Source organism: Camelus bactrianus, unplaced genomic scaffold (genome assembly GCF_048773025.1).
Source record: "Camelus bactrianus isolate YW-2024 breed Bactrian camel unplaced genomic scaffold, ASM4877302v1 HiC_scaffold_40, whole genome shotgun sequence".
Lineage (NCBI taxonomy): Eukaryota > Metazoa > Chordata > Mammalia > Artiodactyla > Camelidae > Camelus > Camelus bactrianus.
Window position 1 is genome coordinate 1,705,894 of NW_027413956.1, and position 72,089 is coordinate 1,777,982.

General features: G+C 44.6%; 2 protein-coding genes across 2 annotated transcripts; one reads left to right on the forward strand and one right to left on the reverse strand.

Moving 5' to 3' along the window:
- Nucleotides 1-19,692: 19,692 nt before the first annotated feature.
- LOC141576830 (ryanodine receptor 1-like) lies at nucleotides 19,693-43,004 on the reverse strand. The gene is made up of 14 exons (XM_074360193.1): nucleotides 43,000-43,004; nucleotides 42,700-42,901; nucleotides 42,520-42,647; nucleotides 41,548-41,646; nucleotides 25,277-25,319; nucleotides 23,875-24,005; nucleotides 23,713-23,773; nucleotides 23,160-23,306; nucleotides 22,769-22,903; nucleotides 20,982-21,138; nucleotides 20,517-20,581; nucleotides 20,320-20,426; nucleotides 20,078-20,144; nucleotides 19,693-19,931 (listed from the first exon to the last, which is right to left on the reverse strand). The coding sequence occupies exons 1-14, from the start codon at nucleotides 43,002-43,004 to the stop codon at nucleotides 19,836-19,838; spliced, it is 1,443 nt and encodes a 480-aa protein (XP_074216294.1). The 3' UTR covers nucleotides 19,693-19,835.
- Nucleotides 43,005-43,786: 782 nt separating this feature from the next.
- Nucleotides 43,787-52,472, forward strand: LOC141576831 (mitogen-activated protein kinase kinase kinase kinase 1-like). Its single transcript, XM_074360194.1, is given in 21 exon segments — nucleotides 43,787-43,941; nucleotides 44,110-44,167; nucleotides 44,280-44,370; nucleotides 45,095-45,159; nucleotides 46,600-46,655; nucleotides 46,776-46,823; nucleotides 46,989-47,031; nucleotides 47,125-47,197; nucleotides 47,735-47,866; nucleotides 48,275-48,337; nucleotides 48,566-48,647; nucleotides 49,149-49,265; nucleotides 49,492-49,570; nucleotides 50,075-50,133; nucleotides 50,207-50,225; nucleotides 50,228-50,249; nucleotides 50,327-50,371; nucleotides 51,132-51,174; nucleotides 51,616-51,778; nucleotides 51,876-51,958; nucleotides 52,338-52,472. Coding segments are annotated over 21 exon segments (1,575 nt in total). The 5' UTR covers nucleotides 43,787-43,842.
- The last annotated feature ends 19,617 nt before the right edge of the window (nucleotides 52,473-72,089 follow it).

Genomic DNA, 72,089 nt, shown 5'->3' on the forward strand with positions numbered 1-72,089 from the left:
TACAGGAATAAAGGAATTGATGTTTTCCTTCCATCCATCCACCACTCCATGTTTTGTGTCCATTCCTTCAACAGGTATTCAGTTTGGGTTCACCACCTTATATGTGGCCTCTTTCCAGTGGCCCCTCTGTTGGCTGTGGAGAACAATATATTGGAAATCAGAGTGGGTACATGGAAACTTGACTACCCGGTATAGATGCATGGTGCCAGAAAAAGCCCAGAACATCACAGCGTGGCAGCCCATCATGCAAGGAACAGCAATTCTGGCTGTGGTGGACCAATGTGAGTAAAAAGGCTTCATGGGGTGAAGACCTTGAAGAGTCCAAAAATGCATTGGCATTGCTTCCTAAGGAATCCAGTGTTAGGTATTGTTTAATATGAGAGGGAGATGCTAACACTATCATCGTTATAAACAACATAGTTGTTGCAACTGTAATTGTTATTATTTTTAATATATTTTCTTTATAATTATTATTTGTGACTTACAAGAGCTCTTACAGAGGCAGTTGTTAAGAAGTGTGGCCATTATACTGTTGCTGAAGTGTTAATTCAGTAGAAACATGGTAATAGTATTAACAAGTACTCACTCTTTTGATCCTCATATGACTCTAAAGTTCACCCAGCAGTGCTTGTATAATGGAGATAGAAATCTATCCGTTTAAGAGTTTGTAGAACCTAAAATAAGAGCAGTCATTCCACCGTATTTCACCATATGTTCCAGACTATCAGTTTAAAGTAGGAACTACCTGATGAGGCCATATAAACACTTTGTGCATCCCCAATCATTCATTACCTTCCTGGTCCCCTAGGGCAGAGGTTCTTCCAGAAAGTGATCCCATCTCTCCTCCCTACCCCACTCTTGGCCTTTGCTACACACTGTTGGTCATTAGCTAAGCAGCCTCATGTCCTGCATATGTCTGAGCTGTGAAGGAACAGAACTCAGCTGTTTACAAACTGTACTGTCTATGACCAGTCTGAACAGTCTCTCTCCTTCCCTGCCCACACTCCCACAGGGCAACAGGGGGCTCACAACCACAGCGATTCCCATGCCAGCCCATCAGGGCACCTTCTTCCCTAGAAATATTCTTACAACCAGGGCTGTTTCCTCCCTTACTTCACTGCAGGTTTCACTCCCAGGTTACAGTCCCCAACAAAAGGCTATCCCAGTTTGAATTTCTTAATCAAGTCACATTGACCCTGAGTACCTGGCATTTTCCCATGAGCACTCATAGAAAAAGAACAGGGCCTGGCAGTGGCTGTGGGCCAAGTTCCTGGGTGAGGGGACTTGCTGGGCCCTTCAGGTTCTGTAGTCTGGCCCAAGCTTAGCTCCCAGCACGGCGTCTTCCCATCTGCATGATTTTGGGCCAGGCTTCAACAGTTCAGAGCTTCATTTTATCACCTGCAAAGAGAATAATTCCCTGCTGCATATTTTAAGACTACTATGTACCACAAAGGGTGCTTAGGGAATTCAGTGAGTCAATGCATGGAAGTCACACAACCTGGTCCTCAGGGAATGTTAGTTATCTTCATTATGCACCATCGATAAAATTGACTGCACAGACTTGGCCAGGTATCAAAGCTACAGGCACAAGAATTTGACAATGTGTCACTGTCTGGATCATAGTCACAATTTTACACAGTAAAACAAGCTACCTGGGACCACCCAGCTGTCAGCCCATTCGACTCCCCACCCCAAGAACCCTCAATTTATCTGATTTGCTTGCTACCCCTACTTTTTGGAGAAAGCTGGCAAATCACACACAGTCAATGACTGCTAGGCTATGTCCATTCCCATTCACTCAAATTGCCCCATTTTCAGTATTCACTGTGCTGCAAAACATAGACTAATATTCAGAATATGACAGCAAGTCCTTTCCTGTTCCACAGTCAGAGAAGTATGAATCTGTCATGTTTAATATGCCATATGACACTAAGCAAGGCAGGAAAACAGGCTCCTGTGCTTTAAGGAAATTTTTAGCAATGACTTTTGAAACTAAAAGTGTTTTTGTTTGACCTTCAGCTAACCAGAAAATTCAATCGACTCCTATTACCCATTACTCAGGTGTCCTGGTTTGATTGTATTAGGCACTTTTTCCTCATCTCCCCAGCATGACTTTGCTCATCAGCACAGATGGAGTGTCTCCAAGGCTGCTCTGTGTGCATGGGCGTGTGTATGCACACATGTGCACCCACTGATTGGTGCCACTGATTCATATCCAGGAGTTGTTCTGTCTTATAACTCAAGCATTGCTTTATTATATCCTAGAAAACTGCTTTTAGATCATTGATTGAACTATAGACCATCCTCTTGCCCACATTAGGAAGTGACGTCTTACAAGACACAGGTCCTGTGTGCTTGTATATATGTATAAGTAAGAATTAAATATGCATGTCATCCCCTCACATAATTAATTTGTGCCTTCCCAATTGAATGTGCGCAGTAAAGGCTAACTTCCCATAACAGGAGAACTTTTAGGAAGAAAGAAGAAGGAATTAGCCACCAGGGAGAAGACAGGATATCAAGCAGGAGTTTGGTATAAAATCATTTATTCTAAAGCTGCTCTGGCTCAATAAATAAGTGGAATTGACATTGTTGTATCATGCCAGAGCATCTGCTATTGAAGGCTGATTTTAATTTACTTTGATATAAGTGGAAAATTGTGTCAGAACAGCATGGGAAATGAAGCACACTGCATGTATCTGTACTCCTGAAGTGTGTCTCAGAGCTGCCCAGTTTTGAGGAAAATTATCTTGTCTGGAGACAACAGAATTATTTTCATTGTTGGAATTTTTGTAGCTTCCAGAAGCACATCTGCAGGTGATTCTTTAAAAGTCTAGAGTTGACTTAAATAGCAGGAAATTTTAGCCTATTGAAATCAGGAGAAGTGAAATATTTTTGCCTACCACCACCATCACCACCACCACCACCACCACCAGGCAAGCACGTGTACACCCAGAGAGATTTCACATCAGAGGGAATGACAAAGCTGGTTCTATTACTGAGGCCAAACTTGTTCTGTTCACTGCACAACAGTGATAAATAAATAAATCATGTGACAAAGTTTTGGGGCAAGGAATAGTAACTTTATTCAGAAAGCTGGCAGACCAAGAAGTTTGGTGACTAATGTCCGGGAGAATCATCTTGCCCAAGTCAGAATTCAGGCTCCTTTTAAACTAAAAAGGGGAGGGGGTGTGGTTGGCTGTGCAAACTTCTTGCTGCAGGCATTCTTTGTTCTTGCAGCAGTCCATGTGTGTCAGGCTATGGTGTCCCTTTAAGCCTCCAACAAAACAAAGGTTATTCTGTAATTTGCAACTTTCCATCTCTGCATAAGTGCAGAACTGCTAACATCCTTAAAGGTCAGAGCCCCGAGAATAGGCTTTCCTGTAGGTTTTAGGCTAAAGGCAACGTTGTTTTACAAAAGGTGCAGAGCCAGCAAGATTAAGCCTGGAACACAGGGCACAGTGCTTCAAACTGAAGGAACAGATACAATATGGCGTCAGACTTGTTCTCCTTATTACAGTTCTAGTTTGGGGAAATTTTGCAGTAGAAAATCCCCTCAGTTGTTTTTCTTGCTTTGCCTGAGATCTTGTTTGTTGGTTTGTGGTATCACAGTGTCTAAACCATATGTTCAGATGAATACTATTAAAATCATATGGTGCAGAAAACATATCTGTTCTGCTTCAAAAAAATGACCGAAACACTTAGCTTTGCATATTCCCATAGAATTTGGATTGAATCTATTCTCGACTTTCTTCTTCCTTCAAACCAGTTTATTACTGGAAGGTTTAAAGCCCAAATTAAAGAATTTTGGAGAAAATTCATGTCATTCATAAGAGCTTTACATCCGAATTTAACTCTGACCCATATTTATACTTTTAATCAAGGAACACACTAAATTTTGTTAGTCTATCATTTATGACGTTTTTAACTTTGTCCATATAATCTTTTGGAAGTTGAAAGGCTTAGACAATTTATGTAACAAAACAGGCATCATTGCTTGACTCTGTGAATGGAACAATCCCAGTATAGCTTCCTGCTAGCATATTTTATTAAAAATAATAAAGAATTCTTGCTCTCTAATAAAGCAATAGACAGAAGCAATACTGAGTGTTTCAAATAAATCAGACTATGCATTGACTTGTCTAAACAAGTCAAGATAGTATAGGAAAAAATGTATGAATTTGAAGGAAAACATATTTTATGGAATTAGTATTCTATTTTTAAGAAGCAAATGATAAAAAAAATAAATTTTTAATCATTTATCTACAAAGGAGTTATATAAAGCCAACTTATTTTCATAAGTGTTATGTATACAAAAGGGCTATCTAAATGTACGTTATTAAAGATTAAATTATACCAAATATATCTCCAAGGTTGATTGATTTTCATGATATTTCTAATTTTTGAAAATATAAATTACATATAACATAGCCAAGCACCTCTTGACTTATCCACAGTACCGTAGTCTACAGTTATTCTTACTGTACTTAAAAAATGTAATAGGCAAGGATCAGGCCCTTGCATTTGAACTGCCACTGGATTTCTGGATATTCCCTTAGGTTAAAGACTAAAAGTAAAGTAACCATTCTACTTTAAAGCAGTTGCTCAAAGACTTTAAGATATTCACTAGCTATATCCAGTTTACAGGAAAGAATTAAGTTTTCTGAATCTTAAAAAAAAATATACTGCTGAAAATGAAGTTCTGTCATATCTGTTGACCATAACTATAAAGGCTCTAAATTAATGCTCCCTTTACTGTTTTCCTCCCAGCATAGGCCATGATCATTGCTTTCACACCAGACACGATCTCCTGCCCAGTGTATCACTGGTCCTTCTCTGTCCCACTCTAGGGGGACCACCTGCATGACACCATGGAGTGATACATCAACAAAACACTCTGCTAGTTCAGCATCATGGACTTCAAAAGCAGAGGCAAGGAAAATCCATACATTAGGGTTAATAACCATACCTCATGCAGGTAAGTTCTGTTTACAGGTGTTTAAAATGCTTTTCATCTTTTATAGGACTTTTATTGTAATATAATTCTGTTTAGTATCACAACTGCCAGAGGATTTTTATTTTTTCCTAGTTTTCTTTTCAATTAAACTTAAAAAAGGAAGATATAAAAGTTAATACAAACTAGGGTTAGAACCTTCAAACCAAACCATAAAGCAACATTTTAAAATGAGAGTTTCAAGTGATTACAGGGAGATGTATCCAGGAGAAAACATTTTTTTTTTTCTGTTTTAAATTTGAGTGTTTTATTTTGTGTTAAAAATGTTTCTTTTTTCTTCTTTTTCTCTTTTTAAATGTTTTTATTGAGTAATAGTCATTTTACAGTGTTGTGTCAAATTCCAGTGTAGAACACAATTTTTCAGTTATACATGAACATACATATATTCATTGTCACGTTTTTTTCACTGTGCAAGAGAAAACTCTCATATGTTAGTAGTGAAGAAACTCTTGAGTCCCAAAAAGTAAGACAATTCAATTGTTATGAGTAATGTGTTATTTAAGCACAACCTGATGATCCTGAATGATGACAAACTGGCACAGTCACTTAACAAAGCAACACAAAGACAAAAAATGTAACCTGGTAACCTAGTTTGTTCTCTATAAGTCTGTTTCTTTTTTGTTATATTCACTAGCTTGTAATTTGTTGTATTTTTAAGATTCCACGTATAAGTGATATCATGCAGTATTTGTCTTTCTCTGTCTGACTTATTTCACCAAGTATAATACCCTGCAAGTCCATCCATGTTGTTGTAAATGGCAAATTTTCACTTTTTATGGCTGATTAGTATCCCATTGTATGTATGTGTGTGTGTATATATGTATGTATGTGTATGTGTATATATATATATATATATATATATATATAATACACCAAGGAACATATGGAAGTTCCATTTTTAGCTTTTTGAGGAGCATCCATACTGTTTTCTACAGTGGCTACACCAATTTACATCCTCACCAACAGCATATGAGGGATTCCTTTTCTCCATATCCCTGCCAACATTTGTTATTTGTGTTCTTTTAGATGACCACTCTGATAGGTGTGAGGTGATGCCTCATTGTGGGATTGATTTGCATTTCCCTGATTATTAGTGATGTTGAGCATCTTTTCATGTGCTTGTTGGCCATCTGTATGTCTTATTTGGCAAAATGTCTATTCAGGTCTCCTGCCTATTTTTCAATTGAATTGTTATACAAATGTAGTTTATAATGATATTTGTAACAAACATCAAATATCCTAAATATATGAAGCAAACATTGAAAAACTTGAAGGGAGAAGTAGACAGCTCTACAATAATAGTAGGAGACATCAATAACACACTTTCAATAATAGGTAGAACAACAAGACAGAAGTTCAATAAGGAAATAGGGGGCTTGATCAACATAATAGATCAGTTGAACCTAAGAGATATATATAGAAAACTCCACAACAGCAAAACACATTTTTCTCTAGTACATATGGAATATTCTCCAGGTTACACTATGTCAGGCCACAAAAATGTCTCAATAAATTTAAAAAGATTGAAATCATATAAATAATCTTTTAAATCAAAATGGAATGAAACTAAATATCAATAGCAGAAGAAAAACTTGGAAGATCCACTAATGTGAGGAATTAATACCCTTAAACAACCCATGGGTCAGAGAAGGTATCATAAGAAAATTTAGGAAAACTGAGTCAAATGAAAATGAAAACCTAGCATATAAAACTTAGGGATTCTGTAAAAGTAGTACTAAGAAGGAAATTTATACCTGCAAATGCTTATATTAAAAAAAGAAATATTCCCAAAGCAACAATTTACACCTTAAAGAACTAAAAAAGAACAAACTAAATGCAAAACTAGTGGCAGGAAGTTAATAATAAAGTTTCAAGCAGAGATATTCAAAATGAGAACAGAAAAGATACAGAGAAAAATCAATAAAACCAAGAGTTGCTTTATTGAAAACATAAACAAAATTGACAAAATTTTCCCTAGGTTGACTATGGAAAAAAGAGACAGACTCAAATAACTAAAATCATAAATGAAAGAAGGGATATTACAATAAAATTTACAGAAATAAAAAGTGTTATAAGAGCATTATGAAAAATTGTACACCAACAAATTGGATATCTGAGATGAAATGGACAAATTCCTAGAATCACAAAACCTACCAAGACTGAACCATAAAGAAATAGAAAATCGAAACATCCAAAACTAGTTAGGAGATTGAATCAGTCATCAAAAATCTTCCAATAAATAAAAGCTCAGGACCAGAAGACTTCACTTGTGAAGTCTACCAAACATTTACAGAAGAATTAACACTATTTCTCCCCCAAACTCTTCCAAGAAATTGAAGAGGCGGGAACATTTCCAGACTCATTTTATGGTGTCAGCATTACACTGATACCAAATCCTGACAAGGACACTATAAAAATTGCAGATCAGTATCCCTGATGAAAATTCTCAAGAAAATATCAGCAGACAGAATTTAACAGCACATTTTTAAGTATTATACACTGTGACCAAGTGGAATTTATTCCTAGAATGCAAGAATGGTTCAACATACAAATATTAATTAATTTAATATGCCACAGTAGCAGAATAAAGGTGAAGGGAACCCATGATCATCTCAATTTATGCAGAAAGAACATTCAACATAATTTAACACCTTTTAATGATGTAAACCCTTAACAAACAAGAATAAAAGATAACTACTTCAACATAATAAATGTTACATATGAAAAGCCCACAGCTAACATACTGAATGGTGAGGCTGAGAGCTTTCTCTCTAAGAAAGCTTAATAAATAGACTAAATTCTTCACAAGGAAATTCACAAAATACCATTAAATAGAATAATATTCAAGATTATCTATGTCTTTTTTATAGGGCAAAAAAAGCCACCCCCAAAGCAAAAAACTTACACCAGGAACATAATGATAAGAGTCCCTGGTTGAGGAAGCAATGAACAGGAGACTACAGTAGACAGGCTACTAGATTGTATAGTAGGAAATATTTAGACCCATTACATAAAATTTATATTAGTCAATAGACACATTAGTCAATGGAATAGAATAGAAAACCCAGAAATAGCCCCTACCCAAGGACAGGCAACTGATTTTTGACAAATATACAAAAAGCAATTTTTGAAAAGTCTTTTCAACCAATGGTACTGGGACAATTGGATATGCATAGAAAAAAGTGAACCTTGACCTAAGTCTTACACCTTATGCAAAAATTAACTCAAAATGAATCATAGACCTTCATGTAAAACATAAACTATAAAACTTTTAGATGTAGCATAGGAGAAACCATGGGGAGCTGATGCTGATTGGTGACTTCTTAGACTTGACACCAGAAGCATGACCTATAAAGGGAAAAAAAATCAGCATATTGGACTTCATCAAAATGAAAAATGTTTGCTATATGAAAGAGACTGTTGAGAGGATAAAAAGAGAATCTAGAGCAAGGGAGAAAATATTTGCTAACCACACATCTGACCAAGGATTCATCTCTGAAGTCCATAACAAAACTCCACAGTAAAATAAAGAAACAAAGACAATTCAATTCAAAAAATGGGCAAAAGACATTAAAAGGCATTTCACTAATGATATAGGATTGGAAAATACACACATGAAAAGATAGGTGATATGAGTAGTCATTTATGGAAGAAGTGAGCTTTAAGCCTGACCTCAGATAGAATTTCAAAAATTAATAGGAGTGTAAAGCATAAGCTCAGAGATCCCAATGGATCCCAATAATGTTCTTTCATCTACCATTTACTTTTAACTTTGTTAGTTGATCATTTATGACGTTTTAAACTTTGTCCATGTAATCTTTTGGAAGTTGAGAGTCTTAGACACTTGATCTAACAAAACAGGTATCATTGCTTGACTCTGTGAATGGAAGAATCCCAGTATAGTTTCCTTCTATTATATTTTATTAAAAATAATAAAGAATTCTTGCTCTCTAATAAAGCAACAGACAGAAGCACATACTGAGTGTTTAAAATAAATCAGACTATAGGTTGACTTATGTAAACAAGTCCAGATAGTATTGGGAAAAAACTGAATTTGAAAGAAAATATATTTTATGCAATTAATATTCTATTTTTAAGAAGCAAATGGTAAAAAAATTAATCATTTATCTACAAAGGAGTTATATAAAGCCAACTTATTTTCATGAGTGTTACATATACAAAAGGGGTACCTGTTTTGTTAGTTTAAATTATTCTGCAATAAACTAGCATTATGTCTAGTATAGTTCTGTTATATATATGTATATAGTTTATATATTTTTCAGATATTTAGGAATACTTGAACACTACTTCATTTTATTGAAGTTATTTATTTAGAAAATTTTAGGCATGGTAATGGTGTTTAAATGTCATGTTTTAGAGATAAATAAATACTAAAGTATTGACTAATAAAATATTATGCCTTTTTTTTTTTTTTTTTTTTTTTTTTTTAAAAATAACCCAGTGAGGGATGGAAGACATTGGGTGGGAGTGTGGATGAAGCAAGACTGAGGAAAAATGGAAAGAGTTCAATTTGGGTGAAAGGTATATATTCGCTCATTATAATATTCTAATTTCCACAACTTTGAAATTTTTCACAGTAAAGATTAAACTAAATTAAAATCTATGTACACAAATGTTTCTATGTGAATTGGAAAATAAAATCTGAAAAGATACATGTCAAAATGTTAACCATGGTTATCTCTGGCATGTAAAATTGAAGAGAAGGAAAGGGAAATTTCTATTTTAACTTTACAGATGTTGAGAATTGCACAATGAACATATTTTTAAATTAGAAACAATGACTGTGAAATTCATGATTCCTTTTTATAATTAATCCCTTTAATCAGTGGATTATACATTACAGAAAGTTTTCAAGTTTGTAAAACTTTAAGAAGACTCAAATATTGCTAGAAATGTAAAGAAAGAAATGCACATAAAACATATTGATGAAGCTAAACTCGAACCTCTTATCCACAATGTGATCCAGATATTATGATTCTTTTTAAAAATAAAATAAAATAATCCAAATGCACTGGCTAATCCACCAGATATACATTTATTTCTTCAAGATATAACAACAGAGTTGGGAAAATTACATAGTAGAAATATTCAACAATGATCCAGAAGAATGAATTTACCTTGGGCTCAGTTCTTGAAATTTGAGTCTTTGAAAATACATTTAATTATATTCATAATCACTAGGGCTCCATGTCTTCTTTAAAATGTGAAATTAATGATGCATTTTTAGAAAACAAAAGAGATCACAAAACTTATTTTAACTTGGTGCTAAGTAGATAAGAAACTGTCTTTGGGACAGTCTCTGGTCTTATCTAAAACAAAATGTCAGGGAAATTTGTAAAAGATAGTGATGGGTTCCCATTAAGACACTTCTATTTACTCCTGAGATGACTGAGAAGAATGTTGTTTGTAAATTAAAAAACAAAACAATACTGCCTCTAGTGATGGATTTATATTTTCAGTCATTATTTGAATTTTTTTTTCAAATGGAGGGACTGGGAATTGAACCCGGGACGTCATGCATGCTAACATGTGCTGAATCGCTGAGCTATGTCCCCCACCCTAAACTGATGCACTTAGAATATTGATGTTCAAAGTGATCACAGATATAGCTGGTTAATATCTATCCATTACAGCCCAGGTTTTCTTGCTCCAGCACTGATTCCTGTGGCAGTTTCTGCTGGTGAGTCTCTGCTCTAGTGAGCCATGTCTCCCTATATTTACCTGTATGTCTTTCCAAACTTGGAAGTAGCAGCTTGTCATGTGTCCTCTCTTTTCTTATGGATCCTAGAAGAGTTGTTGATTTCTCAATCCATTAAACTTTTTACTTATTGTTAGAATGAAGTAGTGACTTCCAGTCTCTTTGCATGTGGAACTAGAAACTGGACATCTTTCTTAAGATTTTGAACAAAGAAATATGGAAAAAAGTCCAAGTCTGTGAGAGGCAACTGAGCAAATAAGTTACAGAATTCAGCTGAGGTGGCTGTGCTAGTCAGTGTGGGAGAGAATTCACAAAAGAAGGAGAGGAGGGTGATCGGTTAGAGGGATGGTGAGGCTCCCTGCAACCACCAAGACACTACATTTCCAGTTCTTTTGGCCGGGCAGTTTTACGCAGGAGCCAATAGGATCAGCAGCCCTGCACAAAAATATTTTGTTTACAGAACTATTCGAATTGGCTGAGAATAGTTTGCCTGTCAATAAATATTGAGATAAAAGATACTACTGAATGCAAAGCAAAGTTTTAAGGTTGGAAGTAAAAAGTGGCACAAGGAGAGAACCTATGGTTTTCCATAAAAACATAGGTCCACAGATGAGAGTTGAGAAATATGTGTTTTGAGATCCTTAGAGTTTTGGACATAAATCAAGCCACTTTACCCAATTGTTAAATATAAAGGTTTCTTTTCTTTTCTTTCCTTTTCTTTTCTTTTCAAGTAGTCTAAGTTACCTCTAAGTTTACCTCCAAGTTTACTTCAATAAACTTGATGTGTCCTTCACAAAAGTGACTATAGCTCACTTGTGTGGTATATGTTTGTGTGGCTAAAAAATCACTTTGAATTTATTTTTCTACTTCACTGAGTGCCTGTATGTGCTGGATTCTCTGTGCTAAAGATACAGTGGAAAATAATCCAATTTCCAATTTCCAGAATTTGAATTCTCATCACTCTGTAAGTAAGTAAGAAGAGTAGGGACATACTAACACTGGAAAGATTTTGTCTCATGGAATACTAGTTGCAGATACAGTGTGGTGCTTGATTTATTTATTTATACACTGTTTTTCCTGACCACTATTTTTATTCCACTTCTTTATGGTCCTAAGTTGCCTAATTACTCTAATTTTATGCCAGGTACTTGAGAGTGAATCTTGAAGTGGAAGGTAAAACAGACAGTCACAAATTAGCTTCTAGGTAAACATATTGCCCACTGGTGATTTTTCTTGTAAGAACCTTAGGGTATTCAAAAGCTAAGTTACATAGGGTATTCAAAGAATAAGGTGACAGTCCAGTGACATTTATAAATAGCCATTGCATGCAATCTGTTAGGTCTTAGGAATTAAGTAACACAGTCACTCTTCTTCTTTTGCCATAAATATCAAGAGAAAACTTGACAAGTTTATAAAAAGTAAGTTTTTTAAATCTTTAAGAGAATAAGGTATTACATGGGAGATATATCAAGGAATTATGTATTTAAAGTTTCACAGAAAGGTGATACATGAGATAATGTTACTGAATTCCTCTACAGTAAATAGTGCTGGTCTTATGGATTTCAGAAAGGAAATATGTGAATTAGGCTGGATAAAGATACTCCCTAGAAACACTTACCATGGTTTCTCAGCAATTTTACTACAGCCAGTTTCAAGTTAAAGGCAGTTTGCACTGGAAAACCTAGTAGGAGCAAGTGCCCCCCTTTATGTATATGGGTAGGCCAGTCAACCTAACACAGAAACTATGGGTTCCCAACAAGCTAGGTGAAGGATGGCTTCCACACACATTCTGATCCCAGAATGGAACATGTGGAGAAGCTGTCTTTCAGCTAGCCTGAAAAGTAAGGGTACATCTAGAAACACTTACCCTGATATCCTAGCATGTATCCTAGAGAAGGTTTCAAGGTAAAGAAAGTTTGTGGTGGAAAACCGAGTTCGAGTGAGTGCCTCCCCTTATGTATATATTTAGGCCTATGAGCCTACCACAGAAACTGTTCCCAACAAAGTAGGAGGACAGTTTCCACACACATTTGGATCACATAATGGAACATATGCAGAAGCGTTCAGTAATCTAGCAGAAAGGGCAAAGATACATTGAGAAACACTTACCTTGAATTCTCAGCATGTTTCCTAGAGCCAGTTTCAAGGAAAAGGCAGTATGCCCTGGAAAACCAAGTTGGAACGCATGCCACTCCTTATATATGTAGGCTAGTGTCCACAACCTAGAAACTGTGTTTTCCAAACAAGGTAGTTGAAGGATGGTTTCTAAACATATTCAGATCCCAGAATGGAACATATGCTGAAGCATTTATTCATCTAGAACAAAGAAAAAGGGTACATCTAGAAACACTCTGATTTCTCAGCATGTTTCCAAGAGAGGGTATTAAGGTAAAGGCACTTTGCTCTATAAAACAGAGTTGGAGCGAGTGTCTCCCATTATATATATATAGCTAGACCAGTGCCACAGAATGAGAAACCCTATATTCCCAAGAAGTTAGTTGAAGAACAGTTCCCACACACAGTCCAATCCCAGAATGGAACATGTGCATAAACGTTCATTTGTCTAGCACAAAGGGCAAGGATATATCTAGAAACAGTTACCATGATTTCTCAGCATGTTTTCTAGTGCTGGTTTTAAGGTAAAGGCTTTTTGCCCTGGAAAAGCTAATTGGAGAGAGTGCATCCACTTATATTTATAGTTAGGCCAGTGACCCTAACCCAGAAACTCTCTGTTCCCAACAAGGTAGTTGAAGGACGGCTTCCACACACATTAGGATACCAGAATGGAACATGTGGAGAAGCGTTCATTCATTTAGCACAATGGGCAAGGATATACCTGGAAACACATATGATGATTTCTCAGGGTCTTCCTGGAGATGGTTTCCAAGTAATCACAGTTTGTGCTGGAAAACCGAGTTTTAACAAGTGACTCCCCTTATGTATACAGGTAGGCCAGTGCCCCTAACTCAGAAACTCTGTGTTACCAACAAGATGAAGGACAGCTTCCACAGACAATCAGATCCCAGAATGGAACAATTGGAGAAACATTCATTCATCTAGCACAAATGGGAAGGATACATCTACAAACACTTACCCTGAATTCTCAGCATGTTTCCTCAAGCTGTCTCAAGGTAAAGGCAGATTGTTTGGAAAACAGTTGAAGCACGTGCCTCCCATTATATATAAAGGTAGGACAGCCCCCTAACCCAGAAACTCCGTTTTCCCAGCATGGTAGTTACATGACGGTTTCCACACACATTGGGATGCCAAAATGCCACATGTTGAGAAGCGTTCATTCATCTAGCACAAAGGGCAAGATTACATCTAGAAACACTTACCCTGATTTCTTATCATGCTCCTTAAGCTGGTTTCAAGGTAAAGGAAGTTTGTGCTGGAAAACCGAGTTGGAGTGTGTGCTTCCCTTATATATAAAGTTTGGCTAGTTCCACTAACCCAGAATCTCTATTTTCCCAAAAATGTAGGTGAAGGACTGCTTCTACACACATTCAGATCCCAGAATGGAACAAGTGGAGAAGTGTTTATTCTTGCAGCACAAAGGGTATGGACATATTTAGAAACAGTTACCCTAAATTCTCAACATGTTTCCTAGAGATGGTTTCAAAGTAAATTCTGTTTGTGCTGGAAAACTAAGTTGGAGGGAGTGACTCCCCTTTTCATATATAGAGGTAGGCCAGTGCCTCTAAACCAGAAGCTGTTCCGAACAAGGTAGCTGAAGGGTGGTTTACACACACACGTTCGGATCCCAGAATGGAACATGTGGAGAAGCTTTCATTCAGCTAGCACAAAGGGCAAATGTACATCTAGAAACAATTACTGTGACTTCTCAGCATGTTTCCTACAGGGGGTTTCAAGGTAAAGGCAGTTTGCTCTGGAAAACCAAGTTGGAGCGAATGCGCCCCCTTCTATAAATATGTAGGCCACTGCAACTAACCGAAAAACACTGCATTCAGAATAAAGTAGGTGAAGGACTGCTTCCAAACACAGTCTGATCCCAGAACGAAAGATGTGCAGAAGTGTTCATTCATCAAGCAGAAAGTGCAAGAGTACTTCTAGAAACACCCTGATTTTTCAGCAGGTTTTCTAGAGACAGTTTCAAGGTAAACGCAGTTTGTGCTGGAAAACGGAGTTGGAGCAATTTACTCCACTTTTACTACAGGTAGACCATTACCCTTAACCCAGAAACCCTTTTTTCCCAACAAGGTAGTTGAAGGGTGGCTTACACACACATTCAGATCCCAGAATGTGACAGGTGGAGGAGCGTTCATTGAGCTAGCAAGGGTAAAGGGCAAGGGTAACTCTAGAAATACTAACCCTGATTTCTCAACATATTTCCTACAGCAGGTTTCAAGGTAAAGCTTTTGCACTGGTAAACCAAGGTGGAGCAATGGTCTCCCTTTACATATATAGGTAAGCCAGTGCCACTAACCGAAAAACTCTCTGCTACAAACAACATAGGTGAAGAACGGCTTCCACACACATTCGGATCCCAGAATGGAACATGTGCAGAAGTGATCAATTATCTAGAAGAAAGGGCAATGGTAAATCTATAAACACTTACCCTGATTTCTCAGCATGTTTCTTAGAGTTGGTTTCAACATAAAGGCAGTTTTTGCTGGAAAACTGAGTCCTAGTGAGTGCCTCCCTGTATATATATAGGTAGGCCAGTGACCCTAACCCAGAAACTCTGTGTTACCAGCAACATAAGTATAGGACAGGTTCTACACACATTTGAATCCCAGAATGGAACTTATGGAGAAGGGTTCATTCATTTAGCACAATGGGCAAGGGTACATCTAGAAACACTTACCCTGATTTCTCAGCATGTTTCCTAGAGATGGCTTCAAGTTAATGGAAGTTTTCACTGGAAAACCGATTTGGGAACAGTACCTCCTCTAATATATATAGGTAAGCCAGTGACTCTAACCCAGAAACTCTGTGTTCCCAACAAGGTATGTGAAGGACAGATTCCAGACACATTCTGATACCAGAATGGAACATGTGCAAAAGCTTTCATTCATCTAGCACAATGAGTAAATCTAGAAAAAATTCCCCTGACTTCTCAGCATGTTTCTTCAAGGCAGTTTCAAGGTAAAGGCAGTTTGCACTAAAACAGTGTTGGAGGGATTGCCCCTTAATGTATATAGGTAGGCCAGTGCCCCTAAAACAGAAACTGTGGGTGGAAAAGGGAAGGTGAATGATGGTTTTGAAACAATTTTGGATCCCAGAATGGAACATGGGCAGAAGCATTCATTCATCTAGCAGAATGGGCAAGTGTACATGTAGAAATACTCTGAATTCTCAGCATGTTTCCTACAGCCGGCTTCAAGGTAAAAGCAGTTTGTGCTTGAAAACAGAGTTTGAGCTAGTGCCTCTCCTTATATCTATAGGTAGGCCAGTGACCTGAACCCAGACACTCTTGTGTTCACTAAAAGGAAGGTGGACAGCCTCCACACACATTTGGGTCCCAGAATGGAACATGTACAGAAGCGATTAGTCATTCAGCACAAAGGACAAGTGTACATCTAGAAACACGTACCCTGATATCTCAGCATGTTTCCTAGAGCTGGTTTAAAGGTAAAGGCAATTTGTACTAAAAAACTGAGTTGGAGCAAGTGGGTCCCCTAATATATATAGGTAGGCCAGGGCCCCCAACCCACAAACTCTGTTCCCAACAAGGTAGGTGAAAGAGGGCTTCCACACACATTTGGATCCAGAATGGAAAATATGGAGAAACTTTCATTCACCAAGCACAAAGGGCAATGAACATCTATCAACACTTACCCTAATTTCTCAGCATGTTTCCTAGAGCTTGTTTCAAGGTAAAGACAAAATGCTTTGGAAAACCAAGCTGTAGTGAGAGCCTCCCCTAATATGTATATAGGTAGGCCAGGGCCCCCAAACCACAAACCCCATGTTCCTAACATTGTACGTGAAGGGTGGCTTATACACATTTGGATCCCAGAATTGAACATGTTCAGAAGCGTTCATTCATTTAGCACAAAGAGAAAGGGTACATCTAGGAACACGAACCCTCAAATCTCAGCATGTTACCTAGAGCTGGTTTCAAGGTAAAGGATGTTTGCTCTGGAAAACTGATTTGGAGAGAGTGCCTCCCATTATATGTATAGTTGGGCAAATTCCCATAATCCATAATGTCTGTGTTCCCAACAAAGAAGGGAAAGGACTGCTTGATTACACATTCAGATTCCAGAATGGAATATTTGGAGAAGCGTTCATTCATCTAGCATAATGGACAAGGGTGCATCTAGAAACACTTATTCTGATTTCTCAGCATGTTTCTTAGAGCGGGTTTAAGGTAAAGGCAGTTTGCCCTGGAAAACCAAGTTGTGGCCAGTGACTGAACTTACATAGTTAGGCAAGTTCCCCTAACCCAGAAACTCTGTGTTCCCAACAACATAGTAGAAGAACGGCTGCTACAGACATTCAAATCCCAGAATTCAACATGTGAAAAAGCTTTCATTCTTCTAGCACAAAGGGCAGGGATACATCTAGAAAGAATTACCCTCATTTCTCAGCATGTTTCCTACTGCTGGTTTCAAGGTAAAGGCAGTTTGTGCTAAGAAAACAGGCTGGAGTGAGTGCAACCCTAATATATATAGGTAGGCCAGTTCCCGTAAACCACAATCTCTGTGTTCGGAACAAGGTAGGTGAATGACGGTTCCCACACACATTAGGATCACAGAATGGAACATCTGCAGAAGCGTTCCTTCATCTACTAGAGTGGGAAAGGGTACACGTGGAAACAATTTCCCTGAATTCTCAGCATGTTTCATTGAGCCAGTTTCAAAGTAGAGGCTGTTTGCTCTGGAAAATTGAGTTGGACTGAGTGCCTCCCTTTATATACATAGGTAGCCCAGTGCCCTTAACACAGAAACTGTGTTCCGAACAAGGTATGTGAGGGGGGCTTGCATACACATTCGAATGTCAGAATGGAACACGTGGATAAGCGTTCTTTCATCTAGCACCAAGGGCAAGGTTATACCTAGAAACACTTACCCTGTATTCTCAGCGTGTTTCCTATAGCCGGTTCAAGGTAAAGGCTGTTTGTGCTAGAAAACCGAGTTGGAGTGAGTGCCTCATCTTCTATATATAAGTAGGCCAGTGCCCAAAATCAGAAATTCTGTATCCCCTTCACCCAGATTACTCATATTTTATTTTTTAACCACATTTGCTTATTTCTTCTCTTTCATATACGTTTAGTATTTTTTCTATTTGCATGTGAATTATAGACATGATGACATGATGCCCATTTATCCCTAAATACTTCAATATATGTGACCTATACCAACGCAAGGACATACACTTACAAACCAAAATACAGCTGTCAAAATCAAGGAACTAACACTGAGCTCTCACTGCCTTCTAATTCACACACACATTCAAGTCTCACCAGTTGTCCCAGTGATGCTCTTTATAACCAAAAATCATACTTTTTTTTTTCTGGTCCAGGACATGACATAGGACAATGGGTTGCATTTGGGAGTCATGTTTATTTTTTCTTGAACCTGAAACAATTCTTCAGACTTTTCTTTGCATTTCATGACCTTGACACTTTTGAAGCATAAGGGATATTTGTTTTACCAAACGTCCCTCAATTTTGATTGAGGTTTCCAGGTTAGGCATTTTGGGCAGGAACACCACAGTAATGATGGTGTGTCCTCCTCATTGTATCAGATCAGGAAGCAGATGTCAGTTTGTCCCATTACAGGCAACGTTACCTTGGTTATTTGGACAAGGTGGAGTCAGCCAAGTTCCCCATTAGAAATTTACTCTTTTTTCCTTTGTATTAATAAGTATCTTTTCTGATGATTTGTTGAGATGTTTGTAAATTTGCTATTCCTCATCAGACTTCCACACACTAGTTTTACCTTTGATGATTCTTGCCTGAGTCTACTATTAGGATGGTTACTAAATGGTGGTTTTCTATTTTTATCACTCCTTCTACATGTATTAGTTAGCATTCTACTGCAAGGAAGAGCTGTCCCTTCTCCACCATATATGTTTGCATACATGTGCTGGTGTGTTCTTCCAGCATAGTCTCAATAGTTTCCATTTTATTCTACAGGTTGTAATCTATTAGTATCATTATTTAGAGGCACAAATACTCCCAGATTTAGCCATGAGAGCCCCTTCAAGGACCTCTTAGATCTTTAGACATGACACAGGTGGTCGTTTAAACTCCAGATCTGACTGTGTCACCCTCCACCTGTTCAACACCCAATCCTGGCCACAGCCCACACAATCATGACTTCTGCTGTCAAGCCCCCTCCCACCTCAAGGCCTTTGTGCAGGCTGTTCTCTCTGCTCAGAACACTCTTCCCTCCCCTTTCACCAAGTTCCCTCCTGAACCTCTTTCAGGCTCCAGCATCCACTCTTGGGGGGGCACCTTGGCCGACCCGTTGGGCTAGGTTTCCTGGCTGTGTGCCTCACGCTGCTTTGCACTCACGTCATTCACTGATTCATGTTGGGCTGCTGCTCCAGACTGAGCTCCCCGAGAGCAGGAGCCGTGCCTGCTCACGCACTGCTGAAGCCCAGCCTTGTGCTGGCACACCCTCTGTAGACTCCTTTGTGAATGTATGTATGAATGAATGAATGAACAAATGAATGAGTAAACTGATTTTTCTCTTCCTTCCCCAGGCCTATGGTAGTGGAGACACGCCCAGCAGATGATCCTACTGCCCCCAGCAACCTCTATATCCAGGAATGAGTCCCTGGGGTTGGGGCTGGGTGTTCGGAATCAGTCTCTGCACCCCCTCCCCTCCCCAGTGGACACAATATAGTGGACATGACATGCCTGTGTCTCCCAATAAATGTGATTTTATCCTCTGCTGTCATCTTGGTTTTCAGGGGGAGGGGAGGAGGGCCGAATTCCTGGATGCATACAGAACCCCCCCAAATTCAACGATCCAGTACAACGTCAGGGATGTAGCACAGACTTTATTTCTACAGCACATGGTCACCTCTCCCCCAGCGGCCTTGGGAGGAGGGATTTGGGGACTAAGGGGCTTGCTCTAAGCATAAGGCATTTGAAGTGGGAGTGAAGGGCCAGCTGTGGGTGTCTCAGCTAAGCTGGTCCTCATACTGCTTGCGGAAACAATCACCAGCAGGGAAGAAATCCCAACATCTCTCTTGGTACATCTTCCAGACATAAGACTCCTAGGGTTTGGGGATGGGGAAGAGTTGGTTGGTCACATCTTCAAATGCTTGATATGATCTGAGCTTTTTACTGCCACCTGCTGATTGAACTTTTATTAAAATTCTCCATGTCCTTGCCCATTTTTCTCCCATTAACACCCCCTTACCTGACCCGTGTGTTCTGTCTCATCCTTGTTTATCAGATACTTCAGGAAAAACCTGGGGTTGGAAGGGCTGTGGGAGACAGGTCAGAACCAGCCTTACTTACCTTCTCCTGATTGGCTGGCTGAGAACCCACCCACATGGATGCCACAGCCCTTTTCCTAACTGACCAAAGCCTGGTATCCCCACCCTGGATGTTGGCGGCAACGCCCCCACCCTCCTGATTAGCCAGCGGGCCCACGCTCACATGTAATTGGCCAGGTTGTGCTCCTCTAGCGTGTGGGTCTCGAAACCATGCGGTGTCATATCAAAGTCATCGCTGCCGATGCTGATGCCGCAGATGGAGCACTTGGTCTGTGGGTGGCAGGAAGCATCAGAGTCGAGGCCCATTTGAGCCCCCCAGGGTCCTGTAATCCCTCTGGATCGCCCCCTGATATGACCTACCTCCATATCGTCCCTCACTTGCTGTTGTTGGTCTCGGAGCTCACCAAAAGCGTCAATGATCAGACCTGGGGAGGCAGGGTGCAAGTCAGTGCCTAATCTCTGACCAAATTCAGACTGCTCCTTCTTCTGGCTACCCCCTTCTGAGCCTTGCCTCCCATTCCCTAATCTCTCATCTCCCTAATCTCACCCTGCTGCTTGAAAATAATACCTAGCATTTATTGAGCACTTAGCATGAGACCCTTACTACTTATGAATTGACCAAATTCTCACAACGACCCTACAAGACTAGTATAATTAATATCCCCATTTTACAGATGGAGAAACTGAGGTTCAGAGAGGTAACTTGCCCAAAGTCTCACAGTAGGGAGAAACAAAGCCAGGTCAACCAGATCCCGGGCCTGCACTCTCAGAGGAGCTAGTCTGCCTCTGGGCATCTCCACTCCCACAACCCCGACCAGCACTGACCCTGGATGATGGCCAGCAGGATGACGATGACAAAGAAGAAGAAGGTGATTTTGAAGACCACCCGGTACAGCTCATATTCATCACCTGCTGGGTCCTCAATCTCGTCCCCAATGCCCCCACCTGCTCGGACACCCACGTACATGTGAAACAGGTAACACTGTGGGGGCAAGGTGAGAAGCATATTAGTCATGCATTCAATCATTCGGTATTCACAAAGTACCTACAGGACCCTGGGCTAGTGGGGCAGGAGACTCACAGTAATGGCTGAGACAGCCCTGGGCTCTGCCCTCACATGGCATCAGACAGTGACAGCCCAGAAATGATCAGGGTTGTGACAGGGACAGCTCAGGCAGAGGGCTGAGGGCTGGGACGGGGAAAGCACAGTGTAATCGGGGGCGAGATGGGGGGAGTACAGGAAGCGCTGAAGCTCTGAAAGCCTCACAAAGCCTGGGTGATCAGGCAAGGCTTCCTAGAAGCAGGGACATGTGTGAACTGGAACTTGAAGGAAATGTTAGGTGGAAGAGAGTGTTCCAGGCAGGGAAAACCACACATGCAACGTCACCACTGGGGAGGAAAGAAGACATCTCGTTCCTGTGAGGAAGTGAAAGAGGGTCAGTGAAGCTGGAAAGTAGAGCTCCCGTGAGCAAGAACAGCAAGAGGAATGAGGTCCAGCCGATGGTCAAGGAGGGCTTCCTGTAGGAGGCAGCACTTAAGTTGAAAGGTGAGGCATCAAGGGAAGGGGTATTTGTACTCAGGGTCTGAGGTGGAGGTGGGGCAGAGAGACCGTCAGATGCAAAGGGCTTGGGTTGGGAGGAAATACATGATCTTAGGGGAACTGAGGGGCACCAGGCAGCCAGAGAGCAAAAGGCAAGAAGGACTGTGGTTTGACTCAGGCCAGGCTAGCTATTCCCTGGCTATTCATAAGCCATGCTGAAGGCACTGGGGAACCAAGAGGAAGTTCTGAGAAGAGAGAGGAACATGGTCTGCCTGGCATGTGGGAAAGATTTTACACTATCCTTTTTGTGTCCCTGGGAAGTGGGAGAACCTAGTTGTCTTAGGTAAGGGCTAAGACCAGTGACTGGAGGGAACAAGGCTGAGTGGCAAGGCCAGGTCTGGGTGGTGGGGCTCAAACGTCAGGCTGAGGAGCTGGATAGGTCCCAGGAGCACGGTGCCTGATTACAGGCCATCTTCTGAGATAAAGCCCTGGGACAATTCATTTAAATGTGGCCCATGCCTCTAGTAGGAGAAACTCAATTTGGTTATGATCATCTCTAGTAGACTAGAAGAGAAAAAAATGAAACCTGCATGGCATTCTTTGGGTGAAACTTTTAATTACAGATAATGATGACAATAGCTCACCTCTATGGAATCCTTGATCCCTACCAGGCAGTGTTCTACAACTATTTATTCTTAGATGATCAGGGAGCATCACTACGTCCTAAAAGCCACCCTAGAATGTAGGCACTGTTATTATACACTCATTTCACAGGTGAGGACACCAGAGCATAGGGAAGCTGAGTAGCTAAACCCCAAAACATGTAGCTTGTAAGTCAGGCACTGTGCCTGAGCACCTTTCCAATAATAACAGCTTTAAAAGCTCAAATAATACGACAACAGTGGCTAACGTATATTGAGCACTGTTCGAAGTACCTCACAAGTATCAGCTCACTGAACCCTCACGATAAGCCTACAAGGTAGGCACTGTTCCTAAGCCCCTTGGCAGATAGGAAACCTGAGGGTCAGGGGTGGTCGGAAGTTGCCCAAGAGCGTTGGGGGGAAGGGCTCACCGTCATCATGTCGTCACACTTCATGTCAGGCTCGTCCTCGTCCTCGCTCTTGTTGTAGAGCTTGCGGAAGAAGTCGAAGGCCACCACGGTGTACAGGTAGAGCACCACCGCCAGGAGGCCCACGGTCATCACCAGCTGGGGGCAGGCAGGGGGCGGGTCAGCGCCATGCTCAGCCGGCCCCTCCACCTTGCCCAGCCTTCGGGCTCCTGACCCTGCTGCTACCCAGGTGGCTCTCCCTGCTGGGGCCTCACGACCCACACCCACCCTGGCTCGGCCTGCCCTCCTGGCCCCTCCTCACCCTGGCCGCCCAGCCCTCACCCCTCCACCCTTGCTCAGACTGCCATGCTTGGCCCTGCCCGGCTCACATCCCTCAGGCAGTTCCTCTCCACACCTGTTTCCCATCGTGGGTGACGGAGGAGAGGATGGTGGGCAGTGTCTTGACCCCCATGGCAAGGTCCAGGAGGTGAGCAGCGAAAAAGAAGTTGTTGTAGTGCCCCAGGAGGGACATCACCATGTACCAGCCCAGGTTCAGGAAAGACTGTGGGCACACAGAGTCAGGGTCAGAGAGCATTCCTGAGGGTCAAGGAGAGCTCGGGGAGCCCCCGGAACATTCAAGAGGGTCAGGTGCGCTCTGGGGGGTCAGGGTGCCATCGCTGGCTTGGGATTACTTGAGGGATCAGGAACACTCTAGAACAATGGAGCACTCTGGGTGAGAAGCCATCCTGGGTGGGGTTGAGGAGCCCTCTGCAGGATGTAGTCTGGAAATCCAAAGCATTCTAGGGCACAAGGAGCCTTGGGCGGGTGTTCAAAGGGTGCCCGAGGAACAGAGGTGCACAGAGGCTCAGGACTCAGTCCCTGGTCAGGGCTCCCTGGTGCTGGAGCCCCCAACCCTCCCAGGGCCCTTCTCCTGCAGGTCCCTCCCCCACCTACAAGTCCCTCCTCACATTGTCGGTGAAGATGACCCCGAACTTCCAGATCTGGTATTTGACGCCGATGGACATGAGCCTGTCAGGTGGAGGGAAGAGGGATGGCCAGATGCCGGAGGGTCAGACCCTGGCCACCTCCCCTGCCTGCCCCTGGCCTGGGCAGGATCACCCCTGGCTCACCAGGTAAGCAGCCCCGGCGGTGGCTCAGGCTTGCGTTCACTGTGCGCTGTGATCTCCAGCGTGGACAGATCCATGCCCAGCAGCTCGGCGATCCGCTCCCACCCACAGATGTCCCCGTGCTTGTCCAGGACCTGCGCAGGAGAGCAGAGGGCAAGCAGACACCACTGGAGTGGGGCGAGTCATGGCCTGGGTTGGAGAGGCATCTGGGAACACTCTGAATTTTGTGTGAAAAATTGGGAATGCATTTTTCTGGGAAGAAGGGCCAGAGCTTTTTTCAGATCCTCAGGGGGAGGGTCCAAACATGATAAAGGTCCAGTTAATTCATTAGCCAAATTATTTGGGATAACTTATTATTATTAGGCAGGTGGGCAAAGAATCCTATACAACTGGGCCGCCTGTCATCTATGGACTTATCTCCTCCCCCTCACCCCCTTACTCACTCTGCTCCAGCCACACTGGCCCCCCTCACGGCTCCTCAAATACGCCAGGCACGTTCCTCCCCCAGGACCTTTGCACTGGCTGTTCCCCCTGCCCAGGGCAGTCTTCCCCCAGATTTCCACCTGGCTCACTCCCTTACCACCCTGCACAAGAAAGAGCAAACCTCTCTGGGCCAGCACCCACACACTCCCCAACCCTCTTACTGGATTATTTTTTCCTTCTGCAGTACTTATCACCGCCTGAACACCATAAACGTGTTCCTCATCTGTCTGTCCAACTCGAGCATCAAAATGTGTTTACTGCTTGAAATGTACCTACTGCTTGGACTCCACGCCCTCCAAAATTGTTCTTGGCACGTAGTAGGTGCTCAGTAAACATCTGCTGAGTGAATGAACGTATCAGCCAACATGTATCTTTTTTTTTTTAGGTGCAGGTACTGGGGATTGGACCCAGGACCTCATGCATGGTGGGCATGTGCTCTGCCACTGAGCATACCGCAGCCCGGATGTTTTCCTATGGGCCAGATACTGTGCACCTAGTAGGTCATATAAACTTTACAACAACCCTGTGGGGGCGGCCCTCTTATTACCTCAGTTTGAACGTGAGGGAAACTGAGACACCGAAAGGCTCACACAGCTAGGAGGAGAAAAACAAGACAGTCCAGCTCCCGAGTCAATGTGCTTAAAACAGAATGCTTTACTTCCTCCCCTAAAATTAGTATTTATTGAGTACTTACTCTGTGCCAGGCACTGCGTCATGCTTGTTATGCACATCGTCGCTTTCCAGAGAGGGGTGTGTGGTTGTCATGCCTATTTCCAGATGGGCAAACTGAGGTGCTCCCTCAGCAAATCCCCTCGCCCAAGGTCACACACACAGCGAGTGCCTGATGGGGCTTAGGTGGCCAGGTGGCAGGAAGGGACCCAGCCCAGGAGGCCCATCTACTGCCCCATTCACATTCTCTCACCTTCCGCTTGACGAACTTGTCCCAGTAGTTGCTGGGGAAAGACCTGCCGAGAGAAAGAGGCCACAAGATGTCAGGGCAGGAGGGAAGAGGAGCCACCAGCCAGGCCAGGGGGCTTTGGAATTCCAGTCCTTCTCTCACAGGGGACTCGACACAGTGGGGTCGCATCTCACTCGGGGTCAGGCTCTAAAGACCCCGTGCCAGGTGAAGTTTGTCCTTCCCCCCTACTGCCATCTTTTGGGGAGCTTAGGGGAGGTAGGTGGCTTGCATTTGGAGCCGGGATGTGCAAAAACAAAAGACAAACAACATAGACCTGAATTCAGGTGGGGAGGCAGGGCCAGCGGTCTGGCCTTGCTCTGGCTCTGGGGAACGGTGTGCTTCTCACTGTTTCATTTAATTTTGTCTGATGAATCAGGCTCTTTCGTTACCAGTTTTATAAATGACGAGTCGATGCTCTAACATCCTGCCAAGGTGGCCAATGGGTTTTGTTTGCAGGGGGTGGGATGGGGAGTGAAACAGAGATTTACTATGAATCCATGGATTTAGATCTATTTACTGTTTCAATTCATAGCCCTTCCTGTCCTTCCTGATGCTCAGGTTGTCCCTGATTTGCCCAGTGGGGGCCCCTTCTAGCTGGTGGCTGGGTCCTTTCAGCCTGTCACCATTTTTCATTGAGCACATCCTTGCTTTCTGATAAGGTAATCCACTCTCATCTTGCATTTCCCTGCCCCAGCCCTGAAATCTGCCACTTCTCCAAGCTGCTTGGTTCCTCGTTGAGGAAAATGGTATTTAGAAGTCAAGGTCTTGGTGGGTAGGTATAGATTAGTGGTAGAGCACATGCTTAGCATGCACGAGGTCCTGGGTTCAATCCCCAGTACCTCCATTAAAAAAAAAGATAAATAAATAACCTAATACCCCCCCGTCTTGTTGTCCTAAATGCCCAAGTTAATGTCGCCCCCTTTGAACACTCAAGCCACCTCAGAATTCAGACTCATAAGAGTTAATTAAGCACATCTTCCTCCTTCCCCTCCCTCCCCTCCCTCCTTCCTTCTCTTCTCTCTCCCTCCCTCTCTTCTTTGTCATTCATTCACTTAGCTTATAAGGCCACTTCATACGGCCTCAAGGACCCAGTGATGCTTTCTCTCTCCAAATCCAAGTCCATAATGGACACACTGAGTAGGCCACGTCTTGTCCAGCCGGCTGTGCCTGTCTTAGGTTGTCCTCCTCTGAGGATCGTACCCGTCGTTGGCTAGTCAGCCATCCATGCTGGACACACTGAGTAGGCCACGTCTTGTCCAGCCGGCTGTGCCTGTCTTAGGTTGTCCTCCTCTGAGGATCGTACCCGTCGTTGGCTAGTCAGCCATCCATGCTGGACACAAAGATTAGGCCACGTCTTGTCCAGCCGGCTGTGCCTGTCTTAGGTTGTCCTCCTCTGAGGATCGTACCCGTCGTTGGCTAGTCAGCCATCCATGCTGGACACACTGAGTAGGCCACGTCTTGTCCAGCCGGCTGTGCCTGTCTTAGGTTGTCCTCCTCTGAGGATCGTACCCGTCGTTGGCTAGTCAGCCATCCATGCTGGACACACTGAGTAGGCCACGTCATGTCCAGCCGGCTGTGCCTGTCTTAGGTTGTCCTCCTCTGAGGATCGTACCCGTCGTTGGCTAGTCAGCCATCCATGCTGGACACAAAGATTAGGCCACGTCTTGTCCAGCCGGCTGTGCCTGTCTTAGGTTGTCCTCCTCTGAGGATCGTACCCGTCGTTGGCTAGTCAGCCATCCATGCTGGACACACTGAGTAGGCCACGTCTTGTCCAGCCGGCTGTGCCTGTCTTAGGTTGTCCTCCTCTGAGGATCGTACCCGTCGTTGGCTAGTCAGCCATCCATGCTGGACACACTGAGTAGGCCACGTCTTGTCCAGCCGGCTGTGCCTGACTTAGGTTGTCCTCCTCTGAGGATCGTACCCGTCGTTGGCTAGTCAGCCATCCATGCTGGACACACTGAGTAGGCCACGTCTTGTCCAGCCGGCTGTGCCTGTCTTAGGTTGTCCTCCTCTGAGGATCGTACCCATTGTTGGCTAGTCAGCCATCCATGCTGGACACACTGAGTAGGCCATCTGTGGTCCAGCCGGCTGTGCCTGTCTTAGGTTGTCCTCCTCTGAGGATCATACCCGTCATTGGCTAGTCAGCCATCCATGCTGGACACACTGAGTAGGCCATCTGTGGTCCAGCCGGCTGTGCCTGTCTTAGGTTGTCCTCCTCTGAGGATCTTACCCATCTTTGGCTAGTCAGCCGTCCATACTGGACACATTAATTAGGCATCTCTTATCCAGCCAGCTACCTGACATTTCTCACAGCTTGTTTATCAGTTCAGCCCATGGCTTCTTCTCTACAGCCTTCAGGCAGGGCCTACAGCTTCCTGATAGCCAGTTGTTCCCTAATATCAACAACCACCCATCACTTATACTTTTCTTGCCTTTTGCCTTTTGCCTTTATGCCTCAGGACACCGGCTCAACTCACCTTCCAGAAATTGAACTTGCCTGTCCTCCACTCTGATACCTCAAAGAGACCTCAGCTTTGTCTCAAGACTCAGCTGTCTCTACCATCTGACATCTCTTGATCTAGCCAGGGCTGTGACATTTAGAAATGGGATAAAGGCAGGAAGGATGATAAAGCTGGAGAAAGGAATTAACATTTGTTTTTCCCCCACTATGTGCCTGGCTCTGGGCCTGGCCCTGACACATCAGATCTTTCAATTCTACTTCTGAAGAACACCAGGGAGCCTGGAGATGATACTTCCACTATCTGTGACTTTGGGTTAGGAAGTAACTCTCTCCATCAAGATCCCAAGTGTTTTCATTCATGAAAACTAATCCACTTCCTTGAATTACTGATTTTCAGTTGCAGGTCTGAGAATTGAATATCTGTAATGAAAATTTGACCCATCTACAACAAAATAAGAAAAATAAGGGCAACAAAACGCATTTATCCATAGGCTAAAATAGTCTATGTAAAGGGTTATCCTTTGTTGTGAGACCACAGTGGAACAATATGTTAAGATGGAGTAAAGTCATTCCTTATTGCAAAAATTGCATACAGCCAAAATTATCCTTCAAAATTTCTTATGAAGGTACGAAAATGAAGTCCAAGCCAATCACAGCCTAATTTTCCTACAGCATGTAATAGATTGCTAATCCTATGGTTGACTGTATCTGATGAAATAATTGGGCTTCCTTTAAGTGTCATGATGTTTTTAAAAACAAACCTCTTAAAGACCTGAATGGCACATAGCTGAGGGACATGGGACTGTAGACTCAGGGGAACAGAAGATTCACTGTACACCCAGACCTGCTAGGAGAAGGGAAGATCCACACCTTCCATGCCTTCATCAGTCCAGAGTAAATGCTCTGTAAGTGGAAACAAAACAGCTGACAGACTGTCCCACACTCTTTAAGGTGTGTACTTTTGAACGTCTATGGTTGAAGAGAAGTCACAAAAGTTAAATGGCTGTATGACACTTTGTCCTTCCTTTGTTGTCTTTTAGTTTTTGGTGGGGGAAAAAAAACCAAAAAAACCTTCCTTTCATGACATGAGGTTGAGAAGAAATAAAACTTAGTAAAAAAGGAGTTGGAAAAATAAAACATTGGCAGTCTTGTATCAATCTCCAAACCCTTTTAAAGTATACTTGTTTGTGACATTCCGATCTCTGAATTTGCAAGTTATAAACTTAATATTAGAATAGTAAGCAGCTGCCATAGGAAACAGAGGGGGGGAAAAGTTGCAGCCAATATCCTAAGATCAAATATGGATTCCTAAAGAAACGATCCATCTAAGGACTTTTTTTTCAAAAGTGCTGAACTTAAACACCATTACTTTTAACCTACTTTTCTAACTTTCCATGGTTCCTTCTCATAGCATAGTTGAAAATTTAGCAAAAGAATTGATTTACCGTGTCAAAATCTAGTTCTCACCCCACTCAGATAAACCTACTCCACTCCACCTCAAACTCCACATCTAGCCCCTCAGCCAAAACCTCAGAGTCGTTCTTGTATGTTCCTTCTCCTTCACCCACTTCCAATCCAACAGAGAATCTTGCCCATTCTCTCCTTAAACCGGATCCAGATTCCAACACCTGCTCACCACCTCCAACCCACCAGGGACTGTGCAGATTATCACAACAGCTTCCTCACTGGCCTTGCTGGTTCAACCCTCGTCTACTGTCAGCACAGCAGCCTCAGCACTCCTACTAATGCTCAAGTCAGATTGACATTTATCTGCTCAAAACCTAAAAGTGGCTCCACATCATTCAGAATCCCAAGTTCTTACTCTGGCCAACAAGAGGGACTTGACCCATGTACCTCACTTACTTCTCCGACCTCATCCCTTGCTGTTACTGTTTCATGAACTTGGGACAGTGTCTGGCAGAAGGCAGCTGTTAGACAGCGGGTACCGGGCTCTGTTATCACTAGCGTTATTTCCATTACTGCTACTGCTACTCCCAGCACTGTGTTGTCACCCACCACTTGCTCCCCTCCAGCCACACCACCTTTCTTGCTGCCCCCAAACACACAAAGTGGAGTTCTGCCTTTACACTCTGCACTGACTCTTCCCCTTGACAAGAGCACCCCTTTTCCCAGACATCATCCAGACCTTGCCAGGCTATCTGCAGGGCTTCCTCACTCACCACCTTCAGCTCAAATACTCACTCAGTACGTCCTTCTCTGACCACTCTATTTTAAAATTGCAACTGCTCCCTCTAACCATGACACCCCGTCCCCTTTCCTTGTTTAATTGTTTTCCTTACAGCAACTACCAACTTCTAGTATAATATATAATATCTATTTTTTTGTTGTTTATACTTTGTCTCTATATATTTTAACATAAGTTCCAAGAGGGTAGTGATTTTGTACATTTTGTTTACTTCTGTATGCTGGCTAGTAGATAATAAATATTTGTTGAACAAATAACATTCAGTTATTATATTCAGATCATCAAAAACCACTAAGAACTTACTGAATTTAATATCCATTCATGATATTTTTAAAACTCTTTAGAAAACTAGAAATATTACAGTATTCTCTCAATCAGACAAAGGTAGCTTTAAAAAAATTCTACAGGTAAGGTAACATTTAATAGTGAAATATTACATTCCTTCCCCCCAAGGCTAAGAATTTAACAAGGATATCCACTCTCACCATTTCTATTCAATATGGCCCTGGAGGTCTGAGCTAATGAAATAAGGCAAAAAGAAAAAAAGGCATTAATATTATCAAAGATGAAGTTAAACTGTTTTATTCAAAGATGATGACTGTCTGTGTAGAAAATCCAAAGGAATCTATAAAATGTTAGGACTAGTGAGTGAATTTAACAGTATCACAGGGTATAAAGTCAACACCCCAAAATTCATTTTACTTCTAAAGACTAACAAACACTTGAAATATAAAATTTTAAAATATTTATAGCCTCAAAAAATTAAACACAGGTTTACCATATGATTCAGTAATTCCACCTCTCATATGTAAACAAAAGGATTGGAAATAGAGACTTGAACAGGTATCTGTACACCAATCTTCATGGCAGCATTATTCATAATAAACAAAAGATGAAAATAATGTCCATCTATACATGACTGGATAAGCAAGATCTGGTATTTTATATATAGTAGAGTATTATTATACAGTCTGAGAAAGGAATGAAATTATGACATGTGCTACAACATGGACAGGTGTTAAAGGCACTGTGCTAAGTGAAATAAAGCAGAAGGACAAATACTGTATGATTCCATGTATATGAGGTGCCTAAAACAGTCAAATCATACAGACAGAAAGTAGAATGGTAGTTTCCAGGGCTAAGCAAGGGAATGGAGAGCTATTATTTAATGGATACAGAGTTTCAATGTAGGATGATAAAAAAGTTCTGGAGCTGGAGAGCAGTGATGGTTGCACAACAATGTGGATGTACTTAATGCCACTGAACTAAACATTCAAAAATGGTTAGAATGGTATATTTTGTATTATATATAGTATCACAAGAAAAAAAATCATTTATAAAATCATCAAATGCCTAGGAATAAAATTAATAAAAGATGTGCAAATCCTCCACCCTAAAAACTACAAACATGGCTGAGAGAATTTTCCAAAGACATGCATAAATGGAGAGAATTACTACATTTATGATTAGAAAGACTCTATTATTAAGATGTCAAGTCTGCCCAAGTTGATCTATAGATTCAACGCCATCTCCATCAAAACCCCTTGATTTTTGCCTTTGAGTTTGCATTTTCCATGGAGCTGCTTTTTCAATGAACAGGCTGAGTATAAAATTAACACAAAAAGCAAAAGATCTAAAAAGCCAAAACAATGTTGAAGAAGGAGGAAGAGGAGGAGGATGAAAAGGAGTAAGAAGATGAAAAAGGCGAAGAATTTACACTACCATGTTCTGAAACACACTCTAAAGCTATACTAATTAAGAGCAAGTAGTACTGGCATAAGAATAGACAAGAAGGCCAAAGGGGACAGAATAGAAATTCCAAAAATACACCCAGACAATATGACCATCCGATTTTCAACAAAGACACCAATGAAATTCAGCAGGGGAAAGAAAACTCTTTTCCATATATTATGGGAGCAACTGAGTGCCTTTATTACTCCACACTGTACACACTCCCCCAAAATTAACTCTCAATGGACATGGATCTAATACTTAAATGTGATGGCTAAAACAATAAAGCTTTTTGGAGGAAACCCTAAAATGATGTATTTGGGAACTGCGGCAAAGATTTCTCAGCTAAGATGCAAAAAGCACTAATTATAAAGTGGAAAAAAATATAATAGACTTCATCAAAAGGCAAAACTTTTATTCATCAGAAACACCATTAAGAGAGTGAAAAGGCAGTCTATCGACTAGTAGAAAACAATCATAGTACATATATTTAACAAAGGATCTGTATTAAAAATACATAAAGAATTACTACAAATCAACAGTAAAAAGATAATCATAAAAATAGAAGAATGAAAAATACTCAACATCATTAGTTATCAAGGGAAATAAATTAAACCACAGTGAGATATTAAGAGATCCTCCCAAAAGGACAAAATCTAAAAGACTGGTAATGCCAAGTGTTGGTGAGGACACAGGCAAGTGGGAAGTTTGGTACACTGCTTGTAAAATGGCATCCCGTGTTTGGAAAACTGGTTAGCAGTTGCCAACAAAACTGAACTCACACTTAAATTAAGCAGTCTCACTCATATGACAAAGAGAAGTTAGTCTATATGTCCACAAAAAAAGTGTACAGAAATGTTCATAGCAGCTTTATTCACAAACAAAAAACGGTAAGTGCACCAATGACCATCAACAGCAGAATGAATATGACACAAAGGAACAAGCTATTACTGCACACGGAAGAACCTCAAACACATTATGCTAACTGAAAGAAGCCAGCATCAAAGGTTGCATATGTATGATTTATATGACATTCTGGGAAAGGTAGAACACTAGGGATGGAGAAAAGATCACTGGTTGCCAGGATCCGTTGTGGGGAGGAGCATTTGGATTCTAACGGGAGATTTGGCGGCTGTATCCTGACCATGGCGGTGGTTACAGGAATCTATTATGTGTTAAAACTCATAGAAATGTATACGTAGAAAAACAATGAAGTCAACTGTATGTAAATTTAAGACTATTTACATCTAGTGAAAGGAACCAGACACATTTCTATGCAAGAAAGCATAGTGTACAAGTCCTTTTACCTAAGGCTGAAAAACAGACCAAACCTACCTATGGGGAAAGAACTCAAAAGAGTGGTTAAATTGGGGTCGTGATACGAGTGAGAAAGGGAACTTTCCGTGGTGAAGGAAAAGTTCTAAATTTTTACCTGTGTGGCAGTCACGTGGCTATCGATGTCATTGGGCTTTATACTTAGATTTGTTCACTTTACCCTGGGAAAGTGTTGCAAAAAATGTCTCATCTTGACAGGCATGTGATTATGAAGAGAATGCTCAAAACTTCTTATTTTCCCACAACTGAATTTCAATTGATACACTTAAGTCCTTAAGTTTTTGAGCATTAAGCTTTTTTTCTGGCAGGAAACTAGGTACCTAAAGGAGCTTCTTAATTCTGTCAAATATTAAGTCAGAAGCCAAAGCCACCGGCTCCAGATCTCTAACTTCTTCACTTATTACTAAAAACAGCCTTAGGGGCCAGGGAGCCTGGACTTTCCCTGCACTTTTATGAGACTTTCCTCCATCTTAGCTGAATTAACTCAAAATCTCTATGTGACTCAGTCAAACTGTTACGAATCCAATAAGAAGACGTTTGCATTCTGGGTTAGAGGCACAAGAAAAATGCTATAATAGTTTGAAAAAAAAAACCTCACATCTCCCATAAAAGGTGTATTAATTCCTTTTTGAGTTTTACCAAACAAAAGATGTCTAAATCTTGACTTAAAAGGACGTCAAAGCAACACTTCATTGTCAGTATGCAAACTCTAGAAAATAATGCAGCAAGAAAGCACTAGCCTTCGGATTAGCTACTATATAGACTACTTTCCTTCACCCTCTCAATTCGTAGCCCCCATGGGAGTTTATTAATGTAAGGCTAAGCTCACGTTAATTAAGCTTAACTGCCCTAGACCGCTTAAACAGCTAACCCATAAAAAACGCAGCTGCTGTTGGACAGATAGATTTATCAATCCGAAATCTGTGTATTCATAGATATATAGTGCCTGAGACAAATTGTCCAATAAAACTTAGCTTCCACTGAAAATACACAAGTAACACCCCACAAAAAAACCCACCTTAAAAGGCGAAATTATCCAAGGGGGGAGAGTATAGCTCAAATGGCAGAGTGCAAGCTCAGCATGCACAAGGTCCTGGGTTCGTTCAATCGCCAGTACCTCCTCCAAAAATAAATAAGTAAACCTAATTACCCCCCTCATAAAACAGACAAGCAAAAAAGGCAGAACTATCCAAGAAGGCACTCAGATCTCACCCCCAACTCACCACTCTCCTCTCTGCCCTCACCCTCATTCCCCAAGGAGTAACCACTTTCCTTAGTTTTTAAATTTTCCTTCCTGGTTCTTCTTGCAAAATGAGCAAATACACTCTTTTTTTCTTTTTGGAGGGATCTTTTAAGCTGCCCACCTCACTCCACTGAGGTAACTGTTCAATGCTGCCACCTCCTCACCACCACGTGCCCCCAGCCCTCCCTCTCCAGGGGCTGTCATACAAGAATTACCACTGGACACGTACATCCTCATTCATTATCTGTGGTGCTACTGCCACGAGAACGAATCTGAGCCATTCTTTGATGTTCAAGGCTGCGTCCCCAGGGCCACGAACAGTGTCTGGCACAGAGCAGGCATTCATGCAGAATGAAAGGATAAGTGCCACAGGATCTCCACCAAGGAAAGGGATGTTTTATAATGATCTGATGAGGCAGGGGTGGGCCATCTGAGGAGCTGGCTGAGACCCGCTGCCCAATCATCTCTGACCTGCCAGACTGGCACTAGGGACCCAGAGATGGCCTTACCTGTCAGATCCCCAAGCATCTCGGCCAGCAGCCAGCGATCGATGTGCTGGTAAGTGATGCCCACCACGTGGCAGATAACTGTGGAAATAAGGGACAGAGATGGTGAAGGGCCACCCCCAGGACCCCACTGCCACTACCCCACCCTGGGGAGCCGGGGCTCAGGGAGGGACTTACATTTCCGGACAGAGTCTTCAAAGCCAGCTATACCCTCCAAGAGGTCCATGTTTTCATCCAGGGCCTGCTGTGAGAGGAACAATGTTAACAGCGGTAACGTCAAGAACATGTGTAACACTAACAATGACAGAAGGGAACACTTGAGTTCGCATCCCACATACCACGGTTCTTCTGCATACCGCCTTATGATGTAACAGTGACTCTCTTAATGCCCATTTTAGGGATGAGGAAACCAAGGCTCAGAACAGCTAAGTGTTTTGCCCCAAATCCCAGAGCTGGAGTTTGAACCTGGCAGGCAGAAAACACAGTCCCGAGAGAGGAGCCAGATGCAGATAAGCGACCTGCACTCAACCACCTCCTCTTGGCTCCCGTCTCACTCAAGAGAAACGGCCAGCTGTGCTCCTGTGGCTCATAAGTCCTCAAAGGATCTGCCCATCACCTCCTCCCACTCAGCCCCTCATTCCAGCTGCAGGGGCTCCTCGCTGCCTCTCCGATATGCCAGGCACCACCCACCACCAGGCCTTCATGCTGGCTGTTTCTGGGGCTGGAACTCTTCTCCCCCATAGCTAGTGCCCTCACCTCCTTCAGGCTTCTGCTTAAATGTCACCTTCCCAGTAAGGGCTCCCCCCAACATTAGTGAGGTACACAAGGAACCTGCAAGGACAATGGGAGGAAAGCCAGGAGAGCAGCTGCCCTGGAAGCCAGGGGATGGAAGGGTTGATGGAGCAGAAGCGGCTGGCTGGACAGGGAAGACGGGGCAAGAACTTCCTAACAGACTATTAACGGAACGTCACTGTGGATCTGGACGAGAGCGGTTCCATGCGTGGGCTGGGGGTTCAGGGGCAGGGGGCTGGCCAAAAAAGCCTCAGTGGACTAGATGGAGTGGGTTCAAGTGAGCCGGGGGGAGACAGGGAGGCTGAGCACAGGTAACCTGTCCAAGAGCAGGCTGCCAAGCGGTTCTGACTCGCCTGAGACCGAGGGTTTCCTAGGATGTGAGAATTGCAGTTTTATTTTATTTTTATGTTTTTTTTTTGAGGGGGTGTAAGTAATTAGATTTACTTATTTATTTTAATGCCGGTACTGGGGATTGAACCCAGGACCCTGTGCATGCTAAGCCAGTGCTCTACCACTGAGCTGTACCCTCCCCCCTGAGACTTGCAGCTTTAAAACTAAGAAAGCCCCAGGCAAACTGGGACAGTGGGTCCCCCAGCCAGGAATACGGCTGGAAAGGGGAGGCAGAGCTGGCAGGGAGTATGGAGATCAAGGGAGAGTTCTTTCAGGCTAGGACTAACTGCAGAGTGGGTGTGCTCTGTGGTGACAGGAACAACCCAGGAAGGCCAAGTTTGCTGATACAGGAGAATGGGGAGAACCGTTGGTGTGATGCCGCTGAGTGGGTGAGAGGGAAGGGCATCGGTGCTCCGGAGGATGGGTGCCTGCGACAGGAGAAGGGACAACTCACCCACTGAAACAGAAAAGTATTCGGTCAGCTGTCGGCAGGCGGCGGGCCAGGGGCAGAAGCTTTGGCTGCTTCTATTTTGCCATGAAATGAGAAGCCAGATCAAAAGTTGAAGGGGAGGAAGGGGAACAGCTTAGCGGTAGTGTGTGTGCCTAGCATGCACAAGGTCCTGGGTTCAATCCCCAGCACCTCTGTTAAAAGTAAACACGTAAATCAGTTGAGGTTGGGGGAAAGTGGTGGGGGCGGTGGTGAGAAGAGCCGTCTAGCACAGCAGGGAGGGAGGCAACACCCTAGGCCGGGAGGGGCTCAGGACCGGACCTCGGTCGTTGTCACCTGCGCCTGATGGGCTCTTCTCCAGCCTCGGGCATCCTGTCAGACACAGGTGTGGAGAGGAGGAGCCCACAGATTGGGCTGAAGGAGGATGTAGGACAGAGGATGGGGGCTGCCGGTCAGGCCCAAGAATGCGGGGCTGGGACCCAACGGGGCCGAGCTGGGAAGCTAGGAGGAAGTGGTCAGAGGGGGGAAATGCCTGACATTCATGGGCAGAGGAGGAAGCAATTACTGGTGAAGACAAGTATAGGCCAGTGGCTCCCAGCCTTCACGGAGCATCAGAAGCCCCTGGGATAATTGTTTAAAATCCCAAAACCTGGAGCACACCCAGGCCCATCACATTAGACTCTGGCAGGATGCAATTACCAGTATTTGTTTTTCTAACTCCTCAAGGGTCCAATGTGCTGAGAACTGGTCTAGGGTGTGACTGGGGTTGAGGGGCTGAGGGCACAGGGAGAACAAGAGATCCAGAAACTGAGGTCAGGAGGGTGGAAGGATCACTGATCTGCCTCTTCGGGCATCTAAGAACGAAGACAGGAGTAGTAAAGAGTGGCAATGAGCTAAAGTCTTCATAAAACGAGGAGCAGTCATCTGGGGGTGGGGAGGCTGATACCAACAAAGAAGGGCAGGAAGTGATAACAGGTGAGCTTCAGGGCTGGGGACTTGGGGAGAGGAGGGGGGGATAAGTCTGGGAGTGGCAGTGAGAAGCTAGGAGGCCACCTGGCCTTCCTTGCACTTGGGAAGCCACTGCAGAAGTGGAAGGCCAGGCTCAGTTAGTGCAAGAGACAGGGAAAGAGAATTTAGAGGATGGAGAGCTTTTGCGGGAAGGACGGGTACGTGTGTGGGCATGTGTGTGTGCGCGCGTGTGCGTGCCTGTGCACAGGGGACGACCTGGGAGTCCTGGCCCCGGGTGAGGAGGACCGTCCCATGAGATCACACAAGCAAAGCCCTGAGCACAGTCCCTGCCACCACGCAGGCCGCCAACATATGTGCACGGTCATGACTTTCAGCAGTCTGCCCCTCATGACCCAGTTACCACTCTGCCCCAGGAACCCAAGGGATGTTACCCAGAAGGCCTGGAAGTGGCAGGTCTCCAGCAGGTCTCCGAGGTACAAAATCTGCCGGATCGGCCATTCTTCTTGCTGGGAGGAGGTGTTAAGGGAAAAAGGCCTGGGAGCCCAAGGAGGCTGCTGCTGCATCCTAGACCATCCACGCCCACCTTGTTCACTGCAGCGTGGTTTGGAATCGCAAAAGGCAAGAGACAACCTAGTGATCCAGTGATGGGGACAATTAATTCAACAGCGGGCCATCCACACGCTGAGATGGAGTCAACCCTTACAGAATTGACCTGGAGAAAGGGATGAGTCCCATCGCCATGTGAATGCAGCAAGACGCAGAATGACTTGCGCAACAGCCCCCATTTGGGTGGGGAGAAATCTGTATCAAAACACACATGCCTGCACCTGTGCAGCTACAGGGCCTCTGTGGGAAGCACCCAAGAATGCAAACAACTGCTGTCTGCGGGAGGGGAGCAGGTGCTGTGGGAGGAGGAGGAGGAAGCCTTGGCTTTTCCACCGCACACTTTGTTGTACTTTTAACAGTGGACCACATGCCTATTTTTAAGCCACCAGAACACACCGCAGGAGAAGAGGGACAATCTCTCTGGAGGCAGGCACTCCCATGGACAAGCCTGGCAGAGGAGGCTCAATGAGGAAGCCATTTCTCAGCCCAGCCGCCGGTGAGCAGGCCAGTTCACTGACTTTCCCTCAGCATTTCTTCACTGAAGGCCAGCACTGGGCCAGAAAGATGCTGCGCCAGGCCCTGCGGACACATATGCTGAAGGTCAGCGGACAAGCTGGCTCCTCCCAGCTCCTGCTCCAGCCCCCAGCCCCTCCTGTCTCCTGCCTTTACCCAGCTGGGAACCCTCACTGGACTCTTTGTAGAGCATGAGTCCACCCATATCCCTCTGCAGCTTGAAAGCTCCCACGGCTCCCCAGTGCCCTTTCTGAAACTGACCGAATTCCACTTTGACGTCTGGGGTGCAGCTGTATGGAACTTCCTCTCCTGCTTCTAAAACATAGCACCAAGCAATTCTTTTCCTCCTTCTTTCCCTGCATACTGTTCCCTCTGCCTGGATCACCCTTCCCTACCACATCACCCAACTCCTCATCTCTCGGACCTTCCCTCCTCCAGGACGCCTTCCACACATCCAGGCAGGGTCAGGTGCCTCTTCTGGCTCCTGTAACCCCCAGCCCTGCCTATTCCAGGCTGTCACTGACAGGGGACGGGTCTCCCCAACTGAACGGTGAGCTCGGTGAGGACAGGGCTGGGCCTACCTCGGCCTCCACAGCACCCCAGCCCCAGCCAGCACAGGACCAAGCCCAGAGCAGGCACTCGGTGTCTGAGGCTGAACTCCGATCACCTTCTCGTGAGTTCACCTGCCCTCCCCCACACCCGGCCCGGGAGCAGGAAGGATACGTGTGCCTGGTCGATCATACACTTGCACAGCATGAAGTCGGTGTGGGGTAGGTTGGTGAGGGCCTTCACAGGATCTGGGCGGTGACTGTGGTCTGAAAGAAGGCTGGGTTGAACTGGTACCTGAGAAGGGGAAGGAGGGACACAGTAGCAGAGGTGTGCCCAGGTCCCTGAGCCTCACCAGGGCAGGCTGCCCACTGCTTCAGCCCAGAGGCTGGGAGCCAGACATGCCTGGGCTCCAATCCTATCCACACCAATCTCTGCCTGTGTGACCTTAACCTCCCTGACCCTAATACTCTCCTGCTGTGTAGATGGGGACACTTAATCTTCACAGCCACTCAGTAAGGCAGACAATGTCCAGTGATTCACAAACAAATGAACACCTAAATAGCAGTCTGGAACAGTGGTCAAGGCTCTGGAGACAGACTGCCTGGGGTTAAACTTCACTGCTGAGTGCCCTTGGACTACTTCTCTTAAACACTCTGTGCATCAGTTTCCCCTCTTGCACGAGGGGACAGTAACAACCAGACCTACCTCACAAGGGCCATACAGCACCTAAGAGAGTTCATGCACCAAAGCTTACAGCACAGAAGCTACCATGTGGGGAGCACTCTCTCAGCAGTGTCATCACCAGTAACAACCTCACAAACACAAGCACCATTATCTCCATTTTACAGGTCAAAACCGAGCCCGTGCAACCTGTAAAAATCAACAAAGCACTGAGGCGGAAAACATCAAACGTCCGCCAGCAGGAGAATAGTCCCACGTGGAACACTATACAGCCATGACAACAAACAAATCACATCCACACAGAGAGGGGATGGATCTCACAAACCCAGGGCTGAGTGGAAGATGCCAGGAGAGCTCCCAGTTCAGAGCAGGCAAACCACAGCTAAGCTAACCGGGATGCACACGTGTGCGGTAAACCCACATAAAGCTGGGCCGTGAGAGCATAAAGGTGGTGAGCAGGGTGGGGGCGGTTGGCACAAAGCATATGAGACAAAGGACGAGGGGCGCCAGCAACACAAAGCTTTGCAATTTGGATGGTGATCACGCGGGTGTTCATTTACAATTACTTGCTGAACTCTGTATTTATGTACTAGCTTTTATGCTTTATAACCAATTTTGAAAACGCCATCCCTCCTCCTGCCCCAACTTCCTTGGCTTCCTAATCCTGAACATCAAAGGAAGCCACATCTTATCCAAAATATACAAAGAGTTCATACAACTCAATGTCAAAAACCAAAATAAACCAAACCAAACCAAACAAACAAAAACAAACCACCCTGTTAAAAAAAGGGCAGAAGACCTGAACAGACATTTTCCCAAAGATGTACAGATGGCCAACAGACACAAGAAAAGATGTTCGACGCTGCTAATCACCAGGGAAATTCAAATCAAAACCACCATAAGATATTACTTCACAGCTGTCAGAATGGCTATCGTCAAAAAGGCAACAAACAACAAAATGTTGGTGAAGGTGTGGAGAAGAGAGAACTCTTGTTGGTGGAAATGTAAACTGGTGCAGCCACTTTGGAAAACAGGATGGAAGTTCCCCACAAAATTAAAAACAGAACTACCAAGTGACCCAGCAATTCCACTCACGACTATATATCCAAAGAAAACAAAAATACCAATTCCACAAGATACATGCACATTTTCATGGCAGCACTATTTACAACAGCCAAAATATGGAAACAACCTAAGTGTCCATCAACAAATGAATGGATAAAGAAAATGTGACACCTAAACACACACAAAATGGAGTATCACTCAGCCATAAAAGAATGAAATTTTGCCATTTGCAACAACATGAATGGACATCGAGGCTATTGTGCTTAGTGAAATGAATCAAAAGAAGACAAATACTGTATGTTTTGACTTACATGTGGAATCTAAAAAATAATAAATAAAACAAATGAATGTAACAAAACAGAAAGAGACTCACAGATACAGAGAACAAACTAGTGGTTACCAGAGGGGAGTGGGGTTGAGGAGAGGCAAAGACAGGGGAAGGGGATTACGAGGTACGAAATACTAGGCATAAAATTAGCAAGATACAAGGATAATGTACAGCACACGAATATAACTGATATTTTAAAACTTTACGTAAAATATGGTCTATAAAAATACGTAACCACTATGTTTCACATCTGAGGCTAATGTAATATTGTAAATCAACCATACTTCAATTAGAAAAAAAAAAAAAAGATAGCCACACCCTGCAGGCTACCCCCAACTCCCACCCACCCAGTGTTGTGAGTGGCACCATGCTGGCTACTGGCATGGGGGTGGGAATGGAGGTAGAAACTCACAGCTTTAGGACAGCCAGGTTGGCTTCCAGGTCATAGGCATTCTCCTTGGCCTGTGTCTCCACATAGCGCTCCAGGGTGGCCAGATTCTCAGGATTATACCTAGAGGAGAATAAAGATGGATGAACAGAGAGGAGACAGGAGTTGAGCTCAGTTACTCTATGGGGCCAGGGAGGAGGGTCACTGTAGCCTGCGCCTCTCTCTCTTCCTTTCTTCCCTTTCTTTAGCTCTGTCACTGGCCACTTAGGCTCTACCCAAATACTGAATCAGCTCTATAATTTCTAATAAAACTTATCCACACCCCAGACCTAAGCCAAAGCTCTAAACTGCATCAGAGCCTTGGGTCTTTTCTAGCTTGCCTCCTCAACCTTTCAGACAGCCAGTCATTGCAGACTGTATACCTAGCCTCCTAGACATCTTTGCTACCCACCCTTACCTTCCCTCCCCAGATCTCATTCTGGTCTAGCCCCGTCCTCTCCTGCCTAGCTCCCCTCATCACACCCTGACCACTACTGGTTCTAACTAGCTACTTGGTTTGTTTGGATTCTGAACTGGGAACCCTATGAAAGCATGGCCTGCGGCTGTCTTGGTCAACTCTGGTCTGCAGCATTGCCCAGCACTCACAGACTAGATTTTAGTAAACATGTGTTAAATGAATAATGAGAGGTGAAGGAAGGGAGAGATAAAGAGGCACTAAGAGACACGAAGAGACTGAGGAGCAGACACAGAGAGACATTAAGGCAATTAAAGGGGAGAGTGGCGGTAGGAAACGCTATCTTCTGCCTTTAGGTCTTCGCAGTGCTATTTCCTTAAACACCTCCAGGATGATAGGTGAGAACCCCAGGGCAAGCCCAGGACTGACCACGCCTTACTCCAGAAAATTCTCTCCTCCACCCCGCTTGGCCAGAAGCGCTCCCTACCACCGAACTCAGACCTGTCGATACCCTTGAGCGTTTTGCCCACGTTTGCTCTCACCTGCTCAAACATCGCCAGGACTCCGTCGCCTCCCACACCCGGGGTGAAGCCGCAGACCCGGCCGCCGCAGACCCGGCCGCCGCGGACTCCTCGAGGACCGGAAAAGGAAAGACTGGTGGAAACGGAAACTACGTCATTGTTTTCGCTCCGGGGCAGTTAGCGCATGCGTGTATGCTCCACCCGAGCAGAATCAACGGCGTGAGAAAAAGCCTGGTCTAGCCAAGTGCGCAGGCGCCTTCTCGTGGCACGCTGGCGAGGAGGCGGGGCTGAGGTTTTCCCCGGCCTCGCGTACCCTGTTCTAGTGCCTGCGGTGTGCGCGCGAGCTGCCAGGGAAGGAGACGGATCCCTGACGGCGTGCACGCACGTCGCGTTGCTCGCGACCCTGAACTCAAAAGCTGTGCTGGAATGCACGTATTAGTCTCCCTTTGGGCCATGGCCAAGTCCCGAGGAAGGTGCTTTTTGAGGTCCCCTTTGCCTCACGCCATGATCCCTAAAGCAAGATCCGAGCTCCACAATTTCAAGTCCTGAACCCGGTCCCCACGCTGCACCCTGACGCCAGGGTTAGGGGCCTGCAAAGCTGTTGTGCTCTGCCTGTCAGGGACAGGGGTGAGGGGCTCCTGGACCCCGCCAGATCACGCCCAGTCCCCATAGGCTCCTGTCTTGTGGGTGAGAGCGAGCACCGCATGTGTGTACAGGTTCTGCACACTGCAGGCATGAAAGCACATGCATGTGTCGTATATGTGGAGGTATATGCTCTGGGTACATCCACATGTACGCACACGGGTATCCAGACACGTGCACGTTGACTGGTCTTCACACTGCACAGGGGGTTACCACTAAGTGCCTTATGAGCCCCACCCCCCACTACCCCGGAACAGTAATGGACACTGCATGGTCAACCCCGTGCAGACCTGCCGTCTACCGGTTGTGGCCAAAGTCTCAAGCACTCAGCAGAGGTTCAACTACAGTTTTTAGCTGCCACCCAGAACGAGGGAGGGAGTGTTAGGGCACCCCCCCCACCCCAGGTCATAATTAAGATAGTTTGCATCTGGTTTACATTCAGCCCACGGCCCTGGAGGTGGAGGGGGGTCCCCTGGGTCCCAAGGCAAGCTGCCTCTCACAGGCTTTCAGGGCCCAGGGGACAGGGGGTGGAGCCGGCCGCACAACCCTGCTGGGGCAGGAAGCCAGCGTGGGGAGGGGGAAGGCCACAGCCAGTGGAGGCAAGACAGTTGCAGGGCCTGTGGGGAGGGAAGGAGGTGCCAGCACTCTGAGCCCTGAGGCCCTGCTGGCCCCTGGGCACAGGCCCAGCTCCGGCCCCCAGGAATGGACCTTGCAGACCCCGACATCTTTAATAGGGACCCCCGGGACCACTATGACCTGCTGCAACGGCTGGGCGGCGGCACCTATGGGGAAGTCTTCAAGGTGAGGAATCCCCTCCTTCTCCATCACCCTCAGACCAGAGATCTTTGGGGTGAGGCCCAAGAAGGGAAGGGGATGCAATAGGGTCCCAGTCCTTGGCTTTGGTTCAAGGATGCTGAGGAGAGCTCAGGCGAATGGAGCCTGCCTGACTGCCAACTTCCCCTTTATAAGGCTCGAGACAAGGTGACGGGGGACCTGGTGGCACTGAAGATGGTGAAGATGCAGCCTGGTGAGGAGAGAACCCAGGAGTGCCTTCCCCACACCCCCACCTCCTGGGACACTGGGATCTCTCCCAGAACCCTTCCCTGCAGCGGCCTTTTCTCTCCGGCCCCTCCTTGCAGATGATGATGTTTCTACACTTCAGAAGGAAATCCTCATCTTGAAAACTTGTCGGCATGCCAACGTCGTGGCCTACCATGGGAGTTATCTCTGGTGATGAGCTTAAGACCTGCCCTGGGACCCAGCCCAGCCCCTACCCCCGAACTCCCATTCCTGACGAGGGTACCCCCTACCCTGACCTCAATCATGGATCCTCATTTTTAACTGGGGCACCCCTAACTGGATCTCCAAGTCACTTCTCTGACCAAAGGATCCCCAAATCTAATCTCCAATCCAGAACTCCCATTTCTTACAAGGGGTCCCCAAAATGGATCCCTTTGTAGTAACCAAACCTGAACCAAGTCCCCTAAAACCAATCTTTCATACTCCTACTCATCGGGTCCCCCGGTTTCACTTTCAGTTCCTTTAATATGAACACCAAAATTCCCTGACCCTCAAACTAATATCCCAGATACCTCAATAATGACTTCTGTTCCCTATACCTGGCACCTTGGCCTCCTCTGTCGCCTCCGAACTTTCACAGCCTGTGAAGTCTCTACCATGTCTTCTAGATTAGTGTGGAACAGCAGAGGTGCTCTGGCTTAGGAGCCCAAAGACCTGGGTTTGATTCCACTTGACCTTGAACATATTATTTCCTCTCTGAGCCTCAACTTCCCCATCGGTAAAATGGAAATGGGACTGTCTCACTCTGGTGGGCGAGAGAGAGATGGCAGCTCTTACACTGAAGATCTTGTTGAACTAGAACAAGGCAGTGGGCTAGGAGCTGTCCTACAAATGATTTATTACTGCTATTGTGATTGCTCTTGAACTGTTGTAGGCTGCAGAGGCTCTGGATCTGCATGGAATTCTGTGGGGTGGGTTCTCTCCAGGGTGTCTACCAAGGTGAGAGGAGCCCCTGCTCCTCCAATCCACCCCTTCTGTCCCTCTGCCATTGTGTCTCCTGGGACTGCATTTCTGGTCCATATTTCACACAATGAGCCCCTTCTCTGGGCCTGACCTGACCTGGATGATGCTGGGGATGTGACAGAGCAGGCCCTGAGCCCTGTCCCCCAGGACCTGAGAGTCCAGCCCTAGTCTTTTTGCAGGCAGTGACCCCTCCTCCTTCCCCCGCCCCATCTTCCTCTGTGTCTGCTTTTCCTCGCCAAGGTCTACTCACAAATTTGAGTATTTCTGCATTTCTGGCTCATTGTCATTTCATGCCCACATGTTCATTTAAGGAGTGAAGGCATTTCTGATTCTCTCAGCCTCCTTTTCGCTCTCTTGGAGCATTTGAGGGTGGGGGCGGGGTGGGTCTCTGATCACTTCTGGATTACTGATGTGCACCTCTGTCTCTGACCATCTCCCTGTCTCCACAAAGGTCAGGAAAGGAAGGACTTCATTAGGAAGTCCTAGGTGGGGAAACTGAGTCCCACAGAGAGGAAGTGACTCACATCACCAGCTGTCAGACCTGCTCTGTGCCCTCTCTGTGTCTATATTGTCCCCTCTGAATCTCTCTTTCTCAATGTGTCTGTTTTCTCACTTATTGGTCTCTGCCCAACTCTTTCTTTCTCTGCCTCAGTTTGGATCTGTTTCTGATTTTCTGTCCCTGTCTCTGTCTCTCTCTGCCTTTCCTCATTTTAACAAAGTCACATCACCTTCTGCTCAAAGCCCTCCCAAGCCTTCCATTTCCCTCCAACAATAAGCCCAAATTTCGCATCACAGTACTCGAGTCTGACGCCCACAACCACCCCAGGCTGACCCACATTCTCTCCACTCCACCCACTTTGCCATTTTCCAGGCCCACCAGGCAATTTAATTTCCTACCTCCGGGCCTTTGCACTTGCTCATCTTGTTCACGTTGAGTGGGAATGCTCCCATCCTCAACCCCATCACCTTCTCAGAGTTGCCTTCGCTGATCACCCAGTATAAAATGTCATACCCCTTCCCACACATATTTCCTGTTGTCTTTTCTTGCTTTTGTTTTTTTCTATTTATTCGCATCTCACATACTGTTTCTTTCCCCTATTTCTCTTGTCTACTGTCCGTTTCCCCCACTGGAATATTCTCTCCACGAGGGTGGGGATCTCTGTCTCTGTGTCCACAGCTGTGTCCCCATTGCCTACCACGGCACCTGGCACACAGTAAATGTGTAGTCGGTTGAATGAATCTATCTCCCTCTAGCCTCTGGTTCCCTGTATTGCTGCCTCTCTCTTTTGCTGACCATTCCTTGTCCCCTCATGTTACCCCCTCCCCATGTGGTACGTGGTGTGGGTGGCAGCCAGGGGCTCCTGGGGCCAGGTTTCCTGGTCCCCATCTGACACCCTGCCGGTGTGACCTTTGCAGTCACAGGCCCCCTGTCAGAGCTCCAGATAAGCTATATCTGCCGGGAAGTGCTCCTGGTGAGGCGATGCTTGGTGGGTTTGGGTGGGGGGAGGAGATGCTTGGTGGGTTTGGGTGGGGGCAGGGCCCTGCTCAAACCCCAGAACACTCACAGACCCCCTCTCCACCCTCGTCCCCAGGGACTGGCCTATCTACACTCACAGAAGAAGATACACCAGGACATCAAGGTGATCTGGGGGCAGAAAAGTAGCCTTGGTGTGTGGGGGCCTCTGGGAGATGGTAGTGGTATTTGGAGGGCTCAGTCGTTGTGTGACCAGGGAGCAGAGGCAGAGTTGGGCTGGCAGTAGGGAGGGGTGTCTGTGACAGCCTCCGATCCCCCCTCTATTCCCCAGGGAGCCAACATCCCCATCAACGACCCTGGGGAGGTCAGACTGGGTGAGTGTGGCTGGTGGGGGTGGGGAGGGGGACTGGCTGGGAGCCAGAGGGGACAGGGACCGTAGGTCAGTATGTCTCTCCCTCTGCCTCCAGCTGACTTTGGTATATCGGCCCAGATCGGGGCCACACTGGCTCGACGCCTCTCTTTCATTGGGACACCTTACTGGTGAGGGGTGCCTGGCTGGCAGCCAGGGGTGGTGCGGGGTTGGTGGTGGTGGGCAGCGGCTTTCCCCACCGTGGATCTCTTGGAATCTCTATCCTGCCTTTTTGTCCTGCCTCTGCCTTTCTCTGTTGAGCGATCTGTGTACTCTGTGGCTCTCCCTTGAGTTTTCCATTTCCCTAGATCTTTCTGTGCATGTCTCCCCTCCACGTGTTTTTCTCAGTGTTTGTGTTGATTTTTATCCAGATCTCTGTCTCTCCATATCAATCCGTGGTTGTCTTTTCTGTCTGTTTCAGTCTGTGGCTCTCCCTGTCTCTTTGCCTCTCTCTGTCTATGTTTTCTAGTCTATCTCTGACTCTCTGTCTTTACCTCTCTCCGTATTTATTTCTGTCTCTCTGCCTCTTTGTGTCTGCGTCCAACTCTCTCTGTGTCCCATTCTCCGGCTCACTCCCTGTCTCTCTCCTGTCCCCCCACCCCCTACCTAGGAGTCTCCCCTCCCCTTCATCATGTCACCCCTGGCTCTCTGAGGGTCTCTGCCCCTAGGATGGCTCCGGAAGTGGCGGCCGTGGCCCTGAAGGGGGGATACAACGAGCTGTGTGACATCCGGTCACTGGGCATCACAGCCATTGAATTAGCCGAGCTACAGCCACCCCTCTTTGACGTTCACCCTCTCAGGTAGGCAGATGTGGCAGGTCCCCCTGGTCCCAGAGATCCCACTCGACTCTGACCCTGAACACCACCCCCCGCCTGCTTCCCCACATCTAGACCCCCCTACAGGGGTTCCCTCTCCCTTCGAGCCCAACCCGAGAACCTCAACCCAGAAAGCATTTTCTCCAGTCCATACCAGGAGCCCCCAGTGCAGGGAGTCCTGTCTTGAGGCTCCCCTGAGACTTCTGGAACTCTGTAACATGATGAGCAGCATCCCCTGGAAGTGGCGTCCTATGCATCGTAAAACCTACCCCTCATTCTCCTCCTGTCCCTCACTGCTCTCTGCTGACCTCAGTGCCATCGGGGGTTCCTCACATCGTGAGATCTGACCTCCACTGAGAAGTCTGAATCCCATGTTCTGTCCTTGCATTCTAGAGATCTCTTCATCATGACCAAGAGTGGCTATCAGCCTCCTCGGCTAAAGGAAAAAGGCAAATGGTAGGAGAGAGTCATGGGAAGGCGGGGGAGAGAGGGCAGAGTCAGGGCTGATGGTCTGATGGGAGGGTCTCTGGTCCCCTCATCCCAGAACTTGCCGTTTGGGGGGGTTATTTATCTATTTATTTACTTTTAGAGGAGGGGGTTGAACCTAGGGCCTCCTGCATGCTAAGCATGCGCTCTAACACTTGAACTGTACCCTCCCCCAGTACTTGCCTTTTTCTTCCCAAGGTCGGCTGCCTTCCACATCTTCGTCAAAGTCACCCTCACCAAGAGCGCCAAGAAACGACCTGGCGCCACCAAGATTCTCAGTGTGAACCTCCCCTCCCTGAGCAGCCTTCCCAACCCACCCCCTGTGAGAACCCCCCAGGGCCTCCCTCGGCTCCCTAGAACACTGATGATTTTATTCCACAGAACGCCTATGGCCCTTTCAAAGTCCCTGCTCCCTCTGAAATCCCCAGGGCTCCGCCTTCCAAGACCCTCCAAATTGTACCCCAGACCTTTCCCCCAAGATATGCTGAGTTCTAAAACCTCACAAGTTGCCAACGGCTTCAGGACCCATTCCTTGGGGTTCTCTGGAATTCCAGGGGACACCCGAGACACCTCTGGAATTCTCCAACTTCTCTGAATTCGTCTGATCCCTTCAGACACCTCAGAATCCCCCAGGTGGCAGCTGCCCAGACTTCCCCGCCTTCTTCCTCTATTGGCACCTTCACCGCCAGATTCCCTTAGATGGGTTCTCAAGCCCCTGTGCCAGCCCTCTCCCTGCAGCCCAGCCGTCTGTCTGCTGACAGCCTCCTCCTCCCACCCCCAGCACCGACTGGTGTCCCAGCCCGGGCTAAACAGAGGCCTGATCCTAGAGCTTCTTGACAAACTGAGGAACCCAGGGAAGGGGGCAGCTGTTGGCGAGATTGAAGATGAGGAGCCTGAGGTGAGTGGGCCTTGCTTGGATGACAAAAGCACTGGACGGTCCCCACCTTTGCTCAGGCTGCTCCCCTGCCTGGGGTGTCCTTTGTTGCCTCTCTTAGAAGGAGAAAAGCCAGGGAGCATGGGGGGCTTGGCACAGAGCTGGGGGCACAGAGGTTACGGGAGAGCCGAGGGCTCCAGACTGGGCTGCTGGAGGCCAGTGGGCCTGATGCGGCTGCCGCTCTGCCCAGCTACCCCCCGCCATCCCTTGGCGGATCCGATCCACCCATCGATCCAGCTCTGTGGGGATCCCAGATGCGGACTGCTGTCGTCAGTAGAGAATCCTTAAGCTTTGGAGACCCTTGTAACCCCCTCATCAGATTGCCAGAGACCCCAGAGACCCTCCTCGCTTCTAAACAGACCCTCAGAGGCCCCCCATTACCATCTGATCCCACAAGAGGCCCCAGAGAACCTCATCTACAAAATGATTCTAGAGACCCCTACCTCTCCACTCTGCACACTGACCCCATAAGATTTCCTATAACCACCAGGACTCCCAGAGACCTCAGAAACCTTGTTCTGATCCCAGATACCCAAGTGGAATCTAAAAATAAACACTCTATAACCATGTTGAGCCCCCATCGCCCTGATCACAAATCTTGACCCCAAAATGAGACCCCTGTAAACCAAGATCCCTCCCCTGAAAGGACAGCTCCAGTCCTAAGATCCTGGCTGCAGACCACTCCCCCACCCCAGTTCTATTCTTTCTATTCCCGAATCCATGTCCCCAGCTCACTGTGTGTCACCTGCATACCACCCCACCCCACCTCCTGTGGCGGCACATGGAGTTCAGGAAGCTCAGAGGCATGTAGTCCAGACCCACAGCTGACACGGTGAGATGCCTCCCCACTGCCCCGCCACCCTCCACTCCCCCTGGGCCACTGCTGACTCTTTCCTATCCCACAGGCTCGCTTACAGCCCCTGGAGGCTTCAAGAGCAGCAGTCCTAGGTCAGGGACCCTCAGCGTGGGAGGGGGGCTGGGATATTTGTGGGGACCTCCCGAGGCTCATGCCTGTCCCTCCTCAGGAGGAACCTGTCAGAGTCCGACGAAGACTACGACGACGTGGAAATGTGAGAGAGCACCTCAGACCCCAGCCAGCCCCACCATCCATGACCCCAACCTCAGCCCCTGCTTTCCTTCCACCACTAAGCCCGGAAACCTGGCAGTACACTCAGTACCCACACCTTCCTTCACCCTAAACCTGACCCTCCCAGACCAGCCCCACTCTCCTCCCCACCAACCCTTCACCCCTAACCTCACCCCAACTCAACCCTGGACCCCCTGCCACATCCAAGTCCCCAGCTCGTCCTAGATGTTGCTCCAACACCCAGACCTCAACTGCAGCCATAAACCTCAACCCCTGGCCCTCATCTTTCTTCATCTTCTCACCCAAACTCACACTGAACCTCAGCCCCTGGGAATTCTGCCCCCTCCAGACCCTCAGTCCCAGAACTCAACCTCAACCAGGAGTCAACCCAGGCCCCCATCTCCCTCAGCCCCAGGCCTGGGGGAGATCCATTCCACACATCTCATCTGTAATATACTCCCATGTGGCGTGCCCAGTACCAAGTGAGAACCCGACCCCTAGGAGCTCATAGGACCTGTGTTACTAGGTGGCTGTGATGATGCAGAGACCTAATGCACTGTCAACACTGATATCCAAGAGTTGCTGTTGCTATGATCGTCATGGTTATTAGTCCTTTCACCCTCAGCTCCAGCCCAGACAGAGTCACATCCTGGCCCTCCTGAGCTCAGACCTCCAGCCCTAACCCACCCGAGTACTTGCTCCCAAAACCCTCCTCCCCCGCTTAAGCCATCTGTGTGTTTCTGCCCCACCCTCGCAGAAGATATACCTCCTCCTCTACTCCCCAAGGTAAGGTTCTGGGCAAAAGCTGGTGGGCTGGGGGCCAGGAGGCCAGGGTCCACAGATGGTGGGATACCAAGCTCTCCAGGGCTGGAGTCTAGGACACTAGGTCCCTTGAAGTCTGGGACGACCAGGACGATGATCCCACTGGGATCTGGAAGTGGCATCCCTGAACCTAGGTGTGGGACTCAAAATATTTAGCCTGATGAACACTCATCAGTAGCTGGTCCTCGGAAACTCCTGCTGTACCCAGCATTCCCCCTTTAGTTGCCGGAGTATGTTGATGTTGTTGGGGGGGCGGTTAGAGGGGAAGGCTGGAGTGGTGGTCGGATATTGTGGGGAGGGTCAGACCAATGATGCAGCATCAGTTCTGGCAGAGGCAGACTGCAGGGTGCCCTCCCTCGGAGATCATCTCATGTATTTTCCCACCTTCCCTCCCTGTTTCCAAAGCCCAAGTTCCGTTCTCCATCTGACGATGGTCCTGGGGGGACTGTGGATGAGGGGCAGCTGAGCCCAGGGGTACTGGTCCACTGTGCCAGTGGGCCTCCCCCCTGCACCCCCCAACTTTGGGCTCCCCCAGCCACCCGAAGCCCCCACCTAACCGCTCACTCAGGTAACAGGGCAGGCTGGGGTAGGAGGTGGGCATAGGTGGGGGTTGTTCAGGGCAGGGGGGGGTGATTTGGGGGCTGATTTTCCCCATCCCATCTCAGAACCTTCCCTCTGGAACCCAGCCCTCCGGGAGCCTGACCAGCCCCCGCTTTTGCCCCCCAAGAAGGAAAAGATGAAGAGAAAGGTGAGGCCAGCTGTGCTGAGGACTCACACCTCTGATCGGGGCTGGGGCTGCCTGGTTGGGGTTGCGGGGCTGAAGACTAATAATGATGACAGGTGACATTTGTTGAGCAACTCCTCTGTGCCAGACCCTGACCTCATGTCTTTACATGGTGTATACCTTCACAGATGGAGATAGATAGCACAGAGATAGATATTGTCCCCCATTTAAAAATGGGGAAACTGAGGCACAGCGGGGTAAGTAGCTTTCGAATGTCATAAACTTTCAGGAGGCAGAGGCAGGATTTGAACCTTGGCACTCCAGAGTCTTAACCACGGCAACTTCCTGTCCCCTCCTCTCTTCTGCTGGATGGGCTGCTGCACTGCCCCTATGGCCCACCCAGGGATGTGCCCTTCTTGTAAAGTTGTTCAATGGCTGCCCTCTCCAGATCCACAGCACGGTGGCCTCGACACACCGTTCCACCAAAGTTGAGCATTCAGGAGAGTCTCAGAGAATGAAAGTCCAGACAGATCATTAAGCTTATCTGTGCTTGCTTGCTGAGTGGCCCAGTGAGGACTGAAAGGGAGGGGGTCAGACTCCAAAGCTCAGGCTTGTCATTCTGTGATGCTGGGCCACTTGCAGAGACATAAGTTACATGAACTTCAACAAAGAAACTAGCAGTGTGTGTCATTTCCACGTTCTTGTGGAATGATGGAGAAATACGATGTGGTTCTAGGATAATTAAATGAATACTTGACTTGTTGAACGACCATGTATAAAGGCACTGACAGATGAGCTGATGTGGGCTTGGAGTAAGACGCTTCGTGGCCAACCCACTGTTAAGTCCTCAGTCACGCCCTCCACAGCAATTCTGTTTATGACAGGAATGAAAATGTGTCAGTATTATGTGTTTAATTTGTAGTCACGTGAACACCAGAAGGATAGCAAAAATGACAGACTCATAATTTAAAGTGATGTTCACCCACTAAAATACTGGGCTGAGTTTTCTCCAACTTATTAATAAGAAAAATTCCATACACTTTTAAAAAAGGTTGAAAGAATACTGTAATGAATGCTCAGCTAAGGAGTACTTAGGTTGAACAACATTAGTATTTTATCGGTTTTCTTTACCTGGTTTTCTAAATATTTATTCTTTTAGCAATTTGAAAGCAAGCTGCAGACTTCATAAAATTTGACTGCTGAATACTTCCTTATCTCCTAAAAATAGTCTCCTGTCACTCAAATTCTAACCATCACATCTAAGAAAATTAATAGCAATTCCGTAAGTTTGTGATATCCAGTCCATACTCAAATTTCTTTAATTTTTTATGGTGGTAAAATATTTATAATACAAATACTATTAATTACCCTTTTGCTAATTTTAAGTGTACAGTTCGGTGGCATTAAGTACATTCACATTGTCATGCAACCATCACCACCATCCTTCTCTAGAACATTTTCTTCATCATTCTCAATTCTTGATCCACTGAATTTGATATGAAACTTTGTAGGGGCAGGGCCTATAATCTGACATATGGATCTAAAAGCCAACTTCATAAGCACATGGCTGAGGAGGTAGCAACTTACCTGTGACACGAATAAAAAAAATTGGGGGATTTTAGTCAACAATAAGTTCAATAAGTTTGTGAGTGCCATAGTCCTGGACTCAGGGAAGACTGAAGTCTGCCATTTTCTGCCCTGCTCAGACCCTCCTGGGAGCATCATGTCCAGTTCTGGGCTCCACACCATTTGGTAGTCAGAAAACTCTTGTCAGGAAAATGAAAGGATTTAAAACAGGCAGTCTCTGAGAAAGAGAGGAAGAAATTGGACATTTGAGGCTTGAGGAAAAAAACAAACAAAAACTGTTAACACCTTAAGTAAGAGATGTCATTTCAACTTGCTTGGAATATTTAAAGAACTCCCATTTGGAAGGTATGTTTGTTTTTTCTAAGGGGTAGTTCTCGGGCTAATAAGAGGGAAGTGCTGTGGGGAAGGCTTCAGTTTAGGTGAATAATTTAATCATAATGACGGGAGTTGATTAGAGTGTGGCCTTAGGAAGCAGCCAGTTCCTTGTCACAAGCGGCATCCACTCTAACACTTGGCAGAGGAACTCTAAGCACTGAGTGGCTTTTTAGACTAGAGGACTTTAGGGTCTCTTCTGTACAATGTTTCATTTAGGATTCTTTGAGTTGCAAGAAATAAACCCAGACTACCTCCTTCTCTTGAACTGTTGCATGTGACCAGTGGCAGGACTGAACACTGAAACTCAAGTAGGACAGAGCACACATGCTCGCTCCCCTCTCTCTCCCCTGCCCCCTCTCCAACTTGATGTGTTCTCTTTCTCACTCTGCCCACCCCACCTCTGGCCTCAATTTTTCTCATTGATTTGGCAGCAGCCTGGTTAGAAAAAAACAAAAACAAAAACAAAAACAAAACAGCTGCTGACTATTTCTGATCTTAAGATGGTTGGTTGAAAGATCCTGGAGACAGGCCCTGTGTTACCAGTCATCTCTGGCCAGGGAAAAATGATGATGGACAAATTGGCTGGAGCTGTCCAGTTGTGAGCTCTCTCAGGTAACAAGGGACCCTGTGATGGCAGCTCAAATGCTACGAAGGACAGGGGTGGGCATGGAGACCCTGTCCTGCCTGAAATGATGTGAGGGGCCAGTCCTGAAGGAAAATAGTCCTCTGCAGGGTCCTTCATGGCCACCTCAAGTCACCCTGAAGGAGAAAATGCTGGAAGGTCACCCGGACGCTCCACATGAAATGTTGTAACATAGTTGGGGGCTGCCGGGAAAGCCCTGCTACCCACAGACTGGCCAGGAATGCAGCAAATAAAGTGAGGCTTTCTTTTCTGAGAAATGATGGGGGCAGGGTGCAGCTGTGAGGCCAGGGCAGGGGTGCAGACATTTGAATTGTGACTGAAAGCCAAGGGTGAGGCCTGGGACCCATGAGACCACAGCTGAGATCTTAAGAGTTTTAGTAAAAAAAAGTCCCTGCTTCCTTTACACCCAGGAGAACTGAAGGTCCTCAAGGTGCAACAACAATTCAGTGGTAGAAAAAGTCTTGAACATGGGAGTCCCCTGGCCCCTGATATTTCTCCTACTCTATAAACCATCCTGCCTCTGAGAAATTACCTTATCGCTACCTTATCTTCCTGGCATTTTTGGTTTGAGAAGGACCCAGGCTTGGCTCTCAGAGAGAGGCCAAATGTCCCCAAGCACCAGTTCTTGAGGTCATTGCAAAGACACCCACGGAGGAACTTTCCATTTTAATCTTTGTACCAGTTGTTTGAGTGTCACGTTCATGCACCCTCATTTTGCTATGAACTTATTCATTTTGGGGCAAATTCTACAAGTCACAGCAGGGATTTCAAAGAGAGAACATAAATGCAGGACATGCCCCTGGGAGCTAAGTCCCCGTCCTTGTGCCACTGCCCACCCCCAGCTTTCTACGTCCTGTCTCTGTCTCCCCCACCCCCATCAGCCCTCTAAGGCTGACCTGGAACCAGGACATTTCCAGGAGTGAGGGAGGCAGGCTTTGGGATGAAGGGCTGTTAGTGCAGCTAGGCTGGCGTTTGTATAATCCGTCCCGGAAGTGGAAGTAGGATGATGGCGTTGACGGCGACAAGGATGAAAATAGGTTTCAGGTGGATCTGCTTTGCTGTTCTGACAGCGTCATCTGAGCACCCAGGTAACTAACGAAATGAGAGCTATAGGGAGCGGATGCTGCTGCTTCTCTGAAAACCCATACGGGGAATGCCAACGGTTTGAATGTTTCATTATACTTTATATTTCATAAGATCCTGCAGGGTACAAAAAGAATAAAAAAGTAATGGCTGGAAATGGAGAAGCAGGAGTGATGAGTCCTGGAATTGAAAATAAGCATCACCCTTGGTTACTGTGGGTAAATAATATACTATAAACACCTTGAGAGTGGGGAGTGGTGTGGAAAAAGGCAGTGCCTGAAAGTAGCAGCACTGACATGGCTCTAAATAGGGCTACAAAAAACAATTAGGACAAAAGAGAGACAACTTCACTCTCTCTCCCTGAACACTGATGCCAGAAAATAGAAAAGGGGGGCCCTTTGGGAGAATTTGTTACAGAATATAACTGTGGCTGCAACAAACACGTTCTGGTCTCACAATGAGTTATAGATGAAACCTATGTCTATGACAAATGTGCCTCGTGTGAAAGCCACAGCACTTGAAAATATATGTTTTTTTTTTCCTCCCTGCATCTCTTGATAGGGAACAAATAATCTATGGAAGACATGTCCATGTTCATGCACAGAATAAATCAAGAGTCAGCCCAGCAGGCTTGGGTATGACACGCAGGCCAGTAAAGAGCGCCCACTGCTTTCTGTTCCAGCAATCTGATAGCCTCCTCAAAATTCAAGCCATTCTGTGTGGATATCTGCTCTTGAGGGTAGGCTTCTAGAGGGTGGCAATGCATCTTTTTCATCTGGTCAGCAATGCCAACTTTAGATGACTCTTTGGATTTTGGAACTAAGGCAAAATGTGGGAAGATGTTAGTTTTCCCCCAGCAAAGGTGTGTTTTAAGCACAAAAGGCTACCTGTTGGATACGTGGAGCACCATTTGTGTGGAGAGTGTTGCCACAGGGACCTCAGGGAGGGTAATGTAGACAGTGTGCGATGGGCTAAGGAAGAGACTTTCACATTTTTTGACCTACACTGAACACATTTTACGTGGAGATGCATCACACACACGGAAGGTTTCATGAAACAATGATTACTCTAACTATGTGCAGCACATCTTAATTTTCCCATCCCATGCCATTCCAATTTATTCCATTGCTTGCTTCCATCCTTCCTTCCTCCCTCCATCTCTTTCTCTTCCTTCTGTATATTAAATTGGTTGTGGCTTAGTGTTTGAACAGCTCTGCACTAGGGGACATGAAGAGACACAACAGAGCATCTGTGTTCTATCCAACAAGCTGACTGTAAGCCTTAGGAGGGAAGAATTATCCCCAAAACCTAGCTCAGGGTATAGTGTGCTGCAGATACTAAAGAAATGTTCCTTATCAACACCATCTACTAATTACTTGACCTTGGGCAAATCATCAACTGTTCTGTGCTTCTATTTTCTCATCTGTTAAAAGATACTAATAATACTTACCTCTTGGCATTGTTGTGAGGATGAAAGGATTTAGAACAGTGCTTGACATGTAGTTTGTCATCATTTTTGTTGGTAATCTTATGATTAAAGACGCGGTGGTAAATGCTGTCAGTTCTCGCCAATTTACTTGGCTATTCTCTCATTCATCCATTTCTACAATGCCTTCTAAGTTCCCTGAACAATGCTAAGCATTTTGCATTAGTTACTCTTGTTATCATCTCAATAATTCTATGAGGCAGGCACTGTTAGTCTCAGTTTATAGGTGAGGCTTAGAAGGGTGAGCTACTTGCCTAACATAGCTAGCCCGTTGCACCAGGTCTAGATGACTCAAAAGCCTGAGACAAATGGAGGCAAGTGAAGTCGAGTAGAGGGTGTTTCAGGCAGATAGATTTGCACTTGAAGAAGTTTAGGGACGGGGTCCTAATACTTTATTTTGTATTTGTTGTTTCCCCTCTCATCTTCATGAACACTTGAATTGGATGAGTGTAAGGAAGGTAGCAAGATACACTTCATTTGTGACATAAGAAAGAAACAAGAGAAGTCTTGGTTATCTTTTTTTCAAGCTCCCATACAACTACTCTCTTTCAGAAGCTGCTTCTCCTCAGTGCTGTGGGTGTGATCCTGCTTGGTGAGCAGATTAGAGTCATCCTGAAAGGAATACTGCTCCAGATTTGATGGAGGTCAAGGAAATGTGGCAAGAGATAGGTTCTCTGCAAAGCAGGAACAAGAGACAGCCTAGGTCAAATGGGGAAATCTGAGGCAATGGAGTACCAAGTGAATAAGAACATTTAAATGGTTACGGTTCTGGAACTGGTGTTGTCAGGGAGTGCGGCTGGACAGGCAGTGACTGATTTCCCAGAGTGGGTTTTATCTGCCCAGTTAGAACTTGTGAGGGGCTGGGGCTACCCCATCTTTGGCCTAAACCTTCATTTTTGAAACCCAGCTTTGATAAGGGTGGCCATTATAGACACCATGTTCAGAATTTGGTAGCTCTTTCTTCATGCAGATTTCCACTCCTTATTAATTATATCTTACCTTCTTATTGAAAATTTCTTTTCCAATTTATATCCTCAGTGGAGTGAAGCACATTTTCACATGTTATATGAAAATATTTCATATTTATTGCACTTCCTGCCTGGTTCACCAGATGAGATTTAAAAAGCAATTCACTCTTGGTTCTCTTGGAGGAGACTGAGGGCTGTCTGCCTGGTGACCGTCCAGTGTGGTATCACGGGAGAAGAAGTTGCACTTAATGTCACATGGGCTGTTTCTGAAGGAAATGGATGAGGTGTTCTTAATTTATTAACTGGACCATTTGCAGAGTGAGAAATCCTCTCTTGTGGAAACATGAATGGAATTTCCTTCCTAAGGATGTTCTTGTTAGAAGCTTTTCACCCTACTCTGGCTCTCCAGCAAAGTCTGCGGACTTTTTTCCTGATGCATCCTTGACCCATCTAAAATTATGTCTTACCTACTTGAAACCCTAAAATTAACTGCTCTTTGACATGAGTAGCTTTCAGGATCTGGTACCTTCTATACACCGGACAGCTCTGCTATTATCAACCCCCCCTCCCATTTCCTAGTGTTGCCGAGTCCAAACTCATTCTGCTCACCACATGACAGGCCAATAAATCGGGAGACGAGGTGTCGGGGCAAGGAATAGCGACTTCATTCAGAAAGCCGGCAGACCCGGAGGATGGCAGACTAACGTCTTGGAGAACCGTCCTGCTCTAGTCAGAATACAGGCTCCTTTTATACAAAAAATAAGGGAGGGGGAGGGAAAATAAGGGAGGGGGTGTGGCTTATTGTTGTAATCCTCTTGCTGCAGGCATTCTTGTTCTTGCAGCCATCCCCGTGGTCTAGGTCACGGTGTCCCTGTAAACCTCCAACAAAACAAAGGTTATTCTCTACTACACTAGGCTGCTTCCAGGCAGCCTCTCACCATTCTTATCAAACCACCAAATATCCCCACATATGTGTGTGTACCTATTCAAAATATTGAACCTGGCACACCATGAATTATGGTCACTGACATTAACAAACTACACAGTATTGACTGACTAATAGCCTAGCTCATTAGTATTTTGTATTAGCATTCCAAATCATAAATATCTGGGGAAAAGGAGGTATTTCTTAGCATTCCCTATTGGTAAGAATGGAAAGTTTGGGACCAGAATTCCTGGACCGCCCTGCTCATCCTTAACTCTTTCCTTTCTGCTGGGGGCCACCTCTCCCTCAGCTGGGAACTCATGGACTCCTGGCTGCTTTGTGAAGCTCTTCTTTCCCCACTGGTCACTGTCACTGCCAGCAGTTTTATTTTGCTGGTTTCTCTGAGCTAACTTTTTTTAACCTATGGAATGCCCTTGCCTCCTTCATTGTCCCTTTTTCTGCTAGCCTCTAGTGGGTCACCAGACAGAGTTGCAGGGGAATATATAAGTTTACTGAAGAGCTTGGGGAAATTAAAGAATATGGCAGTGACTTAGAAAGAGTATGTGCAGTTCCCCTTTAAATGTGACATTTACCAAAACCCTGTCCATTTTCTAAGGGAGAAGCACTCAAAAGTTAAACCTTTCGGAGAAAGTTCTCTCTAACAGGGCTTCTTAAAATCAACGCCATTGATATTTTGGGCCAGATAATCCCTTGTTGTGGGGGCTGTCCTGTGCATGGTAGGATGTTCAGCAGTATCCTTGTTTCTATTCAGGGGATGCCAGTAACACTTTCCCAGTTATGATGACCAAAAATGTCTCCAGACTCTACCCAGAATCCTCTGGTAGAGAACCACTGCCCTTTAGACTTACTCTTCAAAATATGGTCAGCAAAGCAAGTGGCAGCATCATTGCCTGGGACCTTGTTAGAAACGCAGACTCTGGCTGTGCCTCACGTGTACTTCAACAGGATCTGCATTTTGACAAGATCCCCTTACGTGTGCCTTAAAGTTTTGAAGCCCAGCCCTAGAAAATGTCTCGCACTTGCTACTTTTTCTGCTCTGTTTCAACTCCATCTTTCACTGAGATATCTTGCTAACCTTTCCTGGATAAATTTCCACCTTTTGCAAAATTCCTCAGGCTGCTCACAAGTATTTATGTTGATTCAAGAGCCATCGCCTTCCCCCTTCTTTCCAGCAATCTGTCCCCTCAATTCTGAGTTACTAAAGCTATAACAGTGTTCAAGAGGCTCTAGAATAATATTCCAGAAAATGAGCCTGAGCTGGGGAGGGGAGGAGGAATTTGGGTCAACAAGCCTGTAAAAATAGCTCAGATGGGTATTGACCACTCAATGTCTGTCCACTTTGATGTTTCCTGGCTCGTAGGATTTGAAATTAAGCCTAGGCTGATTCTTCAGTTAAAACTATCATCCTTCTTCAATTGACATTACACTTTGTACTCTATGAAATTCAGAATCTGTGAACTGGCAGTGGGAAACACTGAAAGTCTATCAATCTTTTACCAATGACTCGCCTCATTTCCAGCAGTCTTTAGGTGTTCAGAGTACAATAACATTGGTTAACACTCTTTCTCAATGAATTAATTTACACACTTGAATACTGAACCAGCAGTGCTAATCTACCTATCTTATTTTGATACCTAATATCCAGTTTCCTTTTTAAATTGTTTGGTCATCTATTTTAATACTATTGAAATTTAGAACTGGGGCATAACTTTTAGTCACTTTCACATATTTATATTCTGCATCTCAGTTCATAGATTGTTATTTAGCAATTAAGGCAACAAATAGAATACACACACACGTGCGCGTGTCAGTTGCTGGGAGACAATGTGCAAACTGGGAGCCATGTAATTATAGACTTAACAGAACTGGGTTTAGAGTGAGGCAAGAAAACTTACCTAGGGCGCAAACACTCTCTCTCAGCTTCCTGAAAATGCTGACTCTAGTTCTCGCCTGAGACCTAGTATCTCCATTCTGTGAGTGGCATGTCTTCTTTTAGAGTCATTTCTGTATCATCAAGGTTATGGGTAACAACGAATTTTCCTATTGTTTCTAGATTTATGCTGTGTTTTTTGTTCCCTACACTATCTTCCTAGTTTCAATCCCTAGTCTTTTGATTTCATGAAGGTGGGCCATCCTGGTGTTCTGTCTCCAGTGAAGATAACTCCAGTAACCTGAAGATTAGGAAAGATATGGTTCAGAAGATCAGATTTGGAATGTTCTTGCCCAGATTCATTATCTCCATGTGCCAGTTATCAATATGTTGCTTTCTCAGTCCAAACCCACCCTCCTTTGTTCTGATTTCTGATACTGAATCTGGATCCTATACAGATTTCTCTTTCACCACCTAGCTTCATGTTAAGCTTTATCAGTGGAAGATGCTGGAGGAACTCTCCAAGCACTCCTGTTTCTGTTGCTTTTCTTCTTGCTTCTGTAGGGAAGTGGCTGGCAGATACCTTCATGTGAGAGACCAAGTGATGCACATTCTCCAGCAAGTTTTACTGGCACTTTGACCAGCATCTTCTCAGAGAGTCTTGCAGGCACCCCAGCAAGTGACTTCTCGGTGAGGATTACCAGCACTCCAGTGGGCAGCTTCCTGGACAGTGCAGTCAGGGAGACCCACTAGCGTTCACCCACGGCAGTGCCCCCCGACCCAGCAGGTTTCTCTGGCACTCCAGCAGGCTCTTTCCTGCTTGCCAGTCCCAGCCTGTGGTACCTCAGTGAGCTTCAGTGTCATCTGGTGGGCCGCGGCCACACCGTCTGCAACAAGGTCTCATTCTTAGCCTTGAGGGGAGAGGGATGGGGACTTCCAAGTTTGTTTCTTTCTTGAATATTCTCTCTCATTCTTAGGAGTAGCAGCTACTCCCATGATCTCCTCTTCCAGTAATCTTTAGGATTCTCTTTACTCCTCTTAGTATTAATCCTTTTTGTCTATTTAATAACTCTGTATGTTACATTTTTCTGTTTAAATTACTGCTGTAGTTTCTGTCTCCTAATTGGACCCTGACTGGTTCATCCTCCAGTTCAGAAGAGACGTTATACTAAAACCTGAGCCTACTCTGCTTTTAGAAGGCATCCACAGGAGAGATAGGGCTCTTATAAGGATCCACACCCATTTTCTTGTAGCTAGGTTAGAAATGGCCTTCTCTGAATGGAACCTCTAGGAAGTAATGAGGAGTTCATTAAAAGGTGGTGTTCACCAGTAAATCTTTGTTACTTCAGCTTGTCTTTCTGGGTCTTTGCCTAGACATGCTCTCCCCTTCTCTGGTTCTGACTGTAGTATAACTACTGCCAATCTGTTTGGACCTTATCTGCAGACCTTTGATTAAGCCTGAGGCTTTCCCTGAGATTAACTATCTGTAGATAATAGATACCTGTCTGTCTATAGATAATCTCAGGGAAAGTCTAAATTATTTAAATGCATAAATAATTTCTATATATATATATATAAATGTATAAATAATTTTAAATGTATAAATAATATATATATATATTTATATACATATATATAATCAAGATTTCCATGGAGGAAATCACAGATTCTGTTTTTTAAGTTTGTTCCATTTTATTTTGTTTTTGACAATACAGAGTCACTGGAATTGTTTGTCCATGGTTTTCTGCTCTCAATGTAGAGTCTTTTTGAATAAGTGCTTGCATGTGTCCAGTATTAATGTTTTCATGAGTAACCATTCTGAGAATGATTAGCTAACCATTCTCATATTGCTTATGAGGCTTAATGGAAAAACGGAAGATTTTTTCCATTCTTCAGCTATGATTTTCTTGCTGGTTGGGTCAAGAGGCCATCTGATTTACAGAGTTTTTGAGTATTAACTATCACAGGACTCTAACTAAAGTGATGGGCTTGAAAACATACATCGGCTTTACCATGTCCTTAATTCTGAGTTTGGATGCAGCTAAAATAGGGGACATTAATATATTTTAGTTTACACGGTTAGAACTAGGTCTCATACTTAATATGCCTATTTATGAAAAATAAACTATATATCAGCATTTGAGCCAATGGCTTTAGCCCAAATTTATCACAGTAAAATATTGCAGTACTGGTTTCTGATTGATAACCTTCATTAAAGGACCACATGCCTTCCAATATGTTCTTGGCAAGTGTACCTTAATTATTTTATTTTCCTGTCAATAAAATTGGCATAGAATTATATTTTGGGGGTCTATATATGGGCTGCATATATATTAGATGCAAAATGTTATTACTAATAATAGATACACTGAAGTTGGAGGGTTGACAATGATCTAAACTCACATACTAGCTTTAAAACAGCAGCTCAGGTAATGTTTAATAAAGTGGCTTTCATGATTTACTGTATTTCTTACTCTAAACTTTTCCATGAGTGTTTTCATTTGTATCTCAGGATCTTATGGTAGCCTGTGTTATCCATCACTATTACACTGTCACTCCAAGAAGAGATAAATGTTCCATATAGACTAATCTGATACAGATATCCTATTGGAATAATTTCCTTAATGTTGTGTCATTTCTAGATTGTGAAGATGTAAAATACAGGCAGAAGTGAATTTTTTCCATCTTTGTGGTCAGCAGCTTCATTCACTGATTTTGCATCTTAGATATGCTTTAGTGTGGTACAACCATAAAAAGTCACATGTCAAGTAAAAACAGCCTGAAAAATGGTGATTTCTTGCTTGTGGCATTAGTGCTCTTATGGAACAGTTTCTGTGTTTTGAAAAACAATAGAGTTTGTTATGAAAATGAGTTTCCCCAGAGAGTGCCACATGACCGTAGGCTATTAATTATACACTTTTATTGTTATCTTTTGTTCAGAACAGTAGTGCTCCTGAGGTCCTGTGGAACTTTTCTCCCATGAGATCATGTCGAGTTTTGATTAAGCATCATTATATACAGTTCATTAACAATGTATCTTAAAATGAGTTTTTGATTGAACATTTTTATTGGCCATTTACTATAATTGATGGATTCTGTTGAAATTTCACATAGAAAATTTGCCAGGATGGTTATGGTATTTTTCATTATATATCATCATGCCCTTTTCCCCTAAAAGAACCCAAGTTTCTTTTAAAAAAATTAACTTCCAAAAATGAGATATTGATCTATTGCCAAGGCAGTTGTTCCTTCCATAGTTCAATTAGGAGAGAAACAGAAACTGGTAATATTAAATAGAAATAAGAAAAATTGGGGAAATTAAATAATCCTATTAACACAGCCCTATTTTCCCTGGGGCTCAAGTCACTCTTTAGGAGAGAAAATGAACTCTTTCAAGTTGATAAGCATCCTTTTAATGCAAAACTGAACTTGATCTGTTTCACTGGAGTCTCCAATATCACAGCATTAATCATAGTGTTTACAGCTTCTGTTCTGTAATCAAAGGGTTAAAAGGAATTTGGCAGTTGGTCAACTCATTACTTTTTCTAATACCTTTACATTTAAAGAAAATTAGAAATCTCTTAGAAATTGTTTATGTGTTAGTAAAAACTGCCCTAGAATTTTTTTTTTTTTTATACTGAATCTATTGTCACTGGAGGTGTTCAAGCAAATACTGGGTTGGGTACACACTGGGAAGGAGAAAATGGTAACACAGGTCATCTTTAACATTTCTTCCAACTCTAACCTTTTATAAATTACTCATCTGATAACAGCTAAGACATAGGACAAAGATAGAAAAAGAAGAGGGAGAGAAGTTTGAAGACTGATACTGTTTGGCTTCAGGCAAGTTACTTACCTTCTCTGGGTTTCAGTTACTTTAACTGTGATAATAAGGAAATTGAATTCAGTGATGTCAAAGGTTCCTTCCTACTGGAGTATTCCGTGATTCTCTATTTTCCAAGTGACTGAGGAATAAGTGACAGTCTTTCAAGAACCTATTTTTCATTCAGGAAACACCAGACACTTGGGGCGATGGAGCCCACTGACAAATGTTGGCAAATTTATAAAATTCCAATGAATTGACAGTTTTGGTATCTATTATGTTAACATATTTCTACATTATCTGTCTTTTCATGTAGATTTCCTCCTGCTGAAAATATGAATAAGAAAAAAAAATAAAGGAAAGAAATTCTCTTTATAACTATTTTCTTCTTTGAAACAGCAATTACTGCTGCCACAGGAAGCTTCTGTGAGCTGGAATGTGCTTTGTCATTGTCATCACAGACAAAGGGTCAAATTAAAGACAAAGGGTCAAGTTGTAGGTGCTGAGCATGGGATATTTTTCAGGAAAGAGAGAGTGCTCATCATTGCTTACTTTCCCAAATCTCACTGATTGATTGTCATGATCCTTCTTTTCATATCTGTTTTACTCTCTTCCCCTGAACATGGGGACTATTAGCTCACAAATTCACTTCTAACCCTGGTGAAATCACATAGGTTGAACTGTTAGACTTTAGTCCACCACCCAGATATTTGTTGGGGAGCCAAAAGTGCTCGGTCTTCTGAATCTGAAAGAAAAGGAACCCGAAATGTCAAGTACATATTTTATCTGCTGCAGAACTCTGTATTGCTCCTCTTTCTATTTCTCTGTCCCAACATCCTACCCCTTTAAACTGCAAGGCACCACTGCAACAAAGGAAAATGTGCCAGGAATGTACTAAATTATGATTATTCAGTCATTATTCACTCAATAACATTGAGTGGACCACCCTTCCTCATTAACTTGTATCTCAGAATTTATCGATTTTTACCTTAAATAGTGGTTAACTAGGACACTTTCTCTCTTTTCCACATCTTGCCCTATCTTGCAATTTAAGTGGGAATAACATTATGGAAAAATAATAAATTTAATCCATTGTAACATCAAGTTCAGTGGGTGAAACTTAAACATGGGTCAAGTTTAAGACTATATTGAAGTTCATTCACATGATATATTGATTTATTTCCCATATGTGAGGTGAATGAACAAAGTGGCTTTGTGAGCATTTAATGTTTTAACCACATGGAGGAGAATACTATTTCTCCTTAAGTGTAAAACTAAGTGATAAGATACATTTTATGGCCCATTTTATTGTGGGTGAGGGTCTACTGCAACAGTAAGAAGTCTCTACCCCATAGTAAAACTTACATATTTGGGTGAAAGAAAAAATCCAGAGTCAAGATAGCAGCTTGAACATTTGTTGTTGTTCTTGGCCGGAAAGGGAAGAAACAGACTACTGTGAATCTGTGCATCATCTGCTAAACCGCTTAGTGCACAGATCCTGTGGATTGAGATTGTATTCTTCATGTAGACAGAGAAGGGTATGAAAACAGAGTTCGATGACCCAACCTGGGAATAGGATGGAAAGACCAAAGTGTCTTGTCTTCACACCAGCAATAAGGCATTCTGGGGAAAGTACAGAGCTTGCTAGTTAATAGTCCTGGACTCTAGCCTTCAGTCTGTCTTGAGCATTTGTGTGCCCTAGGCAAGCTAACTCATCTCTTTCAGCGTAACTTTCTTGGTCAGCATGTAGACGAGGAATGGAGACATCCTTGACATCTCTGGCGCAGCGCCTAGCATCCAGCAGGCACGTGCAAAGTAGTCATAGGTTCTGAATCTTTCTCGCTTTCTCACCCACAAAGTGAGGGATTTGATCTATAACACAATCATTTTCAAGTACTTGTTTTTTTTTTGAAGCAGTAGAAGCTTTTGAATACCACCAACAAATTTTACATGGAATCCCAATACATTAAACAGATGAAGCTAAACTGTTCTGATTGGAGTGAAAGTCCAGAACTACCTTCACTGGTCCTTTGTGTTTATTATGCCAGGAGTTTGACGTCCATTCAAGCTTTCACTCACTGCGTGTGTGGGAACTGCGTGTGCACATCCATGCACTCGTGCACAGGCAATCACAAAGCTTTTCAGCACCTTTAAATCATTAATTATTTCTTGGGCCAATACATATTCCTTGTGGGTTACTCATGTCAGTGGTCTAGTTTTCCACCTTCTATTTCCCCAAGGTAAGTCCCCTGACAATTTATGATGAAAGAGGGTTCGTATTGATGTAGTGAATGATGATGATCCTTTGAAAATGTGTTGGCAGTCACACTTGCAAATAAAGAGTGGCACAGCCAACTGCAGGCAAGCCTGATTCAGGCGGGATCCTATAATGGGTATCATCTATCTGTGCCACTGACTGTGGGTGTTGGAGTTTTTACTAAAATTACCATTTGGGGCCCTCCCTGTTCAGATATCTATTTTTAACAATACACGAAAAGTTTCTTTTAATTCAAGACTATATAAAGACAAAAGAAGCATTTGGTTTAGCATAAATCCTAGCATCGTAATAACTGTATATATTTTACTAAATATTTAACTTACTTCTATGACATCTATACTTAGCAGCGAAGCTCTGTTGGGAGAGCCTTCAGACTCAGACTAAACTGATTTTAAATCCCAGCTCTTTTCATTTGTTAGCTTTGTGAACTTGAGCAATTATTTTATCCTTGCTAAACCACAATTTCCTCATTATTAGTGGAAATGGAAATGAGAATTCATTCCTCTTTTAGGTTGCTATGAGACTTAAAAGAAAAAAACAAAATCCATTCTGGAGCCCAACAATGGACTCAGCTCACAGTAGATGCCCAACATCTATTAATTCATTTTTGATTAAGAGGTGATGTGGTGCTGATGTTGACTGACAGTCCATCCTCAGCCCCAGACTGGTGAGACTTGAGAACCAAATATGGCCAAAGAGCGACACCAGGACAGCTTGGCTCCCTAGCTTATTTGATTCTTCTCTTTCTACCTCTGTGTCAGTTACTGATCATTGCATCTTGAGCTGACTTGGATTTTTATGCTAATTTACAAAGATTCTCTGGTTCTTTGTTGTTTGTTGTTAAATGTTTACATACCACCAAGATGTAAATGTCTGCATTAACTCCAAGCCTATCATCCTCTCAGCCTCTAATGCTATTGCACAGATTCACACAGTCAAAGCAAGAAGAAATCAGCTTTCTTTCAAAGTGTGCTCTGCAAACTATCTGCTATTATCATAAGCTTACTTAGGTATGTGCCACCTCTCTCTCTCTCTCTCTCCCTTTCTTTAGCTTTCCTCATTAGACATTTTTTAGGTAGTAATGACTCCAATTTATATACCTCATGAAAATTTTTGCTCTTCTGTGTCGACAGCACTAACTATAGAATTAAACTCTTACAAATTTAACATGCAGACAAGACATTATTAAATGTGCAGAGTCTGATTTAGTAGGTCTGGTGTAGAGCCTGAGATTCGGTGTTTCTAACAAGCACCCTGATGGTGTTCACACTGTTGATCCACAAACCTCAGTTTAGGTAGCAAAGGTCCAGGTACATCCCAGGCCACCTTGTCAATCATCCACTATTGCCCCTCCTCCATCTCTTCTGCCCATCCAATTAGAATAAGCAGAGTTGGTTTTTCGTTTAGTTTTGTTTATGTATGTATTCCATTTCCTGGCCATGTTTGAAATACAAACAGATCCAAGAAAACCCTATTGCCAATTTGGAAATTTTTAGCTGTTTATCTCCAAAAATTATTTTCTAAAGGAAAAAAAAAAAAGCCAACAGAAACAAACTCACAACTTTGTGTCAGTTTTCAATGATGACCTCCTTTTATGAGATTGCCTTCTTTGCAAATTCAATCTTTTTTTTTTTCCTTTGGCCATCTTGTAGGTTGATTTCCTAACTACAAAGAAAGTGAAAAGCCCTTATGGAAAAAAAAAAACCATTCTTATGACTCTGAAAACTATTAAAGTAACATTGGCATGTGATTATGGCCAGTCATCCATAGGCTGAGCATTTATAATAACAAGAACTCTTCCTTCCCAACTTCTTTTCAACAGTGAGCTATCTGTGAGTCCTATTTTATCAGTGAGAATGATGCGGACGTGAACTGGGACTTCATGGATTTGTTACGTTGTCAGTAGTCACACTAAAAGCCTATCTGGTAACCTGTGGGGCTTTCTCCGCAACCACCCCCGCAACAACAGCCCTGAATTCTAAAACACAAAGATATTCAGAAACGTCATAAACTTCGTTATTTTAAGAGCTGTTTCTTGAGAAAACTGTGGGCCAAGCATTCTAGAATATATTATCACTTAGACACAGATTTTCATTGACAACATTCTGTGGGCATCCACTTAATATTAAGCCAAGGAAATAATGGTCCTTGTTTCTTTCCCTTAAAATGACAGGAATAGTGGGTACTTGTTCCTTCTGAAAAACAGGAAATGTCTAAGCCAGCAGTGTTCACACTGGTGTCATTACTTGTATCACTTCAGTTATCGATTGAACCTTGCCAAATTCTCCATGATGCATCTGTCTACCGAGGAGGGAGAGGCTTGTGTGAGAGATTGACTCGTAAAGGTTACCTCAGGATCAAATGATACACAGCTCCCTGCCTTTTAAAAACCTTTGACAGGCTGGCAACCCAGAGAGTCACCCAGGCACAGAAAATGGGGCTTCTGGCTATGATTTTCAGAAATTAGGAATGTACTGTTTTAATCTCATTGGTACAGAATGTGGACTTGATTCTTCAGAAGGGATGCCCACACCAAATAACACTCATCAGTACTGTCTTCTGTCAACTTGAAGCAATGGAAGTCTGAGTATTTTCCGGGATTAGAATGCAGGAGTCCCTAGGAGTTGCCCAGATCCTTGAATTTCTTGACTATCTGGTCATTTACAGGGTGGAAGGGGACAGGGACAGCACAGCCAGGATCTGAGGTCCTGGATGAATTTCTCCACGGATCTCAGGGAGTCTTCTTGTTGGTCCTTTTGCTAGCATTTGAATGGGTTGTATTTTATTTTGTCCTTTCTGTTGCATCTAGACTGATAATACGTGCCCTCCCCCCGCCCCCAGCCAGTCGTTCCCTGGGGTCTGCACCTTTATAAACCCAAGAAGAGGAACCATGGAGGCCTCAGCTTGTTTTACTGATTTGGAGACTGCTACTGAGAGTCCTAGGATCAGTCACGCACTGGCTTCTTCCCTTTCACCTCTTCCTTGCCAATGTTTATTGTCCCAAATTTGCCTTTTTCCTTTTCTTGCCCTGCTCTGGGCGATTCATGCCATGTGCATCTGATCTCTCTCTTCACCCCTTTCAGGGAAGAAATTAAGCTTGCATTTTAGGATTTTACCAGCAATACATTTTGAGGTGGCTGAAGGGAGTCCCCAGACTCATGTGGGTACCTCTAGGCTCACCTTTCCTGTGTCTGCCTTTACCTGCAATGCGGTGTAAAGCCTAGGGCTTTGCGCGCCCTTTGGCAGGTTGGCTATTGCTTTCCTGGTCTTGGTGGAAGCTCGAGCACCTCTGCGCCCACGTGGCTATGTGCCCACCCAGTATATTTCTTTCTGGGTTCCTCTTCCCCATGCTGTTTGCATGAGTTGTGCAAGTGAGGGTAAGCAAAGATCCTCACACTGTAGGCGGTGTCTGTGTGAGAGAGAAGAGTATCTATTGAAAAGGTCAAAATAGGGATGATAAAGCTCAGATGAGGATAAACTAGAAATCCAGCCACAGGACAACACTGTGATACTTTGATGATTGGATTGTCTCCAAGATCCTTGTCTCTCTCTCTCTCTCTCTGGAAAACTACCTTACATTGGACACTCCTTTCTTTAGACCAACAGCTAGACAGCCAGCAGGTGACAGAAACCCTCCTTGAACAAAAAGGTATTTCATCTCCCATGGATCAGAGATGAGTTTTATTTATTCATTTTGCTGCAAGAAGACTCAGCAGCAAGAATGAAGTTTCTCAGATGCAGTTCTAAACTCCCACTGAAGGAGATGTCCTTAGGTTTCCCTCAATCCTTCTCTTTCCCTTATGCCCAAAACTAATACAGAAAATCAAGGCGGTAAAAAAGCATATGGTCAAAATAAAAGGAAGTCCAGATAAAGCCCTCTTCCTAGCTAAAAGAAATCAGAGTTGTTGCTGTGTCTCCCATCACAAGCTGCCCTTGCCTTTCAAGAATCAATGACTACTGCTGGAGTCAGCTGTAGCTTCCAGAATTCTCTCTGAGAGCCGTTGTACTAACCTTCAAGGGGACTCTCTCTCCTGCAAATCAGTGACTCCTTCCTGGACTCTGGTCTCACTTCAGGGGAGAGGCTGTTCCCTTCTCCTTGAGAAGAAGTGCAGCCAGCCTTGGTGCCCATCCAGAATGTCCTTTTACATTAGAAATGACATTTCTTCAATGCTCAATCAATGGACTGTCCAAACTAGATAATGGCTAAAAGAGAGGCACAGTGAATGGAGTAGTCCCTCTCTGGTTATTCATTTTCCTCTAATTAAAAAAAAAAAAAAAATCTGCAGTCTTTCAGATGGGTCCAGGAACTCCCTGAGGGGGAACAGATATGGAGCTGCTCCATTTTAACTTCGGGTATTGGAACCATGCAAGGCGTGCTCTTGATCTACACTCCACGCTCCAGCCTCATGTTTCTCCTCCATGACTGACAGTCCCTACCCTGTACCGAGGGACCATCTGTCTCCACAGCTCGCCCACACAAGGATGGAGTCGTGGTTGATGCGGCAGCCAGGACTGCAGCAACAGGCACAGATGCCAGACGACACAGGTGGTTGGGAGCATTGAGTGTCACCAAGGAGACTCGGAGAAGACCAGCACATTCATTATCAGGGTGGGATATATCCGGAGGCATCATGATATCAGTCTAAAAAAGTCTGAGCCAAGTGACGGACACTGACTCCCAAAATGTGTCCATCACATCCAGAGATGTTAACAAATGTAATATCAGTTACCATTCACTAAAAATTCACTGTAAGTTTTCTCTGTACACCACTAGACTTCAGTGCTTCTTCTGACTTGTGGAGCTAAAATAGGATGAAATATGTCTTCTGGTGGCCAATGTCTCTACCTCTAGAGTTCATGGTATAATCAGAAAAAAGTACAGGAATTTTTCCAAATATTTTCTCTGAAGATGACCCATTGGATGACTATTCAGATACCAAGAAACCATTTCCCAGGTGCTGAAGTATTGTTGGCAATACTGAACTATCTCAAGAAGTTGAATGGATTTAGTGCTTCTTGTTTCAAAGAATGAGGAGAGTAACATCTTCTAGTGGTCTAGGAGAGGTTAAGCAATTTATGACCTTAATGAGATCATA

Coding starts and splice junctions, on each gene's coding strand:
- LOC141576830 (XM_074360193.1), bottom strand. Junction 23,307..23,712: donor GGGTCATCTTCACCGACAAT/GTGAGGAGGGAC, acceptor GTGTGCCCACAG/TCTTTCCTGAACCTGGGCTG. Junction 19,932..20,077: donor AGACAGAACACACGGGTCAG/GTAAGGGGGTGT, acceptor CCCAAACCCTAG/GAGTCTTATGTCTGGAAGAT.